Source organism: Oncorhynchus kisutch, linkage group LG3, assembly GCF_002021735.2.
Source record: "Oncorhynchus kisutch isolate 150728-3 linkage group LG3, Okis_V2, whole genome shotgun sequence".
In the NCBI taxonomy this organism is placed as follows: Eukaryota; Metazoa; Chordata; class Actinopteri; order Salmoniformes; family Salmonidae; genus Oncorhynchus; species Oncorhynchus kisutch.
In genome coordinates this window covers 69,979,954-70,052,042 of record NC_034176.2, presented here as the reverse complement: position 1 = coordinate 70,052,042, position 72,089 = coordinate 69,979,954, and the positions used below count along the sequence as shown (strand labels likewise).

The following is a 72,089-nucleotide window of genomic DNA, read 5'->3' as shown; positions in this document are numbered from 1 at the left end:
TCAACTGTAAGTGCTGTTATTGTGAGGTGGAAACGTCTAGGAGCAACAACGGCTCAGCCGCAAACTGCTAGGCCACACAAGCTCACAGAAAGGGGACCGCCGAGTGCTGAAGTGCGTAAAAATCTTCCTTCCTCAGTTGCAACACTCACTACTGAGCTCCAAACAGCCTCGGGAAGCAACTTCAGCACAAGAAGTGTTCATCGGGAGCTTGACTAGGCTATGAAGATGGACTGGAGTAAATTGGATTATAATGCCCGGAGGGAAAAAGCAGCAAAGAGGGTGAGTCTTCTGTCAGCTCAGAGAGGTCCTGGAAGGTGCTCTGGAAGTTGATGGTGCAGGTCAAGACCCTAGCGTGGAAGATATGGACATGTCTGATGTAGAAGTGGCAGATTGGGAGGTGTCAGGTGTTAACAATTTGTCAGACAGTGAGAGAAGTGAGACAGACAGTTCTACTGGTGATGAGAGTGGTGGCTTGATGTGCAGACTGGACTATAGAGTTTAGGATCCCGTTGATTGCTTTGTCTGCCTTGTTGCTAATTCTTCGATTTATATACCATACTTTTCTTGCCAAAATGTGTACAAAATTGAGACACAGGTTGGTGGCTCATTTCTGTCACGAATCCCGTTTCCTGAGTCTGTTTTTTTTGCCTGTGTTCTGTCCTGGAGTGTTTTTTCCGGCGTCCTGGAACGCACCCTGTCTGGTTGCCGGGCAATGTAGTCAGTTGGGAGTTCTGATTACCCGCACCTGTATCCCATCGGCTATCTGCACACCTGGTCCTGATCATCAACTCTCCTCTTCATAAGCCTGGACCTGACATCCATTCCCTGCCGGATCGTTAGCCATGAACAGTATGTTGTGCCATAGTATCAGCCTCAAGTTGGATAGAATTTGTTTTGTTGTTTTTTTACGTATTGCTTGCCTTAAACTTACCTCTGTTTGTTCTGTCTTCAGTTTGAGTTTGAGTTTATTTTTATTTTTACAGGGACAGTGCACATTAATCAACATTTCAGTAAAAGTGCCGGTTTTAGCCAACCGGCTTATTTTCAACCGCAGTCCCTGGGCAGGTTATTAAAAACAATTACAATATAGACAATAGCAACATAGAACAAGCAAGACATAGCATACAGACAGAGCAACATAGGACAAGCAAGACGTAGCATACAGACAGAGCAGCATAAAACAAAAAGCAGCAAGACAAAATTCATAAAAGCAACAAAGTGTTTCCACACCTCACAAGCTACAGACAACAGACATGGAGTGGCAACACACAGCTAGGGACCATGTTCACAAATCTGATTGACCTTTAGCCATGTCTTCAAGCATTTTGTAAAAGTGTGATATGTGGTGCAGTTATGTGTGTCTGATGGCAGTGTATTCCAGACATGGGAAGCTCTCACAGAGAATGCAGATTTACTAAAGGTGCTTTTCCTTAGGGGAACTATACAGTCACCTCTCATGGCAGACCTTGTGGATCTGCTGCCATATGTCTGGGTTTTCTGTTTAACAAAAATATTGAGTGGAGGGGGAGCCAGGCCATTGAGGATCTTGAATACAAGACATGCGTCGGTGTATTGCACAAGATTTTCCCAACTCAAGAGCTCATGCTTTCTAAGGATGTGACAATGATGATGGCTATTGGGCTTCCTATCAAGCACTTTGAGAGCCTGTTTGTAGACAGACTGAATAGGTTTTAATGTTGTACAGCAAGCTTGGGCCCAACTAGTCAAGCAGTATGTTAAGTGGGGGAGTATCATAGATTTGAAGTACAGTTTTGCTACCTCTGTAGTCAAACAATTTCGTATAAATCGGAAATTAGCTAGGTTGAATTTGGTTATTTGAATTACCTTTTTCACATGCTTTTTAAAAGAGAGGTTGGAATCAAGTATGATGCCAAGGTACTTAAAATCGGATACCACCTGGAGCTTCGGGTAACCTGGAGTTACTCACCCGGATCATTTACCCCGTTCCCGCCTGGTCGTCGGAGGATTCCGCTTCCCCATTGGATCCACCTATTTACTCCCATCAACTCACCACCGCTGCCCGCTACGCCACCTGGATATATCTACCCATTCACATTCACTTGTAAATAAATACTCACTTTCTTCCTACTCTCCTGGTCTGCTTCTGGGTTCGATTTTGAAGAAACGTGACAATTTCACAACTTTAGAATAGTCAATGCGCTTAACAAACTATTCCAAAGACTATTGTCTTATGTTCCGGACAAGCATGCTTTTAAGTTGCAGCTTAATTTTGATGGCCTTCCTCTTTTTAAGAGCTCTGCAATTCAGTTATGGCCAATACTCTCAATAATCCAAGGAAAAGTCAAAAAGTCTGTGATTATTGCTTTGTTTTGTGGGTCCGCAAAACCAACTTCTTTGAATGAGTACTGAATGAGTACTGAATGAGTACTGAAGCAAGCAGGTCACTGAGTTAAAACGCATAAGTGGGGGTTTTCTTTTCATGTGATTTCTTTATTTCTTAAATGTGTCTTCTGTAATATGTGATGACCCAGCTAGAGCGTATATGCAAAGTGAAGTCCCACACTGGATATAGTAGCTGTGACAAGTTCTACCAAAGGGGTGTCTACACAGGCAACCATGTGGCATTTCCTGAGGTTAATGCCAGGCCTAGAATCAACGAGGGCTTCAAACAGTCAGTGGACGAAGAACACTTCCATAACCAGTCTCCTCTTTTGAATTCTAACATGGTAAGAGTCTTCCGTCATGACTACATGCATTTAGTTTGTTTGGTGCTCATGAGACACCCGTTGGATCTCTGGATGGGAAGTAGTGGTCCACTGCGTTGTCGTATTTCTTCCTGTCAAGCTTTCTCTATCTCGGAAACGCTTGTAAGTTTAAGGGAGTACATCCCTATGGAGTTTGCCAGAAAACCTTTTCCACTTTCTGACAGATTAAGATGGAAAGCGACAGAGCTGCATCACTTTTTATTCTACACAGGTCCACTTGTTCTCAAGGATGAGTTGCAGTCTCCTGTGTATGACAAGTTCATGCTCCTTTCTGTTGGTGTATATCTATTAGCAAGTCCTGAATATTGTTTTTACAATGAATGACCTAGCTTGTCTCATTTGTTCAGCATTTTGGACAACTGTATGGTCAGGAGTCATCGTTTATAACATACATGGCTTAGTACATCTGAGCGAAGATATCAAAGTACATGGACATTTATATCTGATTTCAGGCTTTCCCTTTGAAAATGCATTGGAAAAACAAACAAAAAAATGGTCCGAAGGCTACACGGTCCTTTAACTCAAGTGATCTGCTGACTATCAGAATTTGATAGATTGAAGTCTAGTTATGATGTTAAAGAAGAGCAGCAAGAAATATCCTTGAGGATGCCTGTGCCACAGTGTTTTGTTGGAGTAGTGCATCAGTCCAATGAGCTGTTGATTGATGGATTAGCTGTCAGAACCTCAGAGAGATGACTGTATCAGAATTGATACATTTGTTTCTGTCCTGAATTTCTACAGAAGGCAAAGAGTACATTGTGTGGAAAGAATACAGACTGAAAGCACCATTTTTTGAGTATCCTCTTGACTCCAGGGAGTTAGACATCTATGTGGGTTCTAACCTGTCCTCAAGAATTCAGTGCTTTCAGGTAAAACATCTGAAGAAATATGTGTGGTTACAGATATGTGGTTTATCCTCTTTTGCACTCAGTCCTAGGACTGGAACTTGATTCAACCCCCTGATGATTCCCTGTAATATATTTTTGCAAGTATACCTACTTTAGCCCAGAAAAATTATGTTGCTACTAACTTAGTTTATGGGTGCATGTGAGCATATTTCATTTTTATAGCCTGGAACACAGCAGGGTTTAGCTTGGAGAACATGGTGTATCCCCTGAAGCGGCTCGAAGGCTGAGGAGATGAGAGGTAGAGGGTAGCAGTTCTTCACCATGATGTTGTTGAGACCTGGTCCTCGTCCTTGTCGTTAAGACCTTTGTCCTTCTTCTCCACAAAGAAGAACCCTGCGCCGGCGGGAGAGGCAGAAGGACGGATTAACCCAGCAGCTAGGGAGTCCTCAATGTAGGTCTCCATAGCCTTGGTCTCTGGACCCGACAGAGAGTACAGTTGTCCCCGGGACAGAGTGATGCCTGGGAGAAGATCAATCCCGCGGTCATATGGTCGGTGCGGCGTCAACGACAATGACGTACTCTGCTGGAATGGTGTAGAGGTCCGGGACAGCTTCCGAGCATCCAGGAAGATGACACGGGGCAGGCTGCGCTGATTTCAGGCAATGGGTGTGGCAGAATAGGCTCCAGCCCATGATTGCACCGGCAGACCAGTCAGTGAGGGGATGGTGTCGCTGGAGCCAGGAGACTTAATGAGCAGGAACTGGAATGTGATCGCTTTGTTTCCTGACACACGTAGGTTGATGGAGATGGTATTGTGGGTGGCCCGGCCAATAGGCGCCCGTCAAGTGCTCTAACATCCATGGGAATGGAGAGGGGCTGAGTGGGGATATCCAGCTCGGAAGCCAGTGTAGCATCCATAAAGCTCTCATATGCCCCAGAGTTGATGAGTACCAGGAGATATTTTGACTGGTTTCCCCACAGCAACATGGCATGAAAAAGAATGCAAGTAAGGGGAGAGGAAAGTTCTCGATATAGCCCTCCAGAGTACTCGCTCCTACCGGTGAGCCTGGTCTTTTAGTGGACAGGTGGACACGAAATGACCAGTAGTCCCGCAATACAGGCAACTCTTAGTGTGAAGCCTGTATAGCCATTCAGCTGGAGACAGCCTAGCTCTGCCAAGTTGATTGGGCTCAGGAAGAGGTGAATCGTCAGTCTTCAGAGGCTCTCATGAGAACTCGGTTAGTAGCCTCGGGTTTTCTCGGCAACAGAGCCGTCTGGGACTTTCGGGATAACCTAGAGGCGAAGTGGAATCGACTCTCCTCTCCTTCCTTCGTTCCCGTAGTCGTCCATCGAGCCAAATGGTCATGGCGATGAGTGAGTCGAGATCCATCGGTTGTTTCCGGGCTGCAAGCTCTTCCTTAACTTTCTCTGATACTCCGTGTAGGAATGTGTCGAACAGCGCTTCCGGGTTCCAAACACTCTCTGCTGCCAACGTGCAGAAATCCACCGCGTAGTCTGCCACACTATGGGAGTCTTGGCGTAGCTGGAGTAGCTTACGAGCAGCATCTCTCCCAGACAATGGAGAATCAAACACCTTCCGAACTTCCTCCGCGAGCTACTCCAGACTGAGTCAGGTGGTGGATTGTAGCCTAGTGGTTAGAGAGTTGGACTAGTAACCGAAAGGTTGCAAGTTCATATCCCCGAGCTGACAAGGTACAAATCTGTCATTCTGCCCATGAATAAGGCAGTTAACCCACTGTTCCTAGGCCGTCATTGAAAATAAGAATTTGTTCTTAACTGACTTGCCTAGTTAAATAAAGGTAAAATAAAAATGTTACTTTAATGCAAATACCTGGGAGACCTAGGAAAGGATACAAGTGATGGCTCCATAAAATAACAAACGAAATAAAACATACAAAATATGACCATACATATTTGTGTGTGTCATATACACATGGCATATGCTTGGGTACCACCTTGACATCTCTGATCTGCTTGCCTCAATAAATGAACGCTAGAACATTGGTAGCCAGGGTTAGATATTTGTATTTAGTCTCTTAATAATTGCATAACTGTGCAAGTTCGACACGTTCTCTTTTGTTTGCATGTGAGCATGTATTTTTTTTGTCTGTCCTGTCAATGTTGCGTGATCACAAATGCCTCAGCACGCATAGAAGGTTACTTTGCCTGCTTGCAAATGTGTGCTAAAAGTGGGGATGTTTCATAGTATTTCTGTTTATGTTATCTACCCACCACCAATGAACCACTTTTTTGTTTTTTACAGAGAACCATAGAGCCACCACTGCAATACAGGCCTAAACTCAGGAAAAAGTGCTATCTAAAACCTAAAAGGATTTTTCCGCTGCAACCATAGGAGAACCCTTTTTGGTTACAGGTATAGCCCCTTCTGTGCCAACAGTAGGTAGAACCCTTTTGGGCTCCATTCCACAGCGGGTTCTACATGGAACCAAAAATACTTCTACCTGGTGACATCCAAAGAAACCCATTGGTACCCCTTTTTCAGAGTGTACTCAACAAGTTCAACCTGTTAAGTTTACACCATTTCATTCTGTACTCAAACATCTTCCTGGTATTCAAGATAACACGCAACATAGCACCACAGTCTTTGAAGGTTTTTGTCAACCTCTTCTCAGACTTGCCGTGTTCCAAGAACCTCCACCAGGGGTGACTGTAGACTGTAGTATCCTAAAACTAACAAAAATAAGACAAGAGGGCACCCCATACTAATTTTAAACCCCAAGGGGTCTTTATTTTCATACTGCACGCTCTCACTCCCATCATTATCTCCTTTGACATCTTACATTTATGACATTCCAAATCAAATCAAATTGTATTAGTCACATGCGCTGAATACAACAGGTGTAGGTAGACCTTACAGTGAAATGCTTACTTACGAGCCCCTAACTGACAGTGCACTTTCAAAAAATATGGATAAGAATAAGAGATAAAAGTAACAAGTAATTAAAGAGCAGCAGTAAAAAAGAACAATATATACAGGGGCGTGCTGATACAGAGTCAATGTGCTGGGGCACCGGTTAGTTGAGGTAGTATGTACATGTAGGTAGAGTTAATTAAAGTGACTATGCATAGACGACAACAGAGAGTGGAGAGGGGAGGAAGGGGAGGGGGACAATGCGAGTAGTCTGGGTAGCCATTTGACTAGATGTTCAGGAGTCTTATGGCTTGGAGGTAGAAGCTGTTTATAGAAGCCTCTTGGACCTAGACTTGGCACTCTGGTACCGCTTGCCGTGTGGTAGCAGAGAAAACATTCTATGACTAGGGTGGCTGGATATGGCGCCGGAGCAGAATGCAGACGTTTTATGTGTCCCCAACCAATTGTGTTTTTTTGTTTGTTTATCTGCGTTGCTTGTAACTTATTTTTTAAACAATTTTTGTACATAATGTTGCCAGTACCATCTCTTATGACCGAAAATAACTTCTCGACATCAGGACTGCGATTACTCACCACGGACTAGCAGAACATTTCAACATTGAGGGGCACATCACACTCATGTATTTTCTTAGGACTCCATCCATCCACACACACACACACACACTAATGTAGCATCTTGTTTACATTTCTCACATTGTAGGCATCCAGCTGAGGCTTTGGATGGATCATGTTGCAATGAGATGGGCCCAGGGGTATGTATATACAATCCTTTTCAGTGTGGTGGCAAATTAGTTGAACAAGGAGAAGATGATGTGGTTGTTTGTGGAGGGAGAACAGTGTGAGTGGTAGGTAGAACAGCTGAAGTGATGCTGATTGGTTGCTCTGGCTCATCACTTCTTGACTAAAAGAAAGATAGATTTAGAAATGTGTTGACATTGCCATAGTTCAACAGCTGAAAAGCCTTTATTAACATATTTCCAGAGATAGCAAGACATTCAGTATTCACTGAATGAAGTAGCCTACCCATCCTCATTTACAATTTAATTAATCAATGAAATACATTATACTAGCACATACATGCATGTATACAGTGGGGCAAAAAAGTATTTAGTCAGCCACCAATTGTGCAAGTTCGCCTACTTAAAAAGATGAGAGAGGCCTGTAATTTTCATCATGGGTACACTTATATTATGACAGACAAAATGAGATTTTTTTTTCCAGAAAATACATTGTAGGATTTTTTATTAATTTATTTGCAAATTATGGTGGAAAATAAGTATTTGATCAATAACAAAAGTTTATCTCAATACTTTGTCATATACCTTTTGTTGGTAATGACAGAGGTCAAACGTTTTCTGAAGTCTTCACAAGGTTTTCACACACTGTTGCTGGTATTTTGGCCCATTCCTCCATGCAGATCTCCTCTAGAGCAGTGATGTTTTGGGGCTGTTGCTGGGCTTTCAACACCCTCCAAAGATTTTCTATGGGGTCTGGAGACTGGCTAGGCCACTCTAGGACCTTGAAATGCTTCTTACGAAGCCACTCCTTCGTTGCCCGGGCGGTGTGTTTGGGATCATTGTCATGCTGAAAGACCCAGCCACATTTCATCTTCAATGCCCTTGCTGATGGAAGGAGGTTTTCACTCAAAATCTCACGATACATGGCCCCATTCATTCTTTCCTTTACACGGATCAGTCGTCCTGGTCCCTTTGCAGGAAAACAGCCCCAAAGCATAATGTTTCCAGCCCCATGCTTCACAGTAGGTTTGGTGTTCTTTGGATGCAACTCAGCATTCTTTGTCCTCCAAACACGATGAGTTGAGTTTTTACAAAAAAGTTATATTTTGGTTTCATCTGACCATATGACATTCTCCCAATCTTCTTCTGGATCATCCAAATGCTCTCTAGCAAACTTCAGACGGGCCTGGACATGTACTGGCTTAAGCAAGGGGACACGTCTGGCACTGCAGGATTTGAGTCCCTGGCGGCGTAGGGTGTTACTGACGGTAGGCTTTGTTACTTTGGTCCCAGCTCTCTGTAGGTCATTCACTAGGTCCCCCTGTGTGGTTCTGGGATTTTGCTCACCGTTCTTGTGATAATTTTGACCCAACGAGGTGAGATCTTGCGTGGAGCCCCAGATCGAGGGAGATTATCATTGGTCTTGTATGTCTTCCATTTCCTAATAATTGCTCCCACAGTTGATTTCTTCAAACCAAGCTGCTTACCTATTGCAGATTCAGTCTTCCCAGCCTGGTGCAGGTCTACAATTTTGTTTCTGGTGTCCTTTGACAGCTCTTTGGTCTTGGCCATAGTGGAGTTTGGAGTGTGACTGTTTGAGGTTGTGGACAGGTGTCTTTGATACTGATATCAAGTTAAAACAGGTGCCAATAATACAGGTAACGAGTGGAGGACAGAGGAGCCTCTTAAAGAATAAGTTACAGGTCTGTGAGAGCCAGAAATCTTGCTTGTTTGTAGGTAACCAAATACTCATTTTCCACCATAATTTGCAAATAAATTCATTACAAATCCTACAATGTGATTTTCTGGATTTTCTTTCTCATTTTGTCTGTCATAGTTGAAGTGTACCTATGATGAGAATTACAGGCCTCTCTCATCTTTTTAATTGGGAGAACTTGCACAATTGATGGCTGTCTAAATACTTTTTGCCCACTGTACATATATAGCACACACTATTGTAGAACAGGCTACTGCTGTGTCCACACTATATTAGTGTGGACACAGTAATAATAGCGTTATGATTTCATTTTCAGGCATGATTTTAGGTATTTGATCGAAGTTGTATGTTATACCTCATTTCCCTTCTTCAGTGAAAAGTAGTTATGCATCCCCCATTCAATTCAGTTCGAGTGTGAATGTGTAGGCCTAGTGACAGTGGAAAAATAAACCCACAGCTCCAGCACACAATGGCATGTAGGGGTAGTGTTTTATCATGTAAAATATGTATGTATCCTATTGCACCACGTGTGTATATTTTAATTTACAATTGAATTCATCCATTAAATAAATACTAGCACATCAAATTACATTATTATTGTACACTAGACTACTCCCCTATCGACACAGTAAATCAACTCATTTTCAACAAAAAGTAATTATTTTCAAATAAATCAAATTTGTCTTGTCAACACAGTAGGCCTAAATATTTCCTAATGACGTCACAACTTAAATATAGCCTACTTACTCTTCAGTTGGATCAAGGACATCTTGGTAATTATTTTCATGGTTTCTAAGGAAACTATCTGGGGTAGACTCTCTCGAAAAGTGCGTCTGCCGCTTGTAAAAAACAAACAAATTAACTTCTGTGTCGCTGCCGAGCTCTCAAATACCGTGCCAATCTCTTACTCTATGAACGGTCACTGCTATCCAGATTCCTTGGGACGTCCCTACCCTGAACCCTAAACTATAGCCCTTAGCTAACACTAAACTCAAGCCTTACCTTAACCATTTTACATTTCTACTTGATTGAGGTCCTGATATCCCAAGAATTCCAAATAGCACGGACCCTCTGGGAAAGCCTATTAAGTCCTCTATTCAACTGAAAACTATGGACACAACTCTTATTGGTTGTCTGAAGTAAGCTACTTACTGGAACTGGTAACAACACAGTCTGTGATTGGCTAACAACATTTAGATCTGTATACAGCAAGATAATACCATCCCATGAGGTGTTGAGGGAAAGACAGATTACCTATAGATTGGACATAATATTTTCTAGGAATTTAGCGATAACCCGGAAATACACAGCCGTAGACTACACTACAGCTCAAGGTGGCTACTGCGGAATTTTGGCTTTCTAACATTTATGGTTGAGATTGAATTAATATAAATATAAATTATGCATTTTATGACTTTCAATAACACACAGGTGTCATGCAGACATTAGTAAGGCATTGGTATGATGACATGTTAGTTACACGTTCAATAGTAGGCGACAGCCACACGGTTAAAACTTAATGCATGCTCTTCAACCGATCGCTGCCCGCACCTGCCCTCCCGTCCAGCATCACTACTCTGGACGGTTCTGACATAGAATATGTGGACAACTACAAATACCTGGGTGTCTGGTTAGACTGTAAACTCTCCTTCTAGTCTCACATTAAGCATCTCCAATCCAAAATTAAATCTAGAATTGGCTTCCTATTTCGCAACAAAGCATCCTTCACTCATGCTGCCAAACAAACCCTCGTAAAACTGACTATCCTGCCGATCCTTGACTTCGGCGATGTCATTTAAAAAATAGCCTCCAACACTCTACTCAGCAAATTGGATGCATCTATTTTGTCACCAAAGCCCCATATACTACCCAACACTTACTACTTCCGGCGCCGACAGAGATGGCCGGTTTCCTAGGAAACTATGCAGTTTTTTGTTTTTTTACGTGTTATTTCTTACATTAGTACCCCAGGTCATCTTAGGTTTCATTACATACAGTCGAGAAGAAGTACTGAATATAAGATCAGCGTCAACGCACCATCAGTACGATCAAGAATATGATTTTCACGAAACGGATCCTGTGTTCTGCCTTTCAACCAGGACAACGGAATGGATCCCAGCCGGCGACCCCAAAAAACTACTCCGTAAAAGAGGGAAACGAGGCGGTCTTCTGGTCAGACTCCGGAGACGGGCACATCGTGCACCACTCCCTAGCATTCTTCTCGCCAATGTCCAGTCTCTTGACAACAAGGTTGATGAAATCCGAGCAAGGGTAGCATTCCAGAGGGACATCAGAGACTGTAACGTTCTTTGCTTCACGGAAACATGGCTCACTGGAGAGACGCTATCGGAGGCGGTGCAGCCAGCGGGTTTCTCCACGCATCGCGCCGACAGAAACAAACCTTTCTGGTAAGAAGAGGGGCGGGGGCGTATGCCTTATGGCTAACGAGACGTGGTGTGATCACAGAAACATACAGGAAGTCAAATCCTTCTGTTCACCTGATTTAGAATTCCTCACAATCAAATGTCGACCGCATTATCTACCAAGAGAATTCTCTTCGATTATAATCACAGCCGTATATATTCCCCCCCAAGCAGACACATCGATGGCTCTGAACGAACTTTATTTGACTCTTTGCAAACTGGAATCCATACATCCTGAGGCTGCATTCATTGTAGCTGGGGATTTTAACAAGGCTAATCTGAAAACAAGACTCCCTCAATTGTATCAGCATATCGATTGCGCAACCAGGGCTGAAAAAACCTTGGATCATCGTTACTCTAACTTCCGCGACGCATATAAGGCCCTGCCCCGCCCTCCTTTCGGAAAAGCTGACCACGACTCCATTTTTCTGATCCCTGCCTACAGACAGAAACTAAAACAAGAAGCTCCCACGCTGAGGTCTGCCCTCCAAGCTCGTCATCAAGCTCGAGACCCTGGGTCTCGACCCCGCCCTGTGCAACTGGGTACTGGACTTCCTGACGGGCCGCCCCCAGGTGGTGAGGGTAGGCAACAACATCTCCACCCCGCTGATCCTCAACACTGGGGCCCCACAAGGGTGCGTTCTGAGCCCTCTCCTGTACTCCCTGTTCACCCACGACTGCGTGGCCACGCACGCCTCCAACTCAATCATCAAGTTTGCGGACGACACAACAGTGGTAGGCTTGATTACCAACAACGACGAGACGGCCTACAGGGAGGAGGTGAGGGCCCTCAGAGTGTGGTGTCAGGGAAATAACCTCACACTCAACGTCAACAAAATTAAGGAGATGATTGTGGACTTCAGGAAACAGCAGAGGGAACACCCCCCTATCCACATCGATGGAACAGTAGTGGAGAGGGTAGTAAGTTTGAAGTTCCTCGGCATACACATGACAGACAAACTGAATTGGTCCACTCACACAGACAGCATCAGGAGGCTGAAGAAATTCGGCTTGTCACCAAAATCACTCACAAACTTCTACAGATGCACAATCGAGAGCATCCTGGCGGGCTGTATCACCGCCTGGTACGGCAACTGCTCCGCCCACAACCGTAAGGCTCTCCAGAGGGTAGTGAGGTCTGCACAACGCATCACCGGGGGCAAACTACCTGCCCTCCAGGACACCTACACCACCCGATGTTACAGGAAGGCCATAAATATCATCAAGGACAACAACCACCCGAGCCACTGCCTGTTCACCCCGCTATCATCCAGAAGGCGAGGTCAGTACAGGTGCATCAAAGCTGGGACCGAGAGACTGAAAAACAGCTTCTATCTCAAGGCCATCAGACTGTTAAACAGCCACCACTAACATTGAGTGGCTGCTGCCAACACACTGACTCAACTCCAGCCACTTTAATAATGGGAATTGATGGGAAATGATGTAAAATATATCACTAGCCACTTTAAACAATGCTACCTAATATAATGTTTACATACCCTACATTATTCATCTCATATGTATACGTATATACTGTACTCTATATCATCTACTGCATCCTTAAGTAATACATGTATCACTAGCCACTTTAACTATGCCACTTTGTTTACATACTCATCTCATATGTATATACTGTACTCGATACCATCTACTGTATCTTGCCTATGCCGCTCTGTACCATCACTCATTCATATATCTTTATGTACATATTCTTTATCCCCTTACATTGTGTATAAGACAGTAGTTTTTTTGGGAATTGTTAGTTAGATTACTTGTTGGATTATTACTGCATTGTCAGAACTAGAAGCACAAGCATTTTGCTACACTCGCATTAACATCTGCTAACCATGTGTATGTGACAAATAACATTTGATTTCATTCGATTTGATTACCTGTATGCTCTCGTTGGCTGGCCCTCGCCAAACCCACTGGCTCCAGGTCATCTACACTGCTCAAAAAAATAAAGGGAACACTTAAGCAACACAATGTAACTCAAAGTCAATCACACTTCCGTGAAATCAAACTGTCCACTTAGGAAGCAACACTAATTGACAATACATTTCACATGCTGTTGTGCAAATGGAATAGACAACAGGTGGAAATTATAGGCAATTAGCAAGACACCCCCAATAAAGGAGTGGTTCTGCAGGTGGTGACCAAAGACCACTTCTCAGTTCCTATGCTTCCTGGCTGATGTTTTGGTCACTTTTGAATGCTGGCGGTGCTTTCAACTCTAGTGGTAGCATGAGACGGAGTCTACAACCCACACAAGTGGCTCAGGTAGTGCAGCTCATCCAGGATGGCACATCAATGCGAGCTGTGGCAAGAAGGTTTGCTGTGTCTGTCAGCGTAGTGTCCAGAGCATGGAGGCGCTACCAGGAGACAGGCCAGTACATCAGGAGACGTGGAGGAGGCCGTAGGAGGGCAACAACCCAGCAGCAGGACCGCTGCCTCTGCCTTTGTGCAAGGAGGAGCAGGAGGAGCACTGCCAGAGAACTGCAAAATGACCTCTAGCAGGCCACAAATGTGCATGTGTCTGCTCAAACGGTCAGAAACAGACTCCATGAGGGTGGTATGAGGGCCCGACGTCCACAGGTGTGGTTGTGCTTACAGCCCAACACCGTGCAGGACGTTTGGCATTTGCCAGAGAACACCAAGATTGGCATATTCGCCACTGGCGCCCTTTGCTCTTCACAGATGAAAGCAGGTTCACACTGAGCACATGTGACAGACGTGACAGAGTCTGGAGATGCCGTGGAGAACGTTCTGCTGCCTGCAACATCCTCCAGCATGACCACCTCATGGTGTGGGGTGGCATTTCTTTGGGGGGCCGCACAGCGTGCTCGCCACAGGTAGCTGCCACTGCCACTGGGTACCGAGATGAGATCCTCAGACCCCTTGTGAGACCATATGCTGGTGCGGTTGGCCCTGGGTTCCTCCTAATGCAAGACAATGCTAGACCTCATGTGGCTGGAGTGTGTCAGCAGTTCCTGCAAGAGGAAGGCATTGATGCTATGGACTGGCCCGCCCGTTCCCCAGACCTGAATCCAATTGAGCACATCTGGGACATCCTGTCTCGACATCCTGGATGCTTTAGTCCAGGTCTGGGAGGAGATCCCTCAGGAGACCATCCGCCACCTCATCAGGAGCATGTCCAGGCGTTGTAGGGAGGTCATACAGGCACGTGGAGGCCACACACACTACTGAGCCTCATTTTGACTTGTTTTAAGGACATTACATCAAAGTTGGATCAGCCTGTAGTGTGGTTTTCCACTTTCATTTTGAGTGTGCCTCCAAATCCAGACCTCCATGGGTTGATCAATTTGATTTCCATTGATCATTTTTGTGTGATTTTGTTGTCAGCACATTCAACTATGTAAAGAAAAAAGTATTTAATAAGAACATTTCATTCATTCAGATCTAGGATGTGTTATTTTAGTTTTAGTTTTTTTTTTGAGCGGTGTATAAGTCTTTGCTAGGTATCTCAGCTCACTGGTCACCAGGGTAGCCTAGTGGTTAGAGCGTTGGACTAGGAACCGGAAGGTTGTGAGTTCAAACCCCTGAGGTGACAAGGTACAAATCTGTCGTTCTGCCCCTGAACAGGCAGTTAAACCACTGTTCCTGGGCTGTCATTGAAAATTTGAATTTGTTCTTAACTGACTTGCCTGGTAAAATAAATTTAAAAAAATAATAGCACCCACTTGTAGAATGCGCTCCAGCAGGTATATTTCACTGGTCACCCCCAAAGCCATTCCTCTTTGGCTGCCTTTCCTTTCAGTTCTCTGCTGCCAATGACTGGAACGAATTTAAAAAATCACTGAAGCTGGAGACTCATATCTCCCTCACTAACTTTAAGCACCAGCTGTCAGAGCAGCTCACAGATCACTGCACCTGTACATAGTCCATCTGTAAATAGCCCATCCAACTACCTCATCCCCATACTGTTATTTTTATTTTTTTTATTTTTTTGCTCCTTCACACCCCAGTATCTCTACTTGCACATTCATCTTCTGCACATCTATCACTCCAGTGCTTAATTGCTAAATTGTCATTATTTCGCCATTATGGCCTATTTATTGCCTTACCTCCCTTATCTTACCTCATTTTCACACACTGTACATATACTTTTTCTATTCTATTTGTCTATGTTTAACTCTGTATTCTTGTTTGTGTCATACTTTTTTACTTTATCTTGGCCAGGTCGCAGTTGTAAATGAGAACTTGTTCTCAACTAGCCTACCTGGTTAAATAAAGGTGAAATAAAAACAAAAAATTATGTTGCCCAGGTTTGTTTACATGCAGGTATCACGCAGATGTTAGTTAGGCATTGGTATTGTCATGTCAGTCAGACTTTCAATGGTAGGTGACAGCCATATGGTGGTACTGTGGCCTAGGCAGAATTTAGATCTTTATAGGTACTCGCTAAGCAAGCAGCTGACTGCCATCCTGAAGCATCTTACCAGTCAGTGCCACGCAAAAAATTATCTATTCGCTGGTGTGAGTCCACTTTAGGCTGAGGAGAAAGTTTCACACATCCCCATGTGCTACAAAGTCAATATCTTCATTTGGTTTCTCCTCCCCGTAAAATGTTGTGGGTAACAATGCAACGCATCAGATTAGGCGAGACCGAGTTGGTTGGGTCATGGGGTGGGGGAAATCCAATTAGTTGGTTCTGAGGCTGTTGGAACCAACTCGGATGGTTGTTGGTTGTATTTAAATTGAGCTTTCACGTCACCTCATAGTCATAGCACAGCACATACAGTAATACTCTGTGTGTATATTCTCCATCTACATTATAGTCTCTCTGTGGATACATCACCACTTTCTATCAACAGTTAAGAGCAACCTGGAGACCATCTAGACTAGCCTTATTATCACTCACATGGAGAGAAAGAGAGAGAGGGTAAGAGAGAGTATGAATGAGAAAGTGGTGCCTGTGCCATAAGACCGCCTCCTCCACTTAATATTCTTTATTCCGTTAATGGAGCCTGCATCAGTAATTGATGGCCAGTTTGTGGGTGGATGTTGACTTTGTCGTAACCCGGCACAGGGGAGGGATGGGTATAGCAAAGTACAGAGTTTCTTATGCTGGTGTAATCACTTCAATTAATCATAGTTAAACATATTAAAAGCGCCAATCTGCATGAAAATTTGATTTCTCGCTGTGGGTTCACATTTTATTGGTATTCACGCTTTTATTGGTATTCCGCTAAAGGTGTACTCTGAGCTACATGTGGACCTACACTTCCACTTTATAACCAGTAGGTGGAGCTATGAGTCACTAGAAATCCAGAGATTTCTATATTTTTATCTGTTCAAGTGATAAGTGCCTTTTCCACTGGGAGTTGAGTAGAACCAGTGTAGCAAAAGTAAGTGTGTGTGTGTGTGTGTTTGTGTGTGTACTCTGCTTTAGAACAAGTGTGTGCATGCAGTGCAGCAGGGATTCTCTTCAAGTGTGTGTTCAGTACAGAACAGGTAAACAAATCAATCCTGGACAGGAAGCGGGCGTGATTGTCCCCTACTGTACCTCCTCCAATCTCTCTGTAGTCTCTGGAATCTGCACAGTTCCATAGTAAGGTCCCTTCATCAGTGTTATGCACATATTTAGGCTTTAGGCTTTAGGCTTTAGCTCTCTGATTAACTCCGTGAGATAATGGTATATCTGTTATATTTAAGTGACACAAGGTCATGTGTCTATGCCTTTATACTGTGAGACAATGATTATGTTGACATCTGTGGAGCTACACCTAACCAATCACAGACACGCCCAACAGCACACACACACACACACACACACACACACACACACACACACACACACACACACACACACACACACACACACACACACACACACACACACACACACACACACACACACACACACACACACACACAAACACTAGTGTTCAACCAGGGGGTAATTAAGTGACTGTCTGTGTTCAGCTGAAGAGGTCTGCTGGCCCCTCCAAGGTGTCTCTCATCAGTCTGGGTAAATCCAAGGGGAGGAGATGGAGAGAGGGAAGAGAGAGAGCAACAGGGGTAAAAGGCAATGGATGGATGGATGGAGTGAGTGTAATCAAACCATAGGGAGAATGCATGGGGGCATTGTCATGCTGAAACAGGAAAGGGCCTTCCTCAAACTGTTGCCACAAAGTTGGAAACAGAATAATCTGGAATGTCATTGGAACTAAGGGGCCTAGCCCAAACCATGCAAAACAGCCCCAGACCATTATTCCTCCTCCACCAAACTTTTCCGCTAAACCCACATTCGTCCGCCGGGCTGCCAGATGGTGAAACGTGATTCATCACTCTAGAGAACGTGTTTCCACTGCTCCAGAGTCCACTGGCGGTGAGCTTTACATCATTCCAGCCGACGCTTGGCATTGCACATGGTAATCTTAGGCTTGTGTGTGGCTGCTCGGCCATGGAAACCAATTTTATGAAGCTCCAGACAAACAGTTCTTGTGCTGACATTGCACAAGGCTCAGCACTCTGTGATTTTATGCGCTACACGCTTCAGCACTCGGCGTTCCCGTTCTGTGAGCTTGTGTGGCCTACCACTTCGCGGCTGAGCCCTTGATGCTCCAAAACATTTCCACTTCACAAAGCAGCACTTACAGTTGACCGGGGCAGCTCTAGCAGGGCAAAGAATTGACGAACTGACTTGTGGGAAAGATGGCATCCTATGACGATGCCATGTTGAACGATGCCAGCTCTTCAGTAAGGCCATTCTTCTGCCAAAGTCAATATTATACACCTGTCAGCAACGGGTGTGGCTGAAATAGCCTAAATAATTCATTTGAAGAGGTGTCCAATAGTTTTGTATTTATAGTGTAGTTTTAGATTCTAAATAAGAGAGCACTGAACACTTCTGGCTAATTTGCCTAAATTGAATGACTGTGTGTGTGTGTGTGTGTGTGTGTGTGTGTGTGTGTGTGTGTGTGTGTGTGTGTGTGTGTGTGTGTGTGTTGTAGTGAAAACAAGAGACAGTCTATCCATCAATATCTACTCATTCTCTGATTGTTCTATATGTAAGCTGTAGGGTAGATTGTGTGTGTCTGTGAGTGTGTCTGTGTGTGTGTCTCCCGGAGTCTGAACTTATCTTTGGTATTTGGTCCGTAGTGTTGTACTGATAAAGATCCAATCAGGAATTAATTCACATCCTGATAAGAACAAGGAAATATACACTGTACTGATTTTTGTCAGCAGAGCATTGAGGATACAATCACACTATTCCTGAGAACTTCCACCTGGAACACTGAGGAAGGAGAACATGATGACCTTTCAAATGATTCAAGGCACATACTGTAATGTATATGGAATGGCAACAATAACAAGCACATGGCTTCCAATCGTTCTTTGTTAAATGAACAACTTTATATAGTAGTTATTTAATCCTAGTTAAATACAGTCAAATGTAACCATTTGAGTGGATATAATTGACTGTCAATGAGTTAAGTCAAAAATCCAAAACTGTTCAAAAGGTGGTATGCAGTGCAGGTACTACAAGTGCTCCCAGAGTGTTGTGTTAATCTATTGCCATAAATATGTATTTGCACTGGGTCATTTCTCATCACTCTTCTTATCTCTCATGTTGCTATGGTGGTAAATTGGCAACGTTCTCTTTAAGGACAATATTTTTTGTCCCAGTGCTATTGCTTGGCAGCTGGACAGGTCTGTGATGGAGTCCTAATTCACTTTACTGGATAAACACACAAAAACACAGTCCTTCCCCGAAATGTCAGATCCAGAGAAATGTATCTTAAAATCCAAAGTGTTTTCTGAGTAATGAGGTGTGGCAACCAACCTGATACTATACAACGGCCCCAAAAACAGACTAGACAATGAGCCATACTGTCTGTGGGCTGACAGCCTCCTTTCTCTGCAATGGCTTAGTGTCCAACATGACAGCTCCCATGTTGGATGTTTAAGACATACAGTACCAGTCAAAAGTTTGGACACCTACTCATTAAAGTGTTTTTCTTTATTTGTACTATTTTCTATATTGTAGAATAATAGTGAATACACCAAAACTATGAAATAACACATTGTTAAAGTAATTTAAATGTTGAAAGATAATGATGAAATAATTCCACTGAAATTGATTAGAATCATAAAAGTATTATCTGATGGTTTTGTATAGTTTTAGTCAGAATTAGGGTAAAACAATATATCTGTATAGTGGAAAAACCCAGACTGTCTGAGCAAAATTCGGTGCCGACCTGGCTAGGACAGGGAGTACTTCTCACGGTCTCCCTAATCTTGAGGTAGGACAGGGAGTACATCTCACGGTCTCCCTAATCTTTGTCGGCTGGGTAGTGATACAGTATGTGCATAGGATACCTACTGTTCGTGTGTGGAAGTATGTGCCCAACTATAAAATTTATGTTTTTGTGATCTTGACTTTAGAACGTTCTCGTGAATAAACTGTACTAACTTTTGCATAAGCTGAGTCTTTGACTAATTATTATTAAACCCATTGTCTTACAAACCTTGGGGATTGGTCAAAGCTATTGATTGATTGTTATTATCATTGGGATTGAAAATTCTCGTGACACACATATGGAATCATGTAGTAACCACAGCAGTGTTTAAAAAAAATCGAAATATATTTTATATTTCAGATTCTTCAAAGTAGTCACCCTTTGGCTTGATGACAGCTTTGCACACGCTTGACATTTTCTCAACCAGCTTCATAAGGTAGTCACCTGGAATGCATTTCAATTAACAGGTGTGCCTTGTTAAAGTTAATTTGTCTCATTTCTTTCCTTCTTAATGCATTTGAGTCAATCAGTTGTGTTATGACAAGGTAAGGGTGGTATACATAAAATAGCCCTATTTGGAAAAGACCAGGTCCATATAGCGGCAAGAACAGCTCAAATAAGCAAAGAGGAACGACAGTCCATCATTACTTTAAGACATGAAGTTCAGTCAATCAGGAACATTTCAAGAACTTTGAAAGTTTCTTCAAGTGCAGTCGCAAACACCATCAAGCGCTATGATGAAACTGGCTCTCTTGATGACCGCCACAGGAATAGAAGACCCAGAGTTACCTCTGCTGCAGACAATGAGTTCAATAGAGTCACCAGCCAAAATAAATGCTTCACAGAGTTCAAGTAACACAGATCTCAACATCAACTGTTCAGATGAGACAGTGTGAATCAGGCCTTCATGGTTGAATTGCTGCGAAGAAAGCACTACTGAAGGACACCAATAAGAAGAAAAGACTTGCTTGGGCCAAGAAACATGAGCAATGGACATTAGACAGGTGGAAATCAGTCCTTTGGTCTGATAAATCCAAATTTGAGATTTTTGGTTCCAACCGCCGTGAGATGCAGAGTAGGTGAACGGATGATCTCTGCATGTGTGGTTCCCACCATGAAGCATGGAGGAGGAGGTGTGATGGTGTAGGGGTGCTTCGCTGGTGACACTGTCAGTGATGTATTTAGAATTCAAGGCACACTTAACCAGCATGGCTACCACAGCATTCCGCAGCGATACGCCATCCCATCTGGTTTGCGCTTAGTGGGACTATCATTTGTGTTTTGTAACAGGACAATGACCCAACACACCTCCAGGCTGTGTAAGGGCTATTTGACCAAGAAGGAGACTAATGGAGGGCTGCATCAGGTAACCTGGCCTCCACAATCACCCGACCTCAACCCAATTGAGATGGTTTGGGATGAGTTGAACCTCAGAATGAAGGAAAAGCAGCCAACAAGTGCTCAGTATATGTGGGAACTCCTTCCAGACTGTTAGAAAAGCATTCCAGGTGAAGCGTGTTGAGAGAATGCCAAGAGTGTGCGATATTTGGATATTTTTTTGGTTGCTGCATGATTCCATATGTGTTATTTAATAATTTTGATGTCTTCATTACTGTTCTACAGTGTAGAAAATAGTAAAAATGAAGAAAAACCCTTGATGTAAGTGTGTCCAAACTTTTGACTGGTACTGTATCAAAGAGCACCCACTGCTACAACTTATTGTAATGTAACACTTTTCTAAGCCAGACCTCTGATCTGTGTGCCGTGTCTGTCTATTGCCCTCTATCATAGAGGATCAGCCATCTGTGGGGATAGTGAGGTCAGAGCACAGCAGCAATCAGTCCCGCTCATCCTGGCTCCTGCCTCTGGTGTTCTCCTCTTTCTCTCTCCATCGTTCTTCCCCTCTGACCTTCCTCTGCTCTCTCTAGCTCTTATTGAGTCTGTCTTGCCTCTTCTGCTCTGCTGGATCTGTAGAGCATCAACCACTGGCTGGAGTAGAGGAGAGAGAAGGAGAGAGCGAGCAAAACAGAGTGAGGTAAAGCAGGGAAATAGAGATAGAGCAGAGAGAGGACAATAGTAGAGAGGGAAACTGGCAAATCTCATCAGCCCCCCTATCAGGATTAATTTCCTCCACACCTGGCTTTTGGGGATTAATGGGTGTTAAGTTCTCTGCTCTGCATTCCCTCTCCCACGCTGACTGATGCTCTTCCTTTATTTTCTCCTTTATTCTCCATCCCTCTCTTCCTCTTCCTCTCTCTCCCCACTTTCATTCTCTCTCTCCCTCTCATTCACTCTCTCTCTGGATTTATTGCTCCTGAGTGGTGCAGCGGTATAAGACACTTTATCGCAGTTCTAGAGGCATCACTACAGACCCGCGTTAAATCCTGGGCTGTATCACAACTGGCAAATAGGGCGGCGCAGAATTGGCCCAGTGTTGGGGGAAGGTTTGGCCAGGGTAGGCCGTTATTGTAAATAAGAATTTGTTCTTTAACTGACTAGTTAAATATGCTGTTCAAATGGACACTGTGAGGTTCCCCAAGCAGCTGTTAGAAAGTGAAGCAGTCAGCAGGATCTGGCCTGCCTCTCTCAATCCCCAGCTTCCATGACTTCTCTTTCCTCTCTCCCTCCATCTCCTCTCATACTTTCCTCTTCTCCTCTTTCTTTTCCCTTCTTATTTCCCCCAAACGGATAGATTGCACACTTCTTTCTGTCCCTGTTAAAAAGTGTTCTAGAGCATTTGGTCCTGCCTTTTCCCAGTACCATAGTCAAGCTTAGATGGAGCACTGAAAGCTGAGTTTTTAGAATTCCACCACTTTACAGTATGAATGGAAAAAAATGTCCTGCCTTTACACTCTATAGAGAACAACGGTGCTGTCAATCATTTTCTTCATGATTCAGTCTCAAGGATACTTTCAGTTTGTTTCCCATGTTTCCCTAGTTTCCCTAGGCCCGCTCCACACCTCCCACTTCCCCTCCTCCTAATAAATGGTTTGTATTTAGAACCTTATGCCACAGGATCGGTGTCCCTAAACCGGGACAGTTCAAATCAAATCAAATCAAATTGTATTGGTCACATACACATGGTTAGCAGATGTTAATGCGAGTGTAGTGAAATGCTTGTGCTTATAATTCCGACAGTGCAGTAATATCTAACAAGTAATCTAACAATTTCACAAGAACTACCTTATACACACAAGTGTAAAGGAATTAATAAGAACATTGTTACGGATACAGAAATCATGTGTGTGTGTATCCTGTGTGTGTATCTCTTTTCTCTCCTTCTCCCCTCACAGGTGGCAGTCACATCCCCAATCAGTCATCAATCAGAAGACACCTGCTCCTTTTCCATTAACCAATCACATCCCCTTTCCCTTGGTCTACAAACCCATTCAGTTGTTTTCTCTAGAGCTCAATCTCTCTGTGTCTCTCTCTCTCGCTATATATCGCTCTCTCTCTCTTTGGATTGAACTCTCTTTTGTTTTTGCAACTACATGTCACTTTGTACCCACCTGTGAGTTTTGGTTATGGTGTTTGAAGCGTGTTTCATCACTACAGAGAACGCATTTCCACTGCTCCAGAGCCCAATGGCAGCGAGCTTTACACCACTCCAGCCAACGCTTGGCATTGCGTATGGTGATCTTAGGCTTGTGTGCGGCTGCTTGGCCATGGAAACACATTTCATGAAGCTCCTGACGAACAGTTATTGTGCTGACATTGCTTCCAGAGTTTGGGACTAGTTTGGGACTCGGTACTGAGTGTTGCAACCGAGGACAGACTTCAGCAATCGGCAGTCCCGTTCTCTGAGCTTGTGTGGCCTGCCCCTCTGTGGCTGAGCCGTTGATGCTCCTAGACGCTTTCACTTCACAATAACAGCACTTACAGTTGACCAGGGCAGCTCTAGCAGAGCAGAAGTTTTATGAACTGACTTTTGAAAGGTGGCATCCTATGACAGTGCCACATTGAAAGTCAATGAGCTCTTCAGTACGGGCCATTCTACTGCCAATGTTTGTCTATGGAGATTGCATGGTATTCTGCTCAATTTCATACACCTATCAACAATGGGTGTGGCTGAAATAGCCTAATCCACTAATTTGAAGTGGTGTCCACATAATTTTGCTGATGTAATGTATACTGTATATGGACATAGTTTAGTGCCTAAAATAAGGGGATAAATACATGTACAATCTTTTTTTTAAATAGTTTATTTCTTATGTATCTCAGGTCAGACATTTTAGAACAAACTTTCTTTGGATTTTTTGGGGATCTGTTTCAACTAATTTTTGTATAGATTTTTTTTCATACCTTAAGGGGTCTTAAAATTCAAAATCAAATAGCTAAATTATCCTTGGTATGGCCATTTTAAAACAATTTTGTCACCAAAGCCCCATATACTACCCACCACTGCGACCTGTATGCTCTCGTTGGCTGGCCCTCACTTCATACTCGTCGCCAACCCACTGGCTCCAGGTCATCTACAAGTCTCTGCTAGGTAAAGCCCCGCCTTATCTCAGCTCACTGGTCACCATAGCAGCACCCACCCGTAGCATGCGCTCCAGCAGGTAGAGTGGGGCAAAAAAAGTATTTAGTCAGCCACCAATTGTGCAAGTTCTCCCACTTTAAAAGATGCGAGAGGCCTGTAATTTTCATCATAGGTACACTTCAACTATGACAGACAAAATGAGAAGAACAAAAATCCAGAAAATCACATTGTAGGATTTTTAATGAATTTATTTGCAAATTATGGTGGAAAATAAGTATTTGGTCAATAACAAAAGTTTATCTCAATACTTTGTTATATACCCTGTTGGCAATGACAGAGGTAAAACGTTTTCTGTGAGTCTTCACAAGGTTTTCACACACTGTTGCTGGTATTTTGGCCCATTCCTCCATGCAGATCTCCTCTAGAGCAGTGGTGTTTTGGGGCTGTTGCTGGGCAACACAGACTTTCAACTCCCTCCAAAGATTTTCTATGGGGTTGAGATCTGGAGACTGGCTAGGCCACTCCAGGACATTGAACTATTTCTTACAAAGCCACTCCTTCATTGCCCGGGTGGTGTGTTTGGGATCATTGTCATGCTGAAAGACCCTGCCACGTTTCATCTTCAATGCCCTTGCTGATGGAAGGAGGTTTTCACTCAAAATCTTACGATACATGGCCCCATTCATTCTTTCCTTTACACGGATCAGTCGTCCTGGTCCCTTTGCAGAAAAACAGCCCCAAAGCATGATGTTTCCACCCCCATGCTTCACAGTAGGTATGGTGTTCTTTGGATGCAACTCAGCATTCTTTGTCCTCCAAACACGACGAGTTGAGTTTTTACCAAAAAGTTATATTTTGGTTTCATCTGACCATATGACATTCTCCCAATCTTCTTCTGGATCATCCAAATGCTCTATAGCAAACTTCAGACGGGCTTGGACATGTACTGGCTTAAGCAGGGGGACACGTCTGGCACTGCAGGATTTGAGTCCCTGGCGGCGTATTGTGTTACTAATGGTAGGCTTTGTTACTTTAGTCTCAGTTCTCTGCAGGTAATTCACTAGGTCCCCCCGTGTGGTTCTGGGATTTTTGCTCACCGTTCTTGTGACCATTTTGACCCCACGGGGTGAGATCTTGCATGGAGCCCCAGATCGAGGGAGATTATCAGTGGTCTTTTATGTCTTCCATATCCTAATAATTGCTCCCACAGTTGATTTCTTCAAACCAAGCTGCTTACCTATTGCAGATTCAGATTCCCAGCCTGGTGCAGGTCTACAATTTTGTTTCTGGTGTCCTTTGACAGCTCTTTGGTCTTGGCCATAGTGGAGTTTGGAGTGTGACTGTTTGAGGTTGTGGACAGGTGTCTTTTATACTGATAACAAGTTCAAACAGGTGCCATTAATACAGGTAACAAGTGGAGGACAGAGGAGCCTCTTAAAGAAGAAGTTACAGGTATGTGAGAGCCAGAAATCTTGCTTGTTTGTAGGTGACCAAATACTTATTTTCCACCATAATTTGCAAATAAATTCATTAAAAATCCTACAATGTGATTTTCTGGATTTTTTTCTCATTTTGTCTGTCATAGTTGAAGTGTACCTATGATGAAAATTATAGGCCTTTCTCATCTTTTTAAGTGGGAGAACTTGCACAATTGGTGGCTGACTAAATACTTTTTTGCCCCACTGTATATCTCACTGGTCACCCCCAAAGCCATTCTTCCTTCGGCCATCTCTCCTTCCAGTTGTCTGCTGCCCATGACTGGAACGAATTCCAAAAATCTCAGAAGCTGGAGACACTTACCTCCCTCACTAGCTTTAAGCACTAGCTGTCAGAGCAGCTCACAGATCACTGCACCTGTACATAGCTCATCTGTAAATAGCCCATCCAATCTACCTCATCCCCATGCTGTATTTATTTATTTATCTTGCTCCTTTGCACCCCAGTATCTCTACTTGCACTTTCATCTTCTGCACATCCTACCATTCCAGTGTTTAATTGCTATATTGTAATTACTTCTCCACCATGCCATATTTATTGCCTTACCTCTCTTATCCTACCTCATTTGCACATGCTGTATGTAGATTTTTCTACTGTATTATTGTTTGTATGTTTGTTTATTCCATGTGTAACTCTGTGTTGTTGTATGTGTCAAACTGCTTGGCTTTATATGGGCCAGGTCGCAGTTGCAAATGAGAACTTGTTCTCAACTAGCCTACCTGGTTAAATAAAGGTGAAATAAAATAAATACAATTACATATGGCAGGGCTTGGACTCTAGAGGGTTAACTAGTTCATGTTAGAAGCCTGAGTTACTTATGGATTTGTTTGACACATTTTGAAGTGAACACTGTAAATAATATGAATGTAAATACATTTTGTGGGAAATGATACCATTGTAATCAAATACCTAACAGTTACAGCAGGTTCCACACAGAGAAACATTGGGATGAATCCTTAGAAATGAAGACACGGGAGCAGGTCACTAGAAACTAGCAGTGTCTAAAGGTATTTTTTACTGTAAATAGCACAAAAGCATTTGCTACATTGGTTCTTTAATGAATAGTTTTGAGTCTTCAGGTAGATTGTGGTATAGTACAATAAATGATGTCACCACAAGGGGACGTTAGAACGCTGATGATGCTTTTGGGTTCAGTGTAAAGCGTTGGAACCCAGGCGCTAATGGTTTTCTCTCCTCACTGAAGGAATGACGTGAATTGATGAACGTGTGATAGAAACCACATAGAAACTGACAATTGTGCACTTGAATTCACGATTGAATGTGAATTAACGGAATGGTGAGGATGAAAAAGAGGGTGATGGAATTTAGAACAATAGCGGAAGAATTTACCTCCCTCTGTCCCGTGTGCACACCTGGAAAAAGACACCTCTTTTTATGTTTCTACTTTGTCAGAAGAAGCTGTATCTGAACTGTGGTCTATTACTTGCTATAACTGTTGTTACTCTGAAATGTTTAATGTTTAATTGAATTATAAGAGAAATTAAGATGTTCCGTTATATTCTTAAAATATATGGGTTGACAGAATATACGCAAATGATGTCTGCTAAATTAACAAGTAGCCTCAGCAACTGAGCACAGATAAATAAATAAAAAACGTTTCACATTTACAAGACCTGCGCTATTTCATTGCTTTGTTTTATTTATATGTGGAATATCACCAATTATACAACGGGTGGGTTTAATGCTGATTGGTTAAAAGCACATTCCAGCCGGTGTCTATTCCACAAGTAACCACCGGATAAATCTATTGCCCAACGTTTCTTTCAGACGTACATTTCATTTTCAACAGCTGAGATTTGTATAAACATTGATGAATGTCTCAACAACATTTGCTACATTGTTTTAATACTCAAATTCGATCTCCAGCTGTCCTATAGTAATGAACGTGTACGGTTCGGGAGTCGGGATGAGACAGACAAGGCAGGGAGCGTTTCTTAGTCAGTCGAAATATTGAATCACCTTGCATCATTGTTATGTGTATTCTGTAATGAAACAACAGGGAGCAGGTCTCGAACCCTGGACTTTCTAGCCCGAGGTCCGGCGCGCTATCGACTGTGCCGCAAGAGCATGCTCGTGCAGTAGAAACGATTACCGTGCTTATAAACCCAGGGTCGTTACGAATAAAACATTTGTAGAGCACATATGTTCTGAGAATCGTCGCCTCTTTCTCTCAGTGCATCAAAATGATTTTCGAATATAAAAATTAATACAGTCTCGCGTCCTCCCGCTAGCTTGCGACTCTACGTCTTACAGGAACGCGCTCACCGGCCAAGCACACGCACTGTCGTGGATGCAAGGACTTTCAACCTTCGTCTCTCCGGAGTTATGCTAAATAAGTTCGGGAGTAAAAATGTGCTTACATAATGAGTTGCATAGTGTTTTACATGATTTTACATGAGGCAAGATAGTATCTACTAAAACAATTGGATATCATCTCTGTACAAACAAGTATCTGTAAGGTACCGCAGTGAATTTCAAACACTGATTCAACCACAAAGACCAGGGAGGTTTTCCAAGGCCTCCCTGGTAGATGGGTAGAAAAAACAAGCAGAGAATGAATATTAGTCCTTCCTAACTCAGTTGCCGTTTGGGCTCCTGAGTGGCGCAGCGGTATTATGCACTGCATCTCAGTGCAAGATGCATCACTGCAGTCCCTGGTTTGAATCCAGGCTGTATCACATCTGGCTGTTAAAAAATATAATAATAAAAAATATATGTTAACTCTCAGGGATTTCACCATGAGGCCAATGGTGACTTTAAAACAGTACCGAATAAAAATATTCCAAAACATGCATCCTGTTTGCAACAAGGCACTAAAGTTATACCGCAATAATGTTTGGGGAAAATCCAATACAACACATTACTGAATACCACTCTCCTTGTTTTCTAGCATAGTGTTATGGGTATGCTTGTAATTGTCAAGGACTGGGGAGTTGTTCAGGATAAGAAATTGGATGGAGCTAAGTACAGGCAAAACCCTAGAGGAAAAACCTGATTCAGTCTTCTGGGAGATGAATTCACCTTTCAGCAGGACAATAACCTTAAACATAAGGCCACATCTACACTGGAGTTGTTTACCAAGAAAACAGGGAATGTTCCTGAGTGGCCGAGTTAGTTTTGACTTAAATCTACTTGAAAATCTATGGCAAGACCTGGAAATGGTTGTCTAGCAATAATAAACAACCAAAAAATGTTTTAAGAATAATGGGCAAATCTTGCACAATCCAGGTGTGGAAAGCTCTTAGAGACTTACCCAGAAAGACTCATAGCTGTGATCGCTGCCAAAGGTGATTCTAACATGTATTGACTTGGGGGGTTGAATACTGTATCTAGTCAAGATATATTAGTGCTTTATTTGTAATTTTTTCAAAATTCCACACATTTCAAATCACAATAAGTAGTTTTCCGTGTTCAACACAAACTATTATGTCCAATATGGCTTGGTTGAAGGAGTTTATCACTGTTTGGTAATGCTGTAACCTGATGTTGTCCCAACTGAGCTCGAGAGAGAAAATCCCAGCATAACGTAAATTCCACATATCAAGATAGAAAAGGGCTAATTGTAGCAATGAATCATATTTGATGTTCTATTTACAACATTAGACTGTTGTTCTACCGTACATACCTACATGCAGCCACATACACTTCAGGTAGAGGTCTTGATTCTCATTATCTGAGGTCCCAGCCAAATGACCCTTGCCCTGACTTCCAGATTGCTCCAGGGTTGGGGGTGGGATCTGTCTGTCAGTCGGTCTATCTGTCTGTATAACAACAATGTTATACATTTTAAGATAATACTAGACTGTCATTTTGGAAAAGTGGTTGTATGCTAATATTACCGTGAGAAAGACAAGCAGGTTTTTTGGTTGCTTACCAATGTGTAACTTGGATGGCACCAATGAGTTGCTAATATTTGCAGAAGGGCTGACAAGTATTGAGGTATGGACACCCAGCAGGGACTGTGTAATTGCATACGCAAACAGACGCATATGTTAAGCGCCTGTGCTTCACCGCATAAGGTCTTTCCGTCCAGAACTGTTTTCACAAATCTGAGTCACTGCTTCCTGACACTCCCTGCGGGCAGCCGCTCCACCTGTGTATCTAGAGGTGGTTAGGGCTTTTGAACTAGTACCTTGTCATTGGTGATAGAACCCAAAGTACAAACTGATGAACGAACATTCCACAATTCATCAAACCCTTTTTTGAGGTTTCTAAATTATTTATAGCTACATGTATGCATAGAAAACTCTTAAAAAAAATATTTGAAGGATATTGTTAGTTTGAGATATTAACCAAGCCTTGCATAGTATTAATTAATTTGCTCAGAACTAATATAGATAACAGAATTAAGATATCAAGTGGGAATGAAAAGCTTCCACTTGTAAAGTTAATATATGCCAACAGAAATTTGCTTGACATACAAACGAAATAACTAAAAACATTTATTTTGGAAGCTTTTTTGTTGTTGTTGTCTGCATCATAACATCACACCAAATGTACAGTATACAGTATGTAGTTACCCCACTTTGTTTAGCTATGTTTACGTATTGTTTTGTCTGCTTGGTTACAATAAAGACGTAGACTGACGCCCAGGTTTGTTTGGCTCTCAGTGACACACCATGTACATTGGCAATCTCGTCTCAGAAAGAAATCCAGACTCCACCCATGGAGTTCTAACCACAGACCTATGGGTTCCAACTGTAAAATCAAAATCTCTGTGTGTAAAATATCGACACGGTGTGGAGAGAGGGAAACGTTACTGATCAGGGTTTTCACTGAGCAAATGTTGTATTAGGCTGAATTTATACTCCCCTAGACATACTCAGTAGAGGCTTTGTGACATCACCATACACTACACAGAGGGCTAAGTACAGAGATTTTGTTGCATGCTGTATGTTAAAGCTTTAAGTACTGGTGTCTTGCTACGGTGAACGTTTGGTGGAGTATAAACCCAGCCTTAGCAAGACGTCATCCTCACTGGCATGGGCTGTGCATTTCCCCTTTGGACTAAATAGCCCTGTCACAGATATGGATTGAGACATTCCAAATCAGGAAGGACGAAGTGATAGTGATTTTTAGTATGTATTGTTTGATGCATGTATATTTCCTTCTTCTAAATGGAGTCGGGGATTATAAATCATTCACAAACCTTCAGTTTATGGTTTAAAGATATAAATACTTTTCGCTCTGATGTTGCATCTTTACTTTTTCTGGGATTTTGCGTCTTTGGGACCTTGTCTAAGTTACCAATGTTGTTTTTGACTTGAATAAGTCTAAAACAACATATATATATAGAGAGACTTAAGAAACCTTGAATCCCATGCAGTTATGTATGTACTCTCCCCTACATATTTATTTGGACAGTGAAGCTAAAACTTTTAGCTCTATACTCCAGCATTTTGGATGTGAGATCAAATGTATTATTTGAGTTAACTGTTCAGTATGTCACCATGTCACCACATCTTCACTTGTCCAAATAAATAGGAATGGGAGTGTCTGTATAGCAGGATTGTTTGCATGATTGATTGCTATAGCTAAGTCTCTGAGACTGCCAGAGTGATACTCCTTTGCACTACGCTTGAGAAATTGTTGTTCTGATATCACTCATGGCTAAATGTAAGGCCTGCTGACCTCTCAGGGAGGTCCCCCATCAAATGATTAGTTTCAATCATAATTATATGATAATTATATCACGTCAAGGACATCCAATACATCTTTATTACTTATTAAATCATGAGTGCCGGGATCCAGATCCTAATCTTGAAAGTGTAATGCTGACTAATTTTGGCAGTGCAACCATTTGGTGAGTCTAAGGAGTGGCAGTGAATGAATTGGGAATGACCAATCAATGGCACATTTTTCAGGTGATTAATGAACTATGGAACGATTCAATTGTCACACCTTCAACCCTTAGTTTACCATTTCTGTGTCCCCACAGAAATAAAATTAAGATAAAAAAAAATACCCATCAAAATGCGTCTAAGTGAAGAGGTTGAGGCATCAGTGCAGAGTCCAATTTCTCTTGTCTTATATGGCTAGATGGGCTGACATTTCTTCCTAATTTCAAGATGAATTGAAAGCTGCTATACAGTACATACAGCAAGACAGGCTTGGGGAAGTTCAGGATTTTACAATTTGTCATTAGATGGTTCCTCATCCTAAAAGTAGTCTGTGGGCCAGGAGAAACTGTAATCCGTTCTCTAAAAAGCCACTACAAATGTCAGCTAACTTTAGCCACTGCTAGCTAAAAATCTATGAAAGGGATCCCCATCCCTTTCATAGATTTTTAGCTAGCAGTGTGGTTTCAGTTTAAACCATAAACTGAAGGTTTGTGAATGATTTATAATCCCCGACTCCATTTAGAAGAAGGAAATATACATGCATCAAACAATACATACTAAAAATCACTATCACTTCGTCCTTCCTGATTTGGAATGTCTCAATCCATATCTGTGACAGGGCTATTTAGTCCAAAGGGGAAATGCACAGCCCATGCCAGTGAGGATGACGTCTTGCTAAGGCTGGGTTTATACTCCACCAAACGTTCACCGTAGCAAGACACCAGTACTTAAAGCTTTAACATACAGCATGCAACAAAATCTCTGTACTTAGCCCTCTGTGTAGTGTATGGTGATGTCACAAAGCCTCTACTGAGTATGTCTAGGGGAGTACAATTGCATGTGTGCAATTGTCAAAATGTCAAATAAATTGAAATAAACTTAATATTTAGTTTGATGTTACTAAAAGGTGATTAAGTCATTTTTAAAAACATGCACATGTAAAGGATGTCACACTGCTTGCTATGTCCTGATTCGGCTCACACCGATGCTGAAACCCAGGACCTCTGCCTTGCTAGTATGCGTGACTGCCCTCCTATTTGACCCAGGTCTGGTATTTTTCTTGCTTCAACTCTGACGCAACTACCTTTGATGCATGGTATATGTACAGTACTGGATATCTGTACCAATGACACAACATTATTATAAAAATAAATAAATAAAAGTAAAAATTTGATTTTATCAGCCAAAACATTACACACAAACTGTATTCAAGAGCATACTGTGTCTAAACCGATATCGAACACAAACACATCAGATGATGTAAAATAGGGTCTAAGCTACAACATACGCAAATTATTATTTTTTTGAATCAGTTCATGCATTTTGGGATAATTGATGTTGAAGGTAAATAAATGTCAATTTTTATAAAAACAAAAAAAATCTTCAAGGTATTCTAATTATTTTATTTTTTGGACTACCCTGTTTGCAAGCTTTTAAATGATATCAAACTCATGCCGTTGGTCTTTTCCAGTGACAAAGACATGGATGTCTCTTGGTAGGGTGGGGTATGCAAAATGGGTCAACTGTGAGCACCTATATCTCCTAAATGTTTTGGCATTCAGTTCCAAAAAGTTTGTTTCTGACTATTTTATTAAACCTTTATTTAACTAGGAAAGTCAGGTTACTGGCCCAACGCTTTAACCACTAGGCTTTAACCACTAGGCTTTAACCACTAGGCTTTAACCACTAGGCTACTACTTCTATGATGGGCAAAAATGTCTAGAAAGTTTTGTTCAAGTTAAAAGGTGTGCAGTCAAAAAGTTATTGAAATCAAATGGAACGACCCTTCTACAAGAATATTGACCTAAGGACATGAGATGGTGGAGTCACATTACACAGCACCACATAACCACATTGTGCATTGTGCATTGCAACAATACTAACGGCATTTTGAAAATGTTTCGTGTTTATAAAACAATTAATTACTAAAGTAAACAAGGGTTTTCCTTCATATCAAGTCATGAGCAATATTGCCATTGTGTGTAAAAACTCTTTGTGACAGGAGAAACAATAAGACATTTCAGCCTCAGTGTAAGGACAATAGATTGAATCAGTAATCACTCTTATCATAGGAACACACCTGCATTGTGTTATGTTGGTCTATTAAATTAGTCATAAGAGATAAACAAATGAACACAAACACTTCATGACCTGTTTTGGTGTTTTATTTAGTCCATATATATATGAATTAATAAATACAATTAATCTAATAGATTAATTTATGCAATAATCTAACTAATGCAATAATAATGGTTATGAACATTGTCTATGGACACTGTGTCTCCTGAATGATGGTTCAGGGCTATATCCTCCTGGGTTGTGGCTCAACTCAAGACTAGGTTGACATATACGGTTGTTTTATTTGGTTGGTCGTGATAAATAGTTCAACTTGGTCAGAAGGTAAAAAATCTACGAACCACTTGTTGATGACACCTTTTTCTGTGCAATGCGAAAATGGGGTTTAAACCTCTCATACCGGTATTCGAGGGCCATGAAATGCTTGGAACGGAGCCAACCCTTCTGCCACACCTTCACGTCCAGAAGAACCAAGGACCTTCCCTTCACTCAGGTGGTATAAAGCCAAGAACCAACAAGTACCTTTCTCATACCACCTCTGTTCACTACCCAGAGGATGACCATGGGGACAACACAGACACCCACATGGGTGTTAATATGGATGGCTCTGGCGATTGGTTTAACTGCCTCTCAAAGTGGTAGGTAGAATCCATGATTTTGTTTTACATGAACCCTTGTACTTTAGTGTTGACAGGGCTAAACTGTATGTTACTGTATGTCATAGCACTCTCACAATAGCTCCAATGTTTATCCAATGTTTATCTCATTGGACAGCCTAACAATGAGGGAATATTTGACCATGCTAAGTCCTACTTTTATGTGCTTTAAAGCACGAGTTATGATTGATGAATAGGTAAATGTAGGATTGGCAAGAGAACTACATAACAGAGCCTGAAATACACAGGATTCCACAATGATTTACAGTAAAACGTCATGTAACTTATTAACATACACTTTGATTTCAGAGGATACATCAAAGGCCACAGTTAACATCATCCCCTCAATGTCAAGGATGCCTGAGATTGCAGGTAAGCTTCATAATACATGTGCTATACAGATGCATGAGCCCTGAGGATGGTGACAATGATTAACACTGCAGCCTTACATATCCACAGACAATGGTGAAAGGACAATAACCATGATGGAGACAGTCATAGCAAGTTGTGCAACAGGTTTTGTGGATTAGCTGTTTTTGAAAAGCATGAAGTAGCCTAAATTATTCAGTTCATAAACATGATAGAGATTGGATGTACTTTGAAAATTCTTGGTTTTTAGTTGATTAAATATTGCATTTGTCCATAGAAATGCCTTGAATAACACGTTCATAAATGCCCCAAAAATGTATCCTAAGGAATAAGGTTTTGAAATGTTTGGAGAGATAAGAAAGCTTAGGATATATTTGTGTTTTTTTACACATATTTAACCACATTTTTTTGTTGGCACAAAACTACTGCCATGCTTCCATTCAGTGACACTTGTGGGGGTCGTAGACCAAACGGTTCGGACGCTACAGACAGAGGTTGGCACATCTGTGGTACTGACATCAGACGAGTCCCGTGACACCATGGAGTGGTGATATTAGTTCGTAGGCCAAATCGTTTGGACGCTAAAGACGTTTTCGTGAGAATACCAATTTTTAAGATGTCCCCTGGTGTGACAAACAGCTCCGCCACTTTCAACCACAGATGCGGAAGGTCGTCATACTGTAGGTGGATGTGGTGGATTGAGACGCAGCCCATGCAAAAAAACAGATATCTTTAGCTTAAACTGACAGATTTTGATGAGGATGTTTTCATGATGTTAATTAGATTGACACACGGGTGCGTCAGTAGACTCTTATGGTGAGTGAGTGAGGCCAATCTTGCAGTCAACCAATGGACTACTAGTTAAAAGCAAGATCTTACAAGGGGCCAACAATTGAAATAATTCTGCTCACCGTTGTCTACACATTTCTTTCTCTGTATCTAAAGATAAAACCTGCTGAATTGTATGCTATCATAGCTGAATTGGTTATCCGTTTCCTCAGGAGTGAGTCCTATGCACAATGGCCAGGTCTGCAGCACATGGGGTAACTACCACTTCAAGACCTTTGACGGAGACATCTTTCAGCTCCCCTCCACCTGCAACTATGTTGTGACCTCACTGTGCCATAGCAGTTATGAGGATTTCAACATCCAGATGAGGCGGCAGGTGGTGGACAACCAGCCCACCATTAGCAAGATCACCATGAAGCTGGATGGTGTAGTGGTGGAGCTTTCCAAGGGTTCCGTTGCTGTAAATGGGAAGAAGTAAGTTCCTCAAGAATTTCTCATGTAGCTGTATTTCTCAATCAGTGCTCAAGTAGTTGGATGTCATATTGTTGTCCCAGTCACTTTGACTTAAAACATTAGACGCAACTGTATACTGTGTAAGTATGCTCCAGCACATATTTACAGCGATTGAGATGAGATTACTGTTTTTATACTACTAATGAACATTTCTTAAAATGAAGTCAATTGAGCTAATGTCAAATTGGTTGGTCTGACTAAGTTCTAGTTGAATCTAATGCTTTGTCTTCCTCTTCCTCCAGTGCCACCTTACCATTCAGCCAGTCTGGTATTCTCATTGAAGAGACTCCCTCCTACATCAAGATCAAAGCAAAACTGGGATTGTTAGCCATCTGGAACCAGGAGGATTCCTTCTTGGTAGTACAACAATTATGCATTTATTAATATTTCTGTTGTGGAATTAGGTTTTTGCAGTGTGGTCAATGTCTACATTTGAAGGCCTGTGCTATGGTGGGCACTTGGAATGAATGTAGGCACTTGGAATGACTATAGGTAGTACTAATCTAAAGTTATTTTAAGGAATAGGTTGTCACTGCGGTTAAATGTTCGTTTTGTTACATTCATTTCCCGTTTTTGTTGCGTGTTATGCGGTTATGGAGGTAAACTGTCTCCCTAAAATGTCTAATGGTCTTCTATTTCAGGTGGAGATGGACATCAAATTCAGAAACAAGACCTGTGGTCTATGTGGAGATTTTAATGGAGTTCAACAATTTGATGAGTTCTATAGCCATGGTACATTTTCACTGACACTATCAACACGTCAACCATAGCCTATTATTTGGAATACAGTTGACATTCAACAATTATTTGATTTATTTTTATGCCAAAGGTATGAAATTGTCCCCTGTCGACTTCGGAAACTTCTGGAAATTGGATGGTCCAACTGAAAGCTGTACTGAAAAAACACTGCTTTCGAATCATAAATGCCCCAATCTGGTAGGTTAAACTTTATCGCTTATGATATGAATAGGATGTTGGCTGCTGTGTACTTAACAACATTTAAAGTGGGGTCCGAAATTACTGACTCCCTTGATAAAGATTAGCAAAAATGACTATACTGTATACTGCTACAGTATATATGCTCCATTTCTTAGAAAAATATATTATTTTATACTAATACAATTGCTCTGAGAAAGAGATTTAGTTTAAAAGTCATATTTTCTTTCTCTCCAGTCAGGGGTCAAAATGATTGACACCCCTGTTTTCAATACCTTTCAATACCTTGAGAGAATAATAGGACTGAGCCTTTTTCTAAAATGTTTAATGAGTTGGTGAACATATTGGGAGGGATTTTAGACCATTCCTTCATAGAGAATCCTTCCAAATCCTTGATATCCTTTGTCTGTGCTTATGGACTGCCCTTCAATTCAAACCACAGGTTTTCAATGGGTGTCAAATAGCCCCTTTTTGCAATGGCCGTCTCAGTCTCTCTTTGAAACCCACTGAAAATCTGTGGTTTGAATTAAAGAGGGCCATCCATAAGAACAGACTACGATTATCAAGGATCCTATTTCAGTGGAGGCTGCTGAGGTAAAGACGGCTCATAATAATGGCTGGAACGGAGTAAATGGAATGGCATCAAACACATGGAAAACATGTGTTTGATGTATTTGATACCATTACACTAATTCCGCTCTAGCCATTACCACGAGCCCATCCTCCCCAATCAAGTTCCCACCAACCTCCTGTGCTCCTAATGTGTTCTTCAACTCATAAAACATTTAAAAAAAAGGATTATTGCAGTTTTCCTTACAAGGTGAGGTATTGAAAGATAGTGAAAACAACGATGTCAATCATTTGGCAATCATTTTGACAAAATACTTTTTTAGACAAAATCTCTTTCTAGAAGCAATTGTATTAATATAAAATAAAATATTTTCCCAAATTTGTTTTGCATACAATATAGTTACATTTTTTAATTATTTATTTTATACAGTCCTTTCTACTCGTCTTTATCAAGGGTGTAAATATTTTCAGACTCCACTGTATATGTCCTAATTATAACATCTCTCTGTTTTTGTTTGATAGAAACCAGTTTGTGAGCAGTTGCTCTCCGGTCCTGCCTTCAGCAGCTGTAAGGACTTGTTGGCCATCGACTCATTTGTTGAGGCCTGTGTATCTGACCTGTGCCACTGTGATAACAGCACCAACTCCTTCTGCCTGTGCAACACCATCTCAGAGTACTCCCGTCAGTGTGTTCATGCAGGGGGGAAGCCCCAGCAATGGAGGACTGAACAGTTCTGCTGTAAGCATGCCATTACTCCCCATATCAAAAATCTAATCGCACATTGGTTAGTTGCAACAGTATACTAATATTTTGAAATAACCTTATCTTTGCAGATAAAACATGCCCCTTCAACATGGAGTACCAGGAGTGTGGAAACCCCTGTGTTGACACCTGCTCCAACCCTGAGAGAGGCCAGATGTGTGAGGAACACTGCTCAGATGGCTGCTTTTGTCCTCCAGGTAGGCAGACATATTTAAACGTTCTCTGCACATCCTCTTCTTCAAAGAGATGTGATAAATGCATTGGAATGTAGCAGACTGTATACTGATAGAATGCAAAGCAATTGATTCCATATTGTGGACCGGACTATGTTGCGTTACAAAGGCAACTACACATTTGGTCAAAAAATCTTTGATCTGTTGTAATGGCCAGGTATACTATCTGATTCATGTGGTATTTAGTTTCCTGACACAAACAAGCCAGTTGATCAGAATATATTATGGAGTGTCAGAAATGATTGTCTGTCTAGACAGAAAAAGACTTTGAATTCAGATTTTGGAGTAAAAGAAAACATATAATTACTGAGTTTTGCCTTTGTAGGGCAGTATGGTGGGATGGAGACATAATAAACACATGTATGCTCTCACCCAAAGGCACTGTTTTTGATGACGTCAACAAGAATGGTTGTATCGCCTTGAGTCAATGCTCCTGCCGCCACAATGGAAAAACCTACGCACCCGGAGAGACATATTCAAGCACTTGTAAAGATTGGTAAGAAAACCAGGCTAAGAATTTTGACTTGAGTCTAAAAGTTATTCCAGCAGTGACAATTTGTAAGTTCCATTGAATAATTGATATGTTGCCCTTAGCTCCTGTGGTGGTGGTCAGTGGAAGTGTGTGGACAAGGACTGTCCTGGCACATGTGCTGTGGAGGGAGGATCCCACATCAACACCTATGATGGAAAAGCCTACACCTTCCATGGGGACTGCTCTTATGTTCTGACCAAGGTCCATATGCAGTTTCCTCACCAAAGATCTGTGTGCATCCATCTCATCCACATAAGACATCTTAACACTTGTCAACTTTTTTGTAGTTATTATGTCTGTATTACAGCTTTGTCTCCAGCTTCTTTACTTTTATTCTAACAAATCCAGGATTATGAAGAACATTGTAATCAAACTATATAGAACAGGGCTCTCCAACCATGTTCCTGGAGAGCTACCGTCCTGTAGGTTTTCACTCCAACCCTAATTTAGGGCACCTGATTCTACTAGTTAGCTGGTTGATGAGCTGAATCAGGTTAGCTACAACTGGGGATGGAGCAAAAACCTACAGGAGAGTAGCTCTCCAGGAACAGAGTTGGAACAATAATATTCATCTTGCATTCATACGTTTATCTATGGAGAAATCTGGGTTGTTCATGTTTACTCTGTCTCTTGTTTTACACTGAGATATTGATTTTTCCTTTTATTAAGGCAAATATTTGTAACAGCATATTCATATTTTTTTCAGGACTGTGATGGGATGCAATTCACTGTACTGGGTGATCTGGTGCAGTGTGGGCTTTCTGACAGTGAGACTTGTCTAAAGGCTGTTATCCTGTCCCTCTCAGAAGGAGCCACTGTAAGTATTCTTTGACTGACATGGTCTCAGCCTTTGACCGCAGTAGATGTTTTTCCCGTAATGTTGTTAGGTTTTAGACTTGAATGTATAATTTGAATATCATGAATACGCATATGGTTAATCAATGACCCTCTATGCAGGTGATCAACATACAACCCAATGGAAAAGCCTTTGTAAATGGAATCTATTCTCAGCTGCCCTTTTCTGTTGGTAAGTTACAGTTGCACAATAAACATACAGTACAATCAATGTAGTGATGACTAGGCATACATGAAACTTGTGTCCTACAGTTAAAGCACATCATTGTATGGGGAATACATAATGATACATGGGAATGTTGTGATGGTGATGCAGCTTTATCATTCAACACTGACACATATATTTTAATGCAGCATCTTACTCCTTCCTCTTCACTTTGTTCCTTATAGCTGGAGTAACTATTTTCAGAGCCTCCTCATTTTTCATCATCGTCCAGACCACCTTTGGCCTCCAGTTGGAAATCCAACTCTCACCAATCATGCAGGTCTATATTGCTGCAAGCACCGTTTGGCAGCAGAGAACTTGCGGTATGTCTCATCATCCGTTGACCAACCACCAGATTCCACTGAGGTGTTCATGTTCTGGGAATGATTTATATTCCCTGTATATAAATACATGTTCACCCTACAGGTCTTTGTGGAAACTTCAACAACAACCAAGGAGATGATTTCAAGGTCCTGAGCGGAGTGACTGAGGGCACAGCCATTGGTTTTGCAAACACCTGGAAAACACGAGCCAGCTGCCCAGACATCAAGAGTAGCTTTGAAAGCCCCTGCAGTTTAAGTCTTGACAATGGTAGCAGCATGGTTTATCCCCTTTCCATGTCAGTTTTATATGTTATGGAGAATGGTGCAAGTGTTTCTTAAAGTTGGCCTAACTAATTCCTGTGGTTTATTTTTTCACTATTTCAGAGAAATATGCGCAGCACTGGTGCTCTCAGCTGGCTGATCCTAAAGGGTTGTTTGCTCCATGCCACGCAGCGATAAGCCCAGACATGTACAAAGATGTGAGACCCCATCACCATACTATTCATTTCTGAATATTTCATGAGCATAGCTAATACACATGTATCATGTGATTACAGTTGTTATGGGGCAATTGAGAATCATTTTGCTTGCTGTTAAATATTGTTTTCTGCACAGTGTTCGTGCATATTATGCACACACAATTAATTAAAACTATTGTACAGTATAATATGGATGCTGTTCTGACTGTGGTTTTCTATTCAGAACTGCATGTATGACAGCTGTAACTGTGAGAAGAGTGAGGACTGCATGTGTGCTGCCGTCTCCTCTTATGTCCACGCTTGTGCTGCCGAGGGTATCCAGCTCACTGGCTGGAGAGACACTATCTGCAGTGAGTGACAATCACACAGTAATACCTAAGAAGATGTGTCAATTGTGGAAGAATAAGTAAATTCTAACTAAATATTTACACCAAACACTAATTGTTGCCGTCCCCAGACAAATACTCCACCTCGTGCCCTAGCACCATGGTCTACAGCTACAGCATGGAAATCAGTGATCGCTCCTGCCGCTGCTACAGCGACTCTGACTTTACCTGTTCAATCACCTTCGAGCCTGTGGATGGGTGTGTCTGTTCTGAGGGAACCTACCTGGATGATGAGGGCAAGTGTGTTCCACCAGCCAGCTGCCCTTGTTATTACAAGGGCTCAGTGGTATCCCCTGGAGAGGTCATCAGCAAGGATGGAACCATGTGGTATGGACCGAGTTATTTACCTACCTATACTCAAGCTGTATATCAATGTAATTCACAACACATTTTATTTTAAAGGCATATTTTTTAGACTTTATGAACCATGGGACTTGGACCTTGCTTTCCTGCAGTGTGCATAGGGACATTCAAGTACCATTAACATACTTTTATTTCAGCACCTGCAAGGAGGGCAAACTCCATTGTATTGGAGATTCACCTGATCATCCATGTAAGTTCATGTATATAAAATGTCAAAACATCTCACAATTTTGAGATATTGTACTGTGCCAGGCAACACTGAATTTGAAATAAGTATATTATTTTAATGGCACTCTGTCAAATCCTATATACACATGTGGTGTGTGGTAGTAGTATGCTATTTGCAACAGAACCAGGCTATGTGCATGTTGAATTATCATCTCTCCATCCTAGTACACACTTTACAGAGTATATTGATTTTGTGAAAGACACAACAGAGTCATGATACATTAATTCTCTTTATTTCCATAGCATGTGTTGCACCAATGGTTTTCGTCAACTGCTCCAATGCAAGCCCAGGAGTGAGAGGGTTAGAGTGTCAGAAGAGCTGCAATATTCTGGATATGGCCTGTGTAAGTCCCCTGTTTACTTCGTCTCCAGGCCATTTCGCACAGTGGATATACACCTGTGTACAAAACATTAAGAACACTTTCCTAATATTGATATTGATACACAATCCATCTCAATTGTCTAATGGCTTGAAAATCCTTCTTAACCTGTCTCCTGCTCTTCGTCTACACTTATTGAAGTGGATTTAACAATTGACATCCGTAAGGGATCAATGCTTTCAGCAGGATTCCCCTGGTCAGTCTATGTTATGGAAAGAGCAGGTGTTCTTATTGTTTCTACACTCAGTGTATCTAATGCCCAAAGGATTGTGAATAAAAATCAAGTGTAAAATATAAACTTTCCGTTTTTTATATATTGGTAAAGTTAACATAGTCTCCAAGCCATTGTGCACAGCGTATATAAGGCTGGTACATCAATGATTCAATTTTGTCCTTAGTGGGAGTGATCATATAATTCTATGGGCGTTTCCTTATTGAGTAAAGTATTTGTCATCATTTAATTTGAGCGAATCACACGACTGCGAGGCTTGGTTCTGTGCTTGTGGTGTGCTAGTGTATGGGGGAGGGTTATTGGGAACATTTTGTGGGAGATGACTCTTAAGGTAGAATAAGCCAATACCTATGCGCTGGGAGTTTCTCCTGGTCTCTCTGTATTGACTAATGGCTAACGAAGGCCAAGTTTGACCTTTTGGTCCACCAGACTCTTCACTCATTCATGCATAGCCAGGTGAAGCCCACAAATCTGCCGTGAGTTTCTAAACACAATTTTTACACAACAGATTTTCAAATCAATAATTTTCACTTTACAGATCAGCACAGAGTGCATATCAGGCTGTATGTGTCCCCCTGGACTGGTATCCGATGGAAAAGGAGGCTGCATCAAGCCAGACCTTTGTCCTTGTTCTCACAATGCAGCTACTTACCAACCAGGAGACAGCATCAAGGTCGACTGCAATACCTGGTAAGCTCGTCTTGCCTTATTTGGGTTTTAGACCAATTAAGACTTCAGTCTGATATCTGTTTTTGCCACTTTCAGCACTTGTAAAGACAGAAAATGGCAGTGCACAACTAACCTGTGCCATGGAACCTGTGCCATTTATGGAGATGGACACTACATTACTTTTGACGGGAAACGATTCACTTTCGAAGGAGACTGTGAATACACTCTTACAAAGGTATGCTTGCAGGGTAACGTGATAGTCTAAGTGATCAACACCAATATTATTTGTTTTAAAGTTGAAGTATTAATACATGATGACCAATAAGGGTTTGTGTTCATTTTTTAAAAGGTATATACTGTAGGTGTTTCTGGGGAGTCTGAAAAGCAATATTTGAAACTGTTTGGACATTATCTGCTGTTGCTTTGTGAATACTACTGTAGCATTCCCAACAAGATTAACATTTTCATTATTTCATTGATTGACTTACCGCATTGGAGATAATGTACCATCCACCATAATACTGTGTTGGCTGTTGTTACATTTATGACTGAAATTGAGTCTACCTTAAACAGGACTACTGTGGAAACAACAATGCCAATGGCAGCTTCAGAGTCATCACTGAGAACATTCCCTGTGGAACAACAGGCACCACCTGCTCCAAGGCCATTAAGCTCTTCCTGGGGGTAACTAGATTCCTGCTTCCTGCCTGGCACATACCATTACTGAAGCCAATACTACTACCTTTCAGTCATACATACATACATACATACATACATACATACATACATACATACATACATACATACATACATACATACATACATACATACATACATACATACATACATACATACATACATACATACATACATACATACATACATACATACATACATACATACATACATACATACATACATACATGATATAAAGCATACGTTACAAAATACACACATCAAAGCTTCATGAGGCTAGGCAAAAAAACAAACATTATAGCATACATTATAACAATCAGTAATTAGATAAATTGATATTTTTTAAAATCTCTTTCAGAACAATGAATTAATCCTGACAGAAGGGAACTACCAAGTCATTGAGAGAAATACAGGGGAGGTGGTTCCTTACCAGATTCGTACAATGGGCATCTACCTTGTGATTGAAGCCAATAATGGGTTGATTCTCATGTGGGACAGGAAAACAAGCATGTTCATCAAACTGAACCCACAGTTCAAGGTACATTTCAACTTTGATTGGATGACAAATTAGATATTAAAATATGTTTCTAGTATTCCATCAACTGATATTCACAAGTCTGTTATGACTTTTTATCACTCAACTGAATCTAATGCTATGTCCTCTTCAGGGACATGTCTGTGGTCTGTGTGGAAACTATGATGGCAACGCAAACAATGACTTCACTACCAGAAGCCAGGCAGTAGTTGTCAACCCTCTAGACTTTGGAAACAGCTGGAAAGTCTCTGCAAGCTGCCCCGATGCAAAGAGCAAAAGGAGCCCCTGTACTGCCAACCCTTACAGGCAGTCTTGGTCACAGAAGCAGTGCAGCATCATTCAGAGCAAAGTTTTCACAGACTGCCATTCTAAAGTAGGTTTAGACTTTAGTCGTTCACTGAATGTTTTGAAATTTGATATGACCATGTTGACTAAATGATGTTCTCCAATTAGGTGGACCCCTCTTCTTTCTATGATGCGTGTGTGACAGACTCGTGTGCTTGCGACAGTGGTGGAGACTGTGAGTGTTTCTGTACCGCTGTGGCAGCTTATGCAGAGGCCTGTAATGAGGCTGGAGCCTGCATAGCCTGGAGAAGCCCACAAATCTGCCGTGAGTTTCTAAATGTTCCATTCATTTAAGTGATGACATAAAAATAGGCTTAATCCAGTCAGTTTAAACCGAATTGAAGGTAATACTTACAGAGAGCTTTTGCCCACCACATACAGCACTGTTCTGTGATTACTACAACCCCCCTGGAGAATGTGAGTGGCACTACAAGGCCTGTGGAGCCCAGTGTATGAAGACCTGCAGGAATCCCTCTGAGAGCTGCTCAACTCAGATACCACCTCTTGAAGGTACAGTAGACATTCATTTAGGATCTATTTTTGGCAACAACAATTTTCCATAACAGGTACTTAGTATTTATTTAATGTTGACGCTAGAGTCCTTAAATGAAACAATAAAAAAGTCGCCACCCCGCCTCTGTTTAGGTAAAAAGCTGAGGGAAGGCCCAGGAGAATTGTAACCATTCTCAAATTCTTACAGGGCTATGGATGCAAGGGCTTTCATGATATAAATGCATGATATAAAAATGATTGTTTTAACCATGTTTTGAGGCTACACAGTGTTTGACTTAATTTGTATTGTTTACAAACATTGTGGTAAAACAAACGTGTATTTCGGGTTCTTATGGGGTACGACAATTGAACTAAGCTCAGTAGGCATTTCTAAGTTATATTCTTCAAGAATGAATGGGTATGTATTATTCATTTATAGGCTGTAGCAACAAAAGATTCTAGCTTTAAATTACCTCTATCAAACAATTACTTTTTGATCATTAATATTTGAATATTTTTCTTCTTCTTTAGGTTGCTATCCAAAATGTCCTCCTGCTCAACCCTTCTTTGATGAAGATATAATGAAGTGTGTGGAGAAGGAGCAGTGTGGCTGCTATGGCAGAGATGGAAAACACTACAATAATGGAGAAAAAGTACCGACCACAGAAAACTGCCAGACATGGTATGTCTTTAGTAATACAGAGAATCTCGGTCTTGGCTAAACTTGAGAACATCCTAACTTTGTTTGAATGTCAAGAATGAAACTAATTAGAATTGTAAATGTTTCTTTTTCCAAAGCTATTGTAATTCAGTGACAGTGGACTGCAAATACGATGTACAAGGTATGAATGCATCCCTCCAAAAAAAGAAAAAGAAAACACAGTAATAATGTTTTCAACCTTCCAGTACCCTAAAATATATCTTATCATTTCAGCTTGCACTTGCACCTACAATGGGAACAAATACCCCTATGGGCATATCATATACGATACAACGGATGGACATAGCAGCTGTATGACAGCAGTTTGTGGGAAGAATGGAACCATTCACCGGGACATGTACCCATGTTCAACTACAACTCCAACAACTTCTATTCCATCTCATCCATCTACAAATATTCCTACATCTACATCATTCTCTACAGTGACAACAAATGTTTTCACTTTCTCAACACCAACGCCAACTGGTGGGTACCTGAAACGGAGGCTTTAGTGACTAGTATGACTTGGTTATATATCAGAGTAGGCTGATGAGGGGAGGACGGCACATAATAATGAGTGAGAAAGAGTAAATGGAATGGTGTCAAACACAAGGAAATCAGGTGTTTGTGTTTGAGACCATTCAATTTATTCCATTCCAGTTATTACTATGAGCCCGTCCTCAATGTTTAATATTCCACCAGCCACCATTGTTGCATATGAAGTGTGAACACTACAGCAAGTATCGCTTATGATCAGAATGGCTGAAGACATTGCTAACTAGGTACCTTCCTTAGATTGTGTTACATTACCACCAATCTAAAAGAAGAAAATATATTTGTATATTTTTGTATTTAACTGACTAACTGTAATGTAATCCCTGATTCTATAGAGCCAGCCACATCTTCAACAGAGACAACAGTGTCTCCAACAACCTTTACTACTACATGTGGATATCCATGTGTTTGGTCACAGTGGTTTGATACCACATTCCCTACACTTGGAACTCCAGGAGGAGACTCTGAAACCTACAACAACATAAGAGCAGAGGGACACGATATATGTGAGAAGCCAAGCAAGATCCAATGCAGAGCCGAGAAGTACCCAAATGTTAGCATAAGCCAAGTAGGCCAAGTGGTGCAGTGTAATGTAGCAGAAGGGTTGACATGCAGAAATGAAGACCAGTCAGGCCCATTCCCACTGTGCTTTAACTACCAAGTCCGAGTCCTCTGCTGTGATGAAGATCTTTGCACATCTAAGCCTACAACCATTTCACCAACAACTACAAGACCACCTGTTACGACGACAACAACAACAACAACAACAACAACAGCAACCTCCTCCACTATATCAACAACCACGTTGAATACAAAAACCCCTACCTGCACAGTTTGTGAGTGGTCACCTTGGTATAATGTGGACTATCCTCAATTTGGTCCTGGAGGTGGTGACAATGAATCAATTAAAAAGATTCGAGAATCTGGAAAACATATTTGTGAAAAACCAGTGGATGTCATATGCCAAGCAGTGCGATATCCAGGGGTCCCAATGTCTGAATTAGGACAGAAGGTAGAATGTAATACAAAGGTTGGATTAATATGCCAGAACAAAGATCAAGGTATTCCTCCAATATGCCTTGACTATGAAATTAAGGTAAAATGTTGTAAGACTGTGAAATGTCACACTACAACACAAGAATCTACAACTACACCTACTGTCACAACTACAATAATGTCAACATCCACATTAACTACAATAACAAGTAAACCAATGACAATCACTACTCCTCCAACCTCAACTCAACCTCTGACCACAACTACACCTCCAACCACCACAACAACACCCACTACTACGATCTTGACATCGCCTGCTCCAGCTACCACATCAACAACAATTCCTTCGACCACGACTCCTACACCCACTACTACAATCTTAACTTCGACAGCTCCATCTACCACAAAAACAACAACTCTGCCTTCTACTACAACTCCAACCTCTACTCCTACATCAACCTCAACAGGAGCATCAACTACCCAGTGCAGGGGTGAAGAAAGTTGTGTGTGGTCAGACTGGATCAACCTTGGTCAGCCAACCTCTGGCTCTGAAGGTGGAGATAATGAATCCATTAAGAACATCATTGCTAGTGGTTATCACGTTTGCTCAGCTCCAGAGGCAGTTGAATGTAGAGCAAAACAATACCCTGGACTTCAGATCTCTCAGCTTGGCCAAGACGTGACTTGCAATCCATCCGTTGGACTGATTTGTAAAAACAATGAGCAAGGTCTTCAGCAAAAGTGCTTCGATTACGAGATACGAGTGAAATGTTGTCAATGTCGTCCCACAACACACATCCCGACAACAACAACAACAACAACAACAGTTCTGTCGACCACGACTCCTGCACCCACTACTACAATCTTAACTTCGACAGCTCCATCTACCACAAAAACAACAACTCTGCCTTCTACTACAACTCCAACCTCTACTCCTACATCAACCTCAACAGGAGTATCAACTACCCAGTGCAGGGGTGAAGAAAGTTGTGTGTGGTCAGACTGGATCAACCTTGGTCAGCCAACCTCTGGCTCTGAAGGTGGAGATAATGAATCCATTAAGAACATCATTGCTAGTGGTTATCACGTTTGCTCAGCTCCAGAGGCAGTTGAATGTAGAGCAAAACAATACCCTGGACTTCAGATCTCTCAGCTTGGCCAAGACGTGACTTGCAATCCATCCGTTGGACTGATTTGTAAAAACAATGAGCAAGGTCTTCAGCAAAAGTGCTTCGATTACGAGATACGAGTGAAATGTTGTCAATGTCGTCCCACAACACACATCCCGACAACAACAACAACAACAACAACAGTTCTGTCGACCACGACTCCTGCACCCACTACTACAATCTTAACTTCGACAGCTCCATCTACCACAAAAACAACAACTCTGCCTTCTACTACAACTCCAACCTCTACTCCTACATCAACCTCAACAGGAGCATCAACTACCCAGTGCAGGGGTGAAGAAAGTTGTGTGTGGTCAGACTGGATCAACCTTGGTCAGCCAACCTCTGGCTCTGAAGGTGGAGATAATGAATCCATTAAGAACATCATTGCTAGTGGTTATCACGTTTGCTCAGCTCCAGAGGCAGTTGAATGTAGAGCAAAACAATACCCTGGACTTCAGATCTCTCAGCTTGGCCAAGACGTGACTTGCAATCCATCCGTTGGACTGATTTGTAAAAACAATGAGCAAGGTCTTCAGCAAAAGTGCTTCGATTACGAGATACGAGTGAAATGTTGTCAATGTCCTCCCACAACACACATCCCGACAACAATAACAACAACAACAGTTCTGTCGACCACGACTCCTACACCCACTACTACAATCTTAACTTCAACAGCTCCATCTACCACAAAAACAACAACTCTGCCTTCTACTACAACTCCAACCTTTACTCCTACATCAACCTCAACAGGAGCATCAACTACCCAGTGCAGGGGTGAAGAAAGTTGTGTGTGGTCAGACTGGATCAACCTTGGTCAGCCAACCTCTGGCTCTGAAGGTGGAGATAATGAATCCATTAAGAACATCATTGCTAGTGGTTATCACGTTTGCTCAGCTCCAGAGGCAGTTGAATGTAGAGCAAAACAATACCCTGGACTTCAGATCTCTCAGCTTGGCCAAGACGTGACTTGCAATCCATCCGTTGGACTGATTTGTAAAAACAATGAGCAAGGTCTTCAGCAAAAGTGCTTCGATTACGAGATACGAGTGAAATGTTGTCAATGTCGTCCCACAACACACATCCCGACAACAACAACAACAACAACAACAGTTCTGTCGACCACGACTCCTGCACCCACTACTACAATCTTAACTTCGACAGCTCCATCTACCACAAAAACAACAACTCTGCCTTCTACTACAACTCCAACCTCTACTCCTACATCAACCTCAACAGGAGCATCAACTACCCACTGCAGGGGTGAAGAAAGTTGTGTGTGGTCAGACTGGATCAACCTTGGTCAGCCAACCTCTGGCTCTGAAGGTGGAGATAATGAATCCATTAAGAACATCATTGCTAGTGGTTATCACGTTTGCTCAGCTCCAGAGGCAGTTGAATGTAGAGCAAAACAATACCCTGGACTTCAGATCTCTCAGCTTGGCCAAGACGTGACTTGCAATCCATCCGTTGGACTGATTTGTAAAAACAATGAGCAAGGTCTTCAGCAAAAGTGCTTCGATTACGAGATACGAGTGAAATGTTGTCAATGTCCTCCCACAACACACATCCCGACAACAATAACAACAACAACAGTTCTGTCGACCACGACTCCTACACCCACTACTACAATCTTAACTTCGACAGCTCCATCTACCACAAAAACAACAACTCTGCCTTCTACTACAACTCCAACCTCTACTCCTACATCAACCTCAACAGGAGCATCAACTACCCAGTGCAGGGGTGAAGAAAGTTGTGTGTGGTCAGACTGGATCAACCTTGGTCAGCCAACCTCTGGCTCTGAAGGTGGAGATAATGAATCCATTAAGAACATCATTGCTAGTGGTTATCACGTTTGCTCAGCTCCAGAGGCAGTTGAATGTAGAGCAAAACAATACCCTGGACTTCAGATCTCTCAGCTTGGCCAAGACGTGACTTGCAATCCATCCGTTGGACTGATTTGTAAAAACAATGAGCAAGGTCTTCAGCAAAAGTGCTTCGATTACGAGATACGAGTGAAATGTTGTCAATGTCGTCCCACAACACACATCCCGACAACAACAACAACAACAACAACAGTTCTGTCGACCACGACTCCTGCACCCACTACTACAATCTTAACTTCGACAGCTCCATCTACCTCAAAAACAACAACTCTGCCTTCTACTACAACTCCAACCTCTACTCCTACATCAACCTCAACAGGAGCATCAACTACCCAGTGCAGGGGTGAAGAAAGTTGTGTGTGGTCAGACTGGATCAACCTTGGTCAGCCAACCTCTGGCTCTGAAGGTGGAGATAATGAATCCATTAAGAACATCATTGCTAGTGGTTATCACGTTTGCTCAGCTCCAGAGGCAGTTGAATGTAGAGCAAAACAATACCCTGGACTTCAGATCTCTCAGCTTGGCCAAGACGTGACTTGCAATCCATCCGTTGGACTGATTTGTAAAAACAATGAGCAAGGTCTTCAGCAAAAGTGCTTCGATTACGAGATACGAGTGAAATGTTGTCAATGTCCTCCCACAACACACATCCCGACAACAATAACAACAACAACAGTTCTGTCGACCACGACTCCTACACCCACTACTACAATCTTAACTTCGACAGCTCCATCTACCACAAAAACAACAACTCTGCCTTCTACTACAACTCCAACCTCTACTCCTACATCAACCTCAACAGGAGTATCAACTACCCAGTGCAGGGGTGAAGAAAGTTGTGTGTGGTCAGACTGGATCAACCTTGGTCAGCCAACCTCTGGCTCTGAAGGTGGAGATAATGAATCCATTAAGAACATCATTGCTAGTGGTTATCACGTTTGCTCAGCTCCAGAGGCAGTTGAATGTAGAGCAAAACAATACCCTGGACTTCAGATCTCTCAGCTTGGCCAAGACGTGACTTGCAATCCATCCGTTGGACTGATTTGTAAAAACAATGAGCAAGGTCTTCAGCAAAAGTGCTTCGATTACGAGATACGAGTGAAATGTTGTCAATGTCGTCCCACAACACACATCCCGACAACAACAACAACAACAACAACAGTTCTGTCGACCACGACTCCTGCACCCACTACTACAATCTTAACTTCGACAGCTCCATCTACCACAAAAACAACAACTCTGCCTTCTACTACAACTCCAACCTCTACTCCTACATCAACCTCAACAGGAGCATCAACTACCCAGTGCAGGGGTGAAGAAAGTTGTGTGTGGTCAGACTGGATCAACCTTGGTCAGCCAACCTCTGGCTCTGAAGGTGGAGATAATGAATCCATTAAGAACATCATTGCTAGTGGTTATCACGTTTGCTCAGCTCCAGAGGCAGTTGAATGTAGAGCAAAACAATACCCTGGACTTCAGATCTCTCAGCTTGGCCAAGACGTGACTTGCAATCCATCCGTTGGACTGATTTGTAAAAACAATGAGCAAGGTCTTCAGCAAAAGTGCTTCGATTACGAGATACGAGTGAAATGTTGTCAATGTCCTCCCACAACACACATCCCGACAACAATAACAACAACAACAGTTCTGTCGACCACGACTCCTGCACCCACTACTACAATCTTAACTTCGACAGCTCCATCTACCACAAAAACAACAACTCTGCCTTCTACTACAACTCCAACCTCTACTCCTACATCAACCTCAACAGGAGCATCAACTACCCAGTGCAGGGGTGAAGAAAGTTGTGTGTGGTCAGACTGGATCAACCTTGGTCAGCCAACCTCTGGCTCTGAAGGTGGAGATAATGAATCCATTAAGAACATCATTGCTAGTGGTTATCACGTTTGCTCAGCTCCAGAGGCAGTTGAATGTAGAGCAAAACAATACCCTGGACTTCAGATCTCTCAGCTTGGCCAAGACGTGACTTGCAATCCATCCGTTGGACTGATTTGTAAAAACAATGAGCAAGGTCTTCAGCAAAAGTGCTTCGATTACGAGATACGAGTGAAATGTTGTCAATGTCGTCCCACAACACACATCCCGACAACAACAACAACAACAACAACAGTTCTGTCGACCACGACTCCTGCACCCACTACTACAATCTTAACTTCGACAGCTCCATCTACCACAAAAACAACAACTCTGCCTTCTACTACAACTCCAACCTCTACTCCTACATCAACCTCAACAGGAGCATCAACTACCCAGTGCAGGGGTGAAGAAAGTTGTGTGTGGTCAGACTGGATCAACCTTGGTCAGCCAACCTCTGGCTCTGAAGGTGGAGATAATGAATCCATTAAGAACATCATTGCTAGTGGTTATCACGTTTGCTCAGCTCCAGAGGCAGTTGAATGTAGAGCAAAACAATACCCTGGACTTCAGATCTCTCAGCTTGGCCAAGACGTGACTTGCAATCCATCCGTTGGACTGATTTGTAAAAACAATGAGCAAGGTCTTCAGCAAAAGTGCTTCGATTACGAGATACGAGTGAAATGTTGTCAATGTCCTCCCACAACACACATCCCGACAACAATAACAACAACAACAGTTCTGTCGACCACGACTCCTGCACCCACTACTACAATCTTAACTTCGACAGCTCCATCTACCACAAAAACAACAACTCTGCCTTCTACTACAACTCCAACCTCTACTCCTACATCAACCTCAACAGGAGCATCAACTACCCAGTGCAGGGGTGAAGAAAGTTGTGTGTGGTCAGACTGGATCAACCTTGGTCAGCCAACCTCTGGCTCTGAAGGTGGAGATAATGAATCCATTAAGAACATCATTGCTAGTGGTTATCACGTTTGCTCAGCTCCAGAGGCAGTTGAATGTAGAGCAAAACAATACCCTGGACTTCAGATCTCTCAGCTTGGCCAAGACGTGACTTGCAATCCATCCGTTGGACTGATTTGTAAAAACAATGAGCAAGGTCTTCAGCAAAAGTGCTTCGATTACGAGATACGAGTGAAATGTTGTCAATGTCGTCCCACAACACACATCCCGACAACAACAACAACAACAACAACAGTTCTGTCGACCACGACTCCTGCACCCACTACTACAATCTTAACTTCGACAGCTCCATCTACCACAAAAACAACAACTCTGCCTTCTACTACAACTCCAACCTCTACTCCTACATCAACCTCAACAGGAGCATCAACTACCCAGTGCAGGGGTGAAGAAAGTTGTGTGTGGTCAGACTGGATCAACCTTGGTCAGCCAACCTCTGGCTCTGAAGGTGGAGATAATGAATCCATTAAGAACATCATTGCTAGTGGTTATCACGTTTGCTCAGCTCCAGAGGCAGTTGAATGTAGAGCAAAACAATACCCTGGACTTCAGATCTCTCAGCTTGGCCAAGACGTGACTTGCAATCCATCCGTTGGACTGATTTGTAAAAACAATGAGCAAGGTCTTCAGCAAAAGTGCTTCGATTACGAGATACGAGTGAAATGTTGTCAATGTCCTCCCACAACACACATCCCGACAACAATAACAACAACAACAGTTCTGTCGACCACGACTCCTGCACCCACTACTACAATCTTAACTTCGACAGCTCCATCTACCACAAAAACAACAACTCTGCCTTCTACTACAACTCCAACCTCTACTCCTACATCAACCTCAACAGGAGCATCAACTACCCAGTGCAGGGGTGAAGAAAGTTGTGTGTGGTCAGACTGGATCAACCTTGGTCAGCCAACCTCTGGCTCTGAAGGTGGAGATAATGAATCCATTAAGAACATCATTGCTAGTGGTTATCACGTTTGCTCAGCTCCAGAGGCAGTTGAATGTAGAGCAAAACAATACCCTGGACTTCAGATCTCTCAGCTTGGCCAAGACGTGACTTGCAATCCATCCGTTGGACTGATTTGTAAAAACAATGAGCAAGGTCTTCAGCAAAAGTGCTTCGATTACGAGATACGAGTGAAATGTTGTCAATGTCCTCCCACAACACACATCCCGACAACAATAACAACAACAACAGTTCTGTCGACCACGACTCCTACACCCACTACTACAATCTTAACTTCGACAGCTCCATCTACCACAAAAACAACAACTCTGCCTTCTACTACAACTCCAACCTCTACTCCTACATCAACCTCAACAGGAGCATCAACTACCCAGTGCAGGGGTGAAGAAAGTTGTGTGTGGTCAGACTGGATCAACCTTGGTCAGCCAACCTCTGGCTCTGAAGGTGGAGATAATGAATCCATTAAGAACATCATTGCTAGTGGTTATCACGTTTGCTCAGCTCCAGAGGCAGTTGAATGTAGAGCAAAACAATACCCTGGACTTCAGATCTCTCAGCTTGGCCAAGACGTGACTTGCAATCCATCCGTTGGACTGATTTGTAAAAACAATGAGCAAGGTCTTCAGCAAAAGTGCTTCGATTACGAGATACGAGTGAAATGTTGTCAATGTCCTCCCACAACACACATCCCGACAACAATAACAACAACAACAGTTCTGTCGACCACGACTCCTGCACCCACTACTACAATCTTAACTTCGACAGCTCCATCTACCACAAAAACAACAACTCTGCCTTCTACTACAACTCCAACCTCTACTCCTACATCAACCTCAACAGGAGCATCAACTACCCAGTGCAGGGGTGAAGAAAGTTGTGTGTGGTCAGACTGGATCAACCTTGGTCAGCCAACCTCTGGCTCTGAAGGTGGAGATAATGAATCCATTAAGAACATCATTGCTAGTGGTTATCACGTTTGCTCAGCTCCAGAGGCAGTTGAATGTAGAGCAAAACAATACCCTGGACTTCAGATCTCTCAGCTTGGCCAAGACGTGACTTGCAATCCATCCGTTGGACTGATTTGTAAAAACAATGAGCAAGGTCTTCAGCAAAAGTGCTTCGATTACGAGATACGAGTGAAATGTTGTCAATGTCGTCCCACAACACACATCCCGACAACAACAACAACAACAACAACAGTTCTGTCGACCACGACTCCTGCACCCACTACTACAATCTTAACTTCGACAGCTCCATCTACCACAAAAACAACAACTCTGCCTTCTACTACAACTCCAACCTCTACTCCTACATCAACCTCAACAGGAGCATCAACTACCCAGTGCAGGGGTGAAGAAAGTTGTGTGTGGTCAGACTGGATCAACCTTGGTCAGCCAACCTCTGGCTCTGAAGGTGGAGATAATGAATCCATTAAGAACATCATTGCTAGTGGTTATCACGTTTGCTCAGCTCCAGAGGCAGTTGAATGTAGAGCAAAACAATACCCTGGACTTCAGATCTCTCAGCTTGGCCAAGACGTGACTTGCAATCCATCCGTTGGACTGATTTGTAAAAACAATGAGCAAGGTCTTCAGCAAAAGTGCTACGATTACGAGATACGAGTGAAATGTTGTCAATGTCGTCCCACAACACACATCCCGACAACAACAACAACAACAACAACAGTTCTGTCGACCACGACTCCTGCACCCACTACTACAATCTTAACTTCGACAGCTCCATCTACCACAAAAACAACAACTCTGCCTTCTACTACAACTCCAACCTCTACTCCTACATCAACCTCAACAGGAGCATCAACTACCCAGTGCAGGGGTGAAGAAAGTTGTGTGTGGTCAGACTGGATCAACCTTGGTCAGCCAACCTCTGGCTCTGAAGGTGGAGATAATGAATCCATTAAGAACATCATTGCTAGTGGTTATCACGTTTGCTCAGCTCCAGAGGCAGTTGAATGTAGAGCAAAACAATACCCTGGACTTCAGATCTCTCAGCTTGGCCAAGACGTGACTTGCAATCCATCCGTTGGACTGATTTGTAAAAACAATGAGCAAGGTCTTCAGCAAAAGTGCTTCGATTACGAGATACGAGTGAAATGTTGTCAATGTCCTCCCACAACACACATCCCGACAACAATAACAACAACAACAGTTCTGTCGACCACGACTCCTACACCCACTACTACAATCTTAACTTCGACAGCTCCATCTACCACAAAAACAACAACTCTGCCTTCTACTACAACTCCAACCTCTACTCCTACATCAACCTCAACAGGAGCATCAACTACCCAGTGCAGGGGTGAAGAAAGTTGTGTGTGGTCAGACTGGATCAACCTTGGTCAGCCAACCTCTGGCTCTGAAGGTGGAGATAATGAATCCATTAAGAACATCATTGCTAGTGGTTATCACGTTTGCTCAGCTCCAGAGGCAGTTGAATGTAGAGCAAAACAATACCCTGGACTTCAGATCTCTCAGCTTGGCCAAGACGTGACTTGCAATCCATCCGTTGGACTGATTTGTAAAAACAATGAGCAAGGTCTTCAGCAAAAGTGCTTCGATTACGAGATACGAGTGAAATGTTGTCAATGTCGTCCCACAACACACATCCCGACAACAACAACAACAACAACAACAGTTCTGTCGACCACGACTCCTGCACCCACTACTACAATCTTAACTTCGACAGCTCCATCTACCACAAAAACAACAACTCTGCCTTCTACTACAACTCCAACCTCTACTCCTACATCAACCTCAACAGGAGCATCAACTACCCAGTGCAGGGGTGAAGAAAGTTGTGTGTGGTCAGACTGGATCAACCTTGGTCAGCCAACCTCTGGCTCTGAAGGTGGAGATAATGAATCCATTAAGAACATCATTGCTAGTGGTTATCACGTTTGCTCAGCTCCAGAGGCAGTTGAATGTAGAGCAAAACAATACCCTGGACTTCAGATCTCTCAGCTTGGCCAAGACGTGACTTGCAATCCATCCGTTGGACTGATTTGTAAAAACAATGAGCAAGGTCTTCAGCAAAAGTGCTTCGATTACGAGATACGAGTGAAATGTTGTCAATGTCGTCCCACAACACACATCCCGACAACAACAACAACAACAACAACAGTTCTGTCGACCACGACTCCTGCACCCACTACTACAATCTTAACTTCGACAGCTCCATCTACCACAAAAACAACAACTCTGCCTTCTACTACAACTCCAACCTCTACTCCTACATCAACCTCAACAGGAGCATCAACTACCCAGTGCAGGGGTGAAGAAAGTTGTGTGTGGTCAGACTGGATCAACCTTGGTCAGCCAACCTCTGGCTCTGAAGGTGGAGATAATGAATCCATTAAGAACATCATTGCTAGTGGTTATCACGTTTGCTCAGCTCCAGAGGCAGTTGAATGTAGAGCAAAACAATACCCTGGACTTCAGATCTCTCAGCTTGGCCAAGACGTGACTTGCAATCCATCCGTTGGACTGATTTGTAAAAACAATGAGCAAGGTCTTCAGCAAAAGTGCTTCGATTACGAGATACGAGTGAAATGTTGTCAATGTCCTCCCACAACACACATCCCGACAACAATAACAACAACAACAGTTCTGTCGACCACGACTCCTACACCCACTACTACAATCTTAACTTCGACAGCTCCATCTACCACAAAAACAACAACTCTGCCTTCTACTACAACTCCAACCTCTACTCCTACATCAACCTCAACAGGAGCATCAACTACCCAGTGCAGGGGTGAAGAAAGTTGTGTGTGGTCAGACTGGATCAACCTTGGTCAGCCAACCTCTGGCTCTGAAGGTGGAGATAATGAATCCATTAAGAACATCATTGCTAGTGGTTATCACGTTTGCTCAGCTCCAGAGGCAGTTGAATGTAGAGCAAAACAATACCCTGGACTTCAGATCTCTCAGCTTGGCCAAGACGTGACTTGCAATCCATCCGTTGGACTGATTTGTAAAAACAATGAGCAAGGTCTTCAGCAAAAGTGCTTCGATTACGAGATACGAGTGAAATGTTGTCAATGTCCTCCCACAACACACATCCCGACAACAACAACAACAACAACAACAGTTCTGTCGACCACGACTCCTGCACCCACTACTACAATCTTAACTTCGACAGCTCCATCTACCACAAAAACAACAACTCTGCCTTCTACTACAACTCCAACCTCTACTCCTACATCAACCTCAACAGGAGCATCAACTACCCAGTGCAGGGGTGAAGAAAGTTGTGTGTGGTCAGACTGGATCAACCTTGGTCAGCCAACCTCTGGCTCTGAAGGTGGAGATAATGAATCCATTAAGAACATCATTGCTAGTGGTTATCACGTTTGCTCAGCTCCAGAGGCAGTTGAATGTAGAGCAAAACAATACCCTGGACTTCAGATCTCTCAGCTTGGCCAAGACGTGACTTGCAATCCATCCGTTGGACTAATTTGTAAAAACAATGAGCAAGGTCTTCAGCAAAAGTGCTTCGATTACGAGATACGAGTGAAATGTTGTCAATGTCCTCCCACAACACACATCCCGACAACAATAACAACAACAACAGTTCTGTCGACCACGACTCCTACACCCACTACTACAATCTTAACTTCGACAGCTCCATCTACCACAAAAACAACAACTCTGCCTTCTACTACAACTCCAACCTCTACTCCTACATCAACCTCAACAGGAGCATCAACTACCCAGTGCAGGGGTGAAGAAAGTTGTGTGTGGTCAGACTGGATCAACCTTGGTCAGCCAACCTCTGGCTCTGAAGGTGGAGATAATGAATCCATTAAGAACATCATTGCTAGTGGTTATCACGTTTGCTCAGCTCCAGAGGCAGTTGAATGTAGAGCAAAACAATACCCTGGACTTCAGATCTCTCAGCTTGGCCAAGACGTGACTTGCAATCCATCCGTTGGACTGATTTGTAAAAACAATGAGCAAGGTCTTCAGCAAAAGTGCTTCGATTACGAGATACGAGTGAAATGTTGTCAATGTCCTCCCACAACACACATCCCGACAACAATAACAACAACAACAGTTCTGTCGACCACGACTCCTGCACCCACTACTACAATCTTAACTTCGACAGCTCCATCTACCACAAAAACAACAACTCTGCCTTCTACTACAACTCCAACCTCTACTCCTACATCAACCTCAACAGGAGCATCAACTACCCAGTGCAGGGGTGAAGAAAGTTGTGTGTGGTCAGACTGGATCAACCTTGGTCAGCCAACCTCTGGCTCTGAAGGTGGAGATAATGAATCCATTAAGAACATCATTGCTAGTGGTTATCACGTTTGCTCAGCTCCAGAGGCAGTTGAATGTAGAGCAAAACAATACCCTGGACTTCAGATCTCTCAGCTTGGCCAAGACGTGACTTGCAATCCATCCGTTGGACTGATTTGTAAAAACAATGAGCAAGGTCTTCAGCAAAAGTGCTTCGATTACGAGATACGAGTGAAATGTTGTCAATGTCGTCCCACAACACACATCCCGACAACAACAACAACAACAACAACAGTTCTGTCGACCACGACTCCTGCACCCACTACTACAATCTTAACTTCGACAGCTCCATCTACCACAAAAACAACAACTCTGCCTTCTACTACAACTCCAACCTCTACTCCTACATCAACCTCAACAGGAGCATCAACTACCCAGTGCAGGGGTGAAGAAAGTTGTGTGTGGTCAGACTGGATCAACCTTGGTCAGCCAACCTCTGGCTCTGAAGGTGGAGATAATGAATCCATTAAGAACATCATTGCTAGTGGTTATCACGTTTGCTCAGCTCCAGAGGCAGTTGAATGTAGAGCAAAACAATACCCTGGACTTCAGATCTCTCAGCTTGGCCAAGACGTGACTTGCAATCCATCCGTTGGACTGATTTGTAAAAACAATGAGCAAGGTCTTCAGCAAAAGTGCTTCGATTACGAGATACGAGTGAAATGTTGTCAATGTCGTCCCACAACACACATCCCGACAACAACAACAACAACAACAACAGTTCTGTCGACCACGACTCCTGCACCCACTACTACAATCTTAACTTCGACAGCTCCATCTACCACAAAAACAACAACTCTGCCTTCTACTACAACTCCAACCTCTACTCCTACATCAACCTCAACAGGAGCATCAACTACCCAGTGCAGGGGTGAAGAAAGTTGTGTGTGGTCAGACTGGATCAACCTTGGTCAGCCAACCTCTGGCTCTGAAGGTGGAGATAATGAATCCATTAAGAACATCATTGCTAGTGGTTATCACGTTTGCTCAGCTCCAGAGGCAGTTGAATGTAGAGCAAAACAATACCCTGGACTTCAGATCTCTCAGCTTGGCCAAGACGTGACTTGCAATCCATCCGTTGGACTGATTTGTAAAAACAATGAGCAAGGTCTTCAGCAAAAGTGCTTCGATTACGAGATACGAGTGAAATGTTGTCAATGTCGTCCCACAACACACATCCCGACAACAACAACAACAACAACAACAGTTCTGTCGACCACGACTCCTGCACCCACTACTACAATCTTAACTTCGACAGCTCCATCTACCACAAAAACAACAACTCTGCCTTCTACTACAACTCCAACCTCTACTCCTACATCAACCTCAACAGGAGCATCAACTACCCAGTGCAGGGGTGAAGAAAGTTGTGTGTGGTCAGACTGGATCAACCTTGGTCAGCCAACCTCTGGCTCTGAAGGTGGAGATAATGAATCCATTAAGAACATCATTGCTAGTGGTTATCACGTTTGCTCAGCTCCAGAGGCAGTTGAATGTAGAGCAAAACAATACCCTGGACTTCAGATCTCTCAGCTTGGCCAAGACGTGACTTGCAATCCATCCGTTGGACTGATTTGTAAAAACAATGAGCAAGGTCTTCAGCAAAAGTGCTTCGATTACGAGATACGAGTGAAATGTTGTCAATGTCCTCCCACAACACACATCCCGACAACAATAACAACAACAACAGTTCTGTCGACCACGACTCCTACACCCACTACTACAATCTTAACTTCGACAGCTCCATCTACCACAAAAACAACAACTCTGCCTTCTACTACAACTCCAACCTCTACTCCTACATCAACCTCAACAGGAGCATCAACTACCCAGTGCAGGGGTGAAGAAAGTTGTGTGTGGTCAGACTGGATCAACCTTGGTCAGCCAACCTCTGGCTCTGAAGGTGGAGATAATGAATCCATTAAGAACATCATTGCTAGTGGTTATCACGTTTGCTCAGCTCCAGAGGCAGTTGAATGTAGAGCAAAACAATACCCTGGACTTCAGATCTCTCAGCTTGGCCAAGATGTGACTTGCAATCCATCCGTTGGACTGATTTGTAAAAACAATGAGCAAGGTCTTCAGCAAAAGTGCTTCGATTACGAGATACGAGTGAAATGTTGTCAATGTCGTCCCACAACACACATCCCGACAACAACAACAACAACAACAACAGTTCTGTCGACCACGACTCCTGCACCCACTACTACAATCTTAACTTCGACAGCTCCATCTACCACAAAAACAACAACTCTGCCTTCTACTACAACTCCAACCTCTACTCCTACATCAACCTCAACAGGAGCATCAACTACCCAGTGCAGGGGTGAAGAAAGTTGTGTGTGGTCAGACTGGATCAACCTTGGTCAGCCAACCTCTGGCTCTGAAGGTGGAGATAATGAATCCATTAAGAACATCATTGCTAGTGGTTATCACGTTTGCTCAGCTCCAGAGGCAGTTGAATGTAGAGCAAAACAATACCCTGGACTTCAGATCTCTCAGCTTGGCCAAGACGTGACTTGCAATCCATCCGTTGGACTGATTTGTAAAAACAATGAGCAAGGTCTTCAGCAAAAGTGCTTCGATTACGAGATACGAGTGAAATGTTGTCAATGTCGTCCCACAACACACATCCCGACAACAACAACAACAACAACAACAGTTCTGTCGACCACGACTCCTGCACCCACTACTACAATCTTAACTTCGACAGCTCCATCTACCACAAAAACAACAACTCTGCCTTCTACTACAACTCCAACCTCTACTCCTACATCAACCTCAACAGGAGCATCAACTACCCAGTGCAGGGGTGAAGAAAGTTGTGTGTGGTCAGACTGGATCAACCTTGGTCAGCCAACCTCTGGCTCTGAAGGTGGAGATAATGAATCCATTAAGAACATCATTGCTAGTGGTTATCACGTTTGCTCAGCTCCAGAGGCAGTTGAATGTAGAGCAAAACAATACCCTGGACTTCAGATCTCTCAGCTTGGCCAAGACGTGACTTGCAATCCATCCGTTGGACTGATTTGTAAAAACAATGAGCAAGGTCTTCAGCAAAAGTGCTTCGATTACGAGATACGAGTGAAATGTTGTCAATGTCCTCCCACAACACACATCCCGACAACAATAACAACAACAACAGTTCTGTCGACCACGACTCCTACACCCACTACTACAATCTTAACTTCGACAGCTCCATCTACCACAAAAACAACAACTCTGCCTTCTACTACAACTCCAACCTCTACTCCTACATCAACCTCAACAGGAGCATCAACTACCCAGTGCAGGGGTGAAGAAAGTTGTGTGTGGTCAGACTGGATCAACCTTGGTCAGCCAACCTCTGGCTCTGAAGGTGGAGATAATGAATCCATTAAGAACATCATTGCTAGTGGTTATCACGTTTGCTCAGCTCCAGAGGCAGTTGAATGTAGAGCAAAACAATACCCTGGACTTCAGATCTCTCAGCTTGGCCAAGACGTGACTTGCAATCCATCCGTTGGACTGATTTGTAAAAACAATGAGCAAGGTCTTCAGCAAAAGTGCTTCGATTACGAGATACGAGTGAAATGTTGTCAATGTCCTCCCACAACACACATCCCGATCACCACAGAATTTGTTCCCACGACAACAACAACAACAACTCAGCCACCCGTAACTAGTACTTTCCCTACAACCTCATTTCCTGTAACATCTGGTGGAACAACATCACCAACAATTACATCCACTGAACCCGTTTGTTTTTGCCATTTCAATCATCGTGATTTCTCCGTTGGTAAGTTTTTATTTTCCACCTTTTCACATTTGAAACCTTTTGTATTTTACCATTAGTTCAGTCATTCATAATATTCAGTTTATATTGAATTATACATGTTCAATTGTACAAAATGTAATACTCTTCAAAATACTTTCAGGCTCAATTGTTTACAATGTCTCTGACCATGATGGATGGTGCTACATTGGTCTCTGCAACAAGACTTGCAAAGTAGAAATCCGTTCCTTCAGATGTGATGTAACAACTACCCCAGTTACCACTACTTCACCCACCACTACACTGCTCCCAACAACAACAACAATACCACATACAACAGAAAGACCAACCACCACCACAAAAAAAACTATTCAGATTAACTGTGACTATGAACGTCCTCCAAGACAGGTATTTGCTCTTCTATAGATAATAACTTTTGTGGAAACATTCCATAGGAATTATTATTTACAAAAGGGTGATTCATAAAAAACATAAAGAATGGTATGATTTTGTAGACATTTCCTGCAAGCCTAATATTTGTCTGTGTTTGTAGAACGGTGACAGCTGGATACATAACCAGTGCACCAACGGAACATGCGCCAACGGGAAAGTTAGTTATGAGTATGTACATTGTGAGACTCCGAAGCCAATAGCATGTGAAAATAACTATCCTCCGATCAAAGTGTATGACGAATCTGGATGCTGTTTCCACTATGAGTGTCAATGTAAGTTCACAACAAATTTAAAAAAAAAGTTTAGTCTTTGTTTTACAAATTGTACTTTATCGATTGATTTTAGTTCAAAATCTGAAAAAGAATCCTTACTCTTGACTGGTTTAGAGTTATCTTATAGTTAATAGCAGTACATGCACATGAATGTCTCACCTTGGAAACATTTCAGCACCACACTATTCATTTAGCATAAAACATTCCATATCCGTGTCCTTCTAAATGCTAATTGTTCTCTTCTTACTAAGGTATCTGCTATGGTTGGGGAGACCCTCACTATGTCACCTTTGATGGAACATACTATGGCTTCCAAGGAAATTGTTCTTACGTCTTGGTCAAAGAAATCCTGCCAAAGTACAACTTCAGTGTGGTAATCGACAATTACTATTGTGATGCCCCAGATGGACTTTCCTGCCCTCAGTCTCTGACAATTTATTACCAATCTTACAAGATATTCATGACCAAGAAGGACGTTGATGGAGTTTTCACAAGTCTGGTAATTAAAATATCTCAAATACTGTATGTTCAAGACATTTTTCCTAGAATAGAGATTAGATTTTCGATTAGCTTAAATATTGATTAGCTTTCATTTAAGATATACTTCCTCTATGTATTAGATATAGGAGACATTGGGTATAGAAATTATTGTAACCATTTTGTCGATCTCTTAATATTTTTTCTTAGATTTATGTAAACCAGCAACGCATCATCCCGGCATATGAGACCAAGGACTTCCGCATCACAGACAACGGAATTGAGACCCTTTTAGTCATACCAGCAATTAATGCCAAGGTGTCTTTCACTGGTCTTATGTTTAGCATATACCTGCCCTGGGACAAGTTCAGTGGCAACACTGAAGGACAGTGTGGTGAGTACAGGTGTTTTATGGTCACTCTGTTGCCATGATTACCCCATGATGTCTCATTGTCTAACGATGGTTTTCAATCTTATTCAGGTACATGTGACAACAACCGGACAGATGACTGCCGCTTGCCAGATGGAACTATCGATTCATCTTGTCCAGACATGGCACACCAATGGCATGTTGCTGACCACAATAACAGTCAGTGCACACCACCACCACCACCAGAGCCGATACCAACACCACCACGAGGCTGTGATCCACCCATTTGTCTTCTCATTCAAAGCAAGTAAGTAGCAATTAGTATTCACAATAAATCTCCTCTGTAGTATCGATAACCTCTCAATTAGAATAATCTCAGTGCGAACAATAACTTGACATACTAAAACACGGCAATCATTTGACAAAGCCTGATGACAAAACAAAGTGAATTAACATATTTAAATATCTACTCTAACTGAAGCATGACATCTTTTCAAGGGTCTTTGAGAGTTGCCATAAGATAATCCCCTACGAGCCATTCCTTGTGGCATGTATCTTTGATGTGTGCCATATGGATGATGTTACTATTGGCTGCACCAGCTTGCAGACCTATGCTGATGCATGTGCACAAGCAGGAGTCTGTATTGAGTGGAGAAATTATACAAATGGACAATGTGGTAAGTAGGTCACTCCTCAAGACCATAAAGCTCAGACAACCTCTCTATGATGTAGCTTATTGGTAATTAACCTTTTTATCTCACCTGCTACAGACTTCACATGCGAGAAACCCAAGGTTTATAATGCCTGCGGTCCACAAGTTGAACCAACCTGTAATGCCTGGTATGTATAATGCTGTTGTTGTTCAGTGGATGGGTATAACGATTAGGAAAAGTCTCTCAGCTATTGAAACTTTTTTTGAATATCTCTGCAGGTACAATTTCAAATTCATCCAGACTCAAAATGAGTTCAGCGTCATGGGAGATATACAATTGGAGGGATGCTATTGCCCTCCTGGTACCACTTTGATGAGTTCCAGCTCAAACTACTGTATCCCCAGCTGTGGTAAGAATGGTCAAATAACAGCATTGTATATGTGGGGACTTACAGTATTGTGCTGTGATAGTAGCTACATCCTGCTGGCCTTCACTTTGGGAAGCACAAAGTGTTAACAATTATTGTTCGTTGCTACTGTAGTTGTCTTTTGAAAGCTGGTTTAGCTTTTTGTAAAAAAAAAAAAAATGTCCACAGCATTTTTTCAGATACTTCAATGGTGTGGGTTTTGGTTTATTTTGATTGATATTGATTTTATCAAGTGATTCCGGTACATACAGTACATTATCAAAACGAAGTAGTGGAATGGACTTCAATGACTTCGTTTTTTAATGTTTTTTTCTCTTTGGTTCATCAGATATTTGTCCGTTGCCAAATGGAGAATGGAAAGAGGTAAAATTGTGTTTGAATTTCACTCACAGGTTTTAGGAGGGATGAACAACTATTCATTTGTGATATACACATTAACATCATCTGGGTAGTTCACTTTTGACAATCATGTATAATAATGTATGCAATAATAATAACTATAATAATAATAATAATGTATTATATTTCTATAGTGCTTTTCATAGAACAAAGCGCTTCAGTAATTTATGATTCCACACACTAAATGATTGAACCTTGTACTGGTAGTGTCCATACAAACCTTGATGTGCTTAAAATATTCCTCATTGCAGGCTAATGAGACCTGGGTGAGCAACTGCCAGGATTGTGTATGTGACCCATACAGTCTGGAAATCCAGTGCCAGCCGGTGGCATGCCAACATCAGCCTCCTCTCACCTGTGATCAGGAGGGCCAAGTTAAGGTCGTAGAAACCGTTGACTGTTGTCAAAAGGACAAATGCGGTGAGTGACTTCTTTGGATAATATGCTCTTTATGGGGGCTTTGGAACAACTCTGTAAAAACATTTATATTTTTGGTGACTACCTAACATATCCAACCAATGTGGCCACTTGCATATTTTTTAAAACAATAGTTGTTTCTTTTCAAACAGAGTGTGATGTCACACGATGCTCTACTTCCAAGATAACTTGTCCAGTTGGATTTGAGACAGAGGCAACTATGGGAGTCTGCTGCCCAACTTATCAATGCCGTGAGTATGAGTTTGCATGTGCTTGAGTGTGTGTGTACAGTATTTGTGCATATTATAGAAATCCCAAACATGTTAGTTGCAGTATTGAGTGATTATCCATGTTCTTTGCCCCACAGTGCCAAAGGATGTCTGTGTGTTTAACAACACTGAATATCAGGTGCGGATGCGTTCTATGCTATGTTATTTGGCCAGTCCCACCACTTATAAATTATCAACACTTTTGAATGTAACTTATTAAAAGAGGACAATGTTATTTTACTTGCATACGTAAAAAAATAAAATAAGTGAAACTAAACAAATACCTTCATTAAGCTATCAGGGTGCCAACAAAATGTTATGGTCAATCCATGTATGAGATTAGATAGGACAAAAAAAAGCATCTCAATTCATAGATTTTCCATTGAAATATTCTATTTTCTCATTCCAGCCAGGTGCCAATGTTCCTGGGGACAAGTGTAAGAATTGTGTGTGTGGTGACAGGGTGGATGCCCAATCCCATCTACATATCATTGAGTGTCAACCTACTGAATGTGACACTCACTGCCAGCAGGTAAGTGATCTCCATTGACACATCTACACACTTTAGCATCATTATGTAATTCAACATACTTAGTGTAATGTGAGTCCTTATCCATGTAAAAAATATTATAATAACACTGATTCCTCTGCGTCCACTATTGGACAACTACTGGATAAGTGTAAATTTACTAGTGAGTTACCAGGATCACAAATTGGTATAAGTGAGATCATGTGCACATCATAAAGGTTTTCTCCTCTCTGGTCTGTCTTCTTCCTTTCAGGGCTATGATCATCAAGCTGTTCCTGGGCAGTGTTGTGGGAAGTGTGTACAGACAAGCTGTGTGGTTATGCTGCCAGATAATACCACACACACTATTCAGGTAAAATAGCATCAGGCAGCATTATTTATCTCTCACACAGATTCACAATTTTTTGTTACTTTTTACAACATACAGTCCTATTTCCCTTGATTATTTAAAAAGAGCAACATGTAATTTTAATCTAGCACTCAAGTGTTACACAAAATAACTATCTTAGCGATGATATAGTATATCTTATCTTTTATTATTTGAAGAATCTCCTGTTAATATATTTCACATTCTCACCTCTATAGCCTGGTTCCATCTGGATACCATCTGGAGACAAGTGTCTCAAGTTTGAGTGCGTAAAGATTATGGACCAATTCATCCCAATTGAGGCTAAGACTGTGTGCCCTGTCTTCCACCCAGAAGATTGCCTACCCGTGAGTTACAATAACTATCTGGCAAATTATCTGGGTCTGGGAAATTGGCCCATTTAAAAACTGGACAATGTGCAAATTCATACTTGTGAAATACAGTTTAAAATTGCCCAGTCACTCAGACCAAGGCCTGTTGCGTACCTACTGTGTATTTATGTGAGGTTATTTACACCTGTTGCGTAAAGTGAACAATGCAGGAACACCGCACTGAAAAACATGTGGAGTGAGTTTGGTAAACGCAACGTCAGTGACCTAAAAATGTTCTTGTTTTTTCTTCCATTTTCTTGTTTTTAAGGGAACTGAAGTCATTGCTCCAGATGGTTGCTGCCATTTCTGTGAGTGTCTTTTTAACACCATCCTTTTTGATAGACATTTGTAAATCATTCTTGCCCTTTATCAGGCATTGAAAAAAGTATTTTAGCTTTTGAAAATGTCACTTTTGTGTGCAGGTGTTCCAAAATATAAGCCATGCAACGTGACAAAGGGAAAAGTGTACCTGGACAGCAATGGGTGCAAGTCTGCAAACGAGGTGGAAGTGACAACATGCGGTGGATCCTGTGGCACCTACGCCATGTGAGTATTTTGATCATTCCTAAAATATTTCAGGAACACTAACACATTAATACTCCCAATTAAATAGAATTGGGCTGCCTGTCTAAATGCAAACTACAAATTATATTTTCACTAATATGTTACAATGGCTGTGTTTACAAAGGCAGCCCTATGCTGATATTCTGCCCAATTATTGTCAAAAGAGCTCATCTGATTGGTCATAACATCAGAATTCGGCTGCCTGTTTAAACACAGCCAATGTTATATAATTACAAATGCTACCATCACTACATCCACATAATAACATCGCCTCTCCTTTATGTTTTCAGGTATTCTCTTGAGGCCAACATGATGGAGCGCTCTTGTACCTGTTGTCGGGAAGTATCCACCACCAAGAAGGAAGTGGAGATGATCTGCCCAGACGGGTCAAAGTTCAACCATTCCTACATTCACATCAATAAATGTGGCTGCCAGAGGACAGAGTGCGTGACCCCAGAGGCGACCCAGGTCGCAAGGTCACGACGCAGGAGAAGATGAATGACTCTCCACTACCATCCCTTTACTGCTTAGATTAGTTCTCTATTTATGCTCAAGTTGTTCACTTTCCTGCAAAGTAATCTCATAGAAGGAGAAAAAGTTTCAGCTTTTTTGTCAAATTTAGTTTTGTTTTAGCCATTCAAAACACATAAATAAAGTTGGCAATAGACTATGCATACATACCACGTTGTTGTTTTCATTCCTTTTGAAAGTCTGTTGAGAAATATTTTATTGCAGACACCCAGTTCAACAATGGCTTATCCTATTCCAGACAAACAACCACAATTCAAAGTGTTAAACACTAATTTCAATTTGAGATGGTGTTAGTTCAGAAAAACGGATCAGTAATCTAAAGGTTGCTGATTTCAGATCCCTGGCGCCACTTCCTACTGTTGTCCTTGAGCAACGCACTTAGCTAACCTCTAGATATATCCAGGGACAGCACTGTGGCTGACCCTGTGCTCCTCTCTATACAGTACTAAAGACACATTTTCATCTTTGAAGGACTAATAAAGTAATAAAGTATTATGCACTTAAACAATTTATTTCAAATGTTTTTGATAGTGTTTGTCAAACTGCGTGAACAGAAATGAGAAGGTTCCCACCTTAGTTGGAGGGAATTAAATAACTATTTTGCTATTATAACCAGTCCTCTGTTACAGATGACTTACCTTACCAATGATATAACCTCACAACAATCAGACAAAATGTAAAATAGACTTGATTCAAATCAAAACTAATATTGCAGAAAAGAGCACTCTGCCTGCTTTATAACATGATCATGTTGTACTGACTTGTCTACAACTAGCACAACAAGTGTTGGTGTCCAAAAGGACATTTTGCTGGCATCTTTTAGTTAGTTGAGGCTGTTTAAAAGGAAAAATACTTTCTACAGTTTTCTTGAAGCCCCTAACATGAAAGAGAATGATTTTCAAAAACATAAAATTTATTTAAATAAAAGTCTGTGTGGTGCTATGGTCAGGGTAGACAGATTTTTAGAAGATTATGCCTTGAGGTAGAGTGGATTAGATACACATTTCAATGCTAATTGTATTGACGCTGAATCAACATTGAAAGTCCCACCTAAGAAGGTAAACAACATTCCTGTGAGATTAAAAGTAAGCAGTAGAACAGGTAGGGTCAACTTAGTAGGGACCCCATTGCCCAAAGGCCATAATACTAGGACTGTTTATTAGTTTTACCCAGCTCCAGGCACTGTATACTTGCTGCCAAGTCATCAAAAAGGAACTCTGAGCTCACAGAAAGTAGGTCATATGTATAACATAATTAGATCAGGGACAGTAAAATACCCATGAAATAATATAATGGTCAAATAAACAAGATAATGTATTTTTTTCTATTTTTTAAACATACAGTAGTGTTGTTGGGGAACTTCTCTTTACTAGCCTATATAGCCAATAAACAGTAAACATATGTTGCTCAACTGTGTGCTCCACCCTGGATAGTTAATCGTTAATAGTCATTTCTCCCACTTTATTCAACATGTTTTAATATTACACTTACTTTTACATAAAGGTTCCTGTATCAATTTACCTCAATCTAACCTTTAGTTACACTTAACATTAAGCTGTCACCCATAAATCATCACAGTTTGTTTGAGTTATTCAAAGTGCTCATCAACTTGCGCTGTTTAATATTAATTCTGTATGCTGAATTGAGTTTACTCTCAACCTCAATCTATTTACCCAGAGCTTGTGTAATAATGGTTCTATACATAAACCAAGTATAGCTGTGACGATATAGCAGTCAAATACGCAACCCAGAGCTGCTAAAATCATCAAACATTGTTGAAGCCTTTGGGTAAGGTGGAGCCGCACACAGCCTCTGGCAAGACCTAGGTGGGGATGGGTGGGGAAGGATGGATAGGCTATTCAGTCAGCGAAAGCTTTGTTAGGAAAGAAACCACCTGGGGTGTAGACACAAGGGCATATGACATAGCCTAGGCGGTGTGAAAGACATTTAAAGGCTGGGCCAATTATCAGTCATAAATCAGTCAATAGCATTTTGGTAGAGCGCCCTAGGTACGGTAGTGAGCTCTGTATGAATTCCAGATTGACCACTATGAATATTCCATTGTCCAATGTAAAGATGGGTCAGATACAAAAAGTACTAACCTACAAACCTGCAACAGATTCTTCCCTATAGCAGATGAATGTAGACATGATCATATACAGATATGATCATTTCACACATAGGTCGGCTCTGTCGGCTCTGGTCGGCTCTGTCGGCTCTGGTCGGCCCTGGTCGGCTCTGGTCGGCTCTGACAGCAATGGATGATTTAAAAAAGTTTGAGGATTGACCTCATAGAAAAATACAATTCTTCCACAAATGTTGATCAACTGACGGTACAATATTTAATGTCATGTGTTACATTCATGGCAGGAAAACCACTCAAACCAAGCAGGATTTGGCTTGACAGAACTGCCAAAATGAAGGAAACACCAACATAAAGTGTCTTAATTGTGCGTTAGAACATAAAAACTTCAGCGCCTCAGCATAAATTCTACAGCTGTCTGGAACTCTATAGGAGGGATGCAACACCATTCTTCCATGACAAATTCCATAATTTGTTGTTTTGTTGATGGCGGTGGAAAACACTGTCTCAGGCTCCGCTCCAGAATATCCCATAGGTGTTCAGTTGGGTTGAGATCTGGTGACTGA

At 42.1% G+C, this 72,089-nt stretch overlaps 4 protein-coding genes across 4 annotated transcripts; all 4 read left to right on the top strand.

Moving 5' to 3' along the window:
• Nucleotides 1–34,153: 34,153 nt before the first annotated feature.
• Nucleotides 34,154–49,317, top strand: LOC109874752 (mucin-5AC-like). The gene is made up of 31 exons (XM_031815839.1): nt 34,154–34,205; nt 34,533–34,595; nt 35,594–35,855; nt 36,137–36,251; nt 36,536–36,626; nt 36,724–36,830; nt 37,923–38,139; nt 38,235–38,360; nt 38,775–38,892; nt 38,991–39,129; nt 39,635–39,745; nt 39,886–39,955; nt 40,174–40,311; nt 40,415–40,579; nt 40,696–40,790; nt 41,014–41,140; nt 41,248–41,503; nt 41,677–41,729; nt 42,011–42,111; nt 42,918–43,069; nt 43,145–43,283; nt 43,622–43,732; nt 44,103–44,282; nt 44,413–44,652; nt 44,733–44,889; nt 45,006–45,134; nt 45,648–45,798; nt 45,915–45,958; nt 46,051–46,302; nt 46,707–48,948; nt 49,164–49,317. The coding sequence occupies exons 1-31, from the start codon at nt 34,169–34,171 to the stop codon at nt 49,315–49,317; spliced, it is 6,342 nt and encodes a 2,113-aa protein (XP_031671699.1). The 5' UTR covers nt 34,154–34,168.
• Nucleotides 49,318–50,568: 1,251 nt separating this feature from the next.
• On the top strand, nt 50,569–52,224 carry LOC116360944 (mucin-2-like). Its single transcript, XM_031815838.1, has 3 exons — nt 50,569–50,746; nt 50,955–51,855; nt 52,071–52,224. Exons 1-3 carry the CDS (start codon nt 50,569–50,571, stop codon nt 52,222–52,224), a joined length of 1,233 nt encoding a protein of 410 aa, XP_031671698.1.
• Nucleotides 52,225–58,806: 6,582 nt separating this feature from the next.
• On the top strand, nt 58,807–60,948 carry LOC116360928 (mucin-2-like). Its single transcript, XM_031815837.1, has 3 exons — nt 58,807–58,981; nt 59,190–60,576; nt 60,846–60,948. Exons 1-3 carry the CDS (start codon nt 58,807–58,809, stop codon nt 60,946–60,948), a joined length of 1,665 nt encoding a protein of 554 aa, XP_031671697.1.
• Nucleotides 60,949–62,199: 1,251 nt separating this feature from the next.
• On the top strand, nt 62,200–69,589 carry LOC116360912 (intestinal mucin-like protein). Its single transcript, XM_031815836.1, has 21 exons — nt 62,200–62,377; nt 62,604–62,704; nt 63,188–63,365; nt 63,505–63,749; nt 63,895–64,066; nt 64,318–64,565; nt 64,754–64,937; nt 65,025–65,220; nt 65,412–65,590; nt 65,684–65,753; nt 65,845–65,975; nt 66,322–66,356; nt 66,644–66,812; nt 66,962–67,060; nt 67,177–67,217; nt 67,488–67,610; nt 67,861–67,959; nt 68,193–68,321; nt 68,614–68,653; nt 68,768–68,891; nt 69,200–69,589. The coding sequence occupies exons 1-21, from the start codon at nt 62,200–62,202 to the stop codon at nt 69,405–69,407; spliced, it is 2,949 nt and encodes a 982-aa protein (XP_031671696.1). The 3' UTR covers nt 69,408–69,589.
• The last annotated feature ends 2,500 nt before the right edge of the window (nt 69,590–72,089 follow it).

Excerpts from the sequence above, each read along its gene's own strand:
- LOC109874752 (XM_031815839.1), top strand. The coding sequence starts at position 34,169 with ATGGCTCTGGCGATTGGTTTAACTGCCTCTCAAAGTG. Across the intron at positions 38,893-38,990 it reads TCAAGCACTTGTAAAGATTG|CTCCTGTGGTGGTGGTCAGT; the intron begins GTAAGAAAACCA and ends TGTTGCCCTTAG. Across the intron at positions 43,733-44,102 it reads CCATTAAGCTCTTCCTGGGG|AACAATGAATTAATCCTGAC; the intron begins GTAACTAGATTC and ends AATCTCTTTCAG.
- LOC116360928 (XM_031815837.1), top strand. The coding sequence starts at position 58,807 with ATGTCCTCCCACAACACACATCCCGACAACAATAACAACAACAACAGT. Across the intron at positions 58,982-59,189 it reads CTACATCAACCTCAACAGGA|ACGTGACTTGCAATCCATCC; the intron begins GCATCAACTACC and ends AGCTTGGCCAAG. Across the intron at positions 60,577-60,845 it reads AGTGGTTATCACGTTTGCTC|CTCCATCTACCACAAAAACA; the intron begins AGCTCCAGAGGC and ends TAACTTCGACAG.
- LOC116360944 (XM_031815838.1), top strand. The coding sequence starts at position 50,569 with ATGTCGTCCCACAACACACATCCCGACAACAACAACAACAACAACAAC. Across the intron at positions 50,747-50,954 it reads CTACATCAACCTCAACAGGA|ACGTGACTTGCAATCCATCC; the intron begins GCATCAACTACC and ends AGCTTGGCCAAG. Across the intron at positions 51,856-52,070 it reads AGTGGTTATCACGTTTGCTC|TTCTGTCGACCACGACTCCT; the intron begins AGCTCCAGAGGC and ends CAACAACAACAG.
- LOC116360912 (XM_031815836.1), top strand. The coding sequence starts at position 62,200 with ATGTCGTCCCACAACACACATCCCGACAACAACAACAACAACAACAAC. Across the intron at positions 62,378-62,603 it reads CTACATCAACCTCAACAGGA|CCGTTGGACTGATTTGTAAA; the intron begins GCATCAACTACC and ends CTTGCAATCCAT. Across the intron at positions 67,218-67,487 it reads TTAACAACACTGAATATCAG|CCAGGTGCCAATGTTCCTGG; the intron begins GTGCGGATGCGT and ends TTCTCATTCCAG.